We start from the raw sequence: 72,089 nt of genomic DNA on the forward strand, positions 1-72,089 counted from the left end.
GTGGGGAAACAGAGCTGGAATGACAGGTTTTGACAAAAGTCAGGCCCAAGTCAGAAGTGTTTGTTCTGGATCTCTTTATCAGGACAGATCCTGCAGAGATACCTGCATGAGGCGAGGGATGAGGGCAGGACCTGGGAAGGGATAAGCCCTTGGATGTGGGATGGCTGGGACCATCCATCAGGATGCTTGTCCATCCTCTTCATCACCTGCTGATGGAGAACTATGTTCTCCCTGGCACTCACTACCAGGAACCCTCACTCCTGAGGATGCCAGTTTGCAGGAGCTGAGGGTAACAGCTCACTCAAAATCAGCTGTTCTCTGCAAAAGACAGATCTGGGCTGACCCAGGAGGGTCTGAGGTCCCCCCAAAAGGTTGCAAAGTATTTGGCATAGATGTGAGGAAGCAGAAAGTGTTTGGCCAAGTTCCTTGGCATTTTTTATTTTTATTTTTTTTTTTCCTCGATGCTGCACAAGGTATTTTACAGCCATTGTGAGTCTGCAGAGAGGTTGGTTTCTGGCATGGGGTGTGCTGGAGGCTGTAGGCTGTGCTGGAACCTCAAGAGTGCAGCTGGTCTTTAAAACCAGCTTTACAGGAAGGAAATTTTCTGGTCCCACTGGAAGGAGGTACGGTCTTGTGACACTTAGTGAAAATAGAGCAGGTTTCGTTTGGTCAAATGGGGAGTATTTCCAAGGAAACATAAGTTTTTTTACAGTGTCCCAAAGCCGAGGCAAGTCCAAATTTTCAGTCCAATTGTCTTGCTTTCCCAGGCTAATTTTATAAGGAGGCCCTAAAATGTGAACGAGGAGTGATCTTGTTCAGCCTGAAAAATAAAATTAGCGCCAGTATGAAAAGGGCTGAATCCCAGACAACCTCAAATGTCCTATTTTTTTTTTTTTTTTTAACGGAAGGATGTAAAGGCTCAGCTCAAGATGTAACTGAAGTCCTTTTGGAATAAAGTATTTCAGACTTGCCTATGGTTGCAAACCCTTTTTTATTGCAATAAATGGGAATAGTAATGCTCTTTCTCTTCTTTTTCTTGTCAAACTTTCTATTCTATTCTTGGAAATTTTTCCTCAAACCTGCTATTTGTCTCAGGTAGGAAACTCCATCCCTCCCAAGTCAGCCTGTCCTTCCTTTTCTTTCCATTTTGTGCTTGGCACTGTTACAGTTCTCAGGCAAATTTCAACAAAAAAAATCTGTATCCCACTGGCCAGGAACAAGCCTGGACTTTCCCACTTCCCTCCTCATGACTGCTGGTCATGTTTCTTCTCTTCCTTGCCAGCAACTTTGGAGTTCATCTTGAGTCTGTGCACTCTTTGTTTGTGCCTTAAATGCATTTTGATCCCCTCTCTCTCTGTCTCCCACTCCAGCCCCACACACCAGCTCACCCTCTGGCTGCAGCCATTCCAGGTACGTCACCCCTGGGGTTCCAGAGGGGTTGTTAAAGAGCACTGAGGACAAAACCTGGCTAACCTGGGTCGTGATGGCTGGTGGCAGGGGCTGCCAGCAGTAGCTGCTGTAGGTAAACCAAAATCCTGATATTTTTACCATTGAAGTTGCCTCACTCCCCCAAGTGAATCTCCACAGAGCTGCTCTCCTAGGTGTGACTGTTTAGGGTACAGTCCTCCCTGTAAGTTAGATATTCTCTAAAACAAATTTCAGCAACTTCATTCAACTTCTATATATAAAGTTTCCCTCAAACCTTTTTCGAACTGAGTCCTGTCTCCTCCCTAGGAAAAAGCATCTGCTCCCCATTGCCAAATTCTTCCGCGTTCCTGTCCCTTTGGTCGTGTTTTCTTTAAATCCTTTAAAAAAAAAAAAAGTGCATTTTGGCTGTGCGGTCATGCCAAGGAGTGTGAGAGTTTGCACATTTCAAGCAGGGATTGGCCCATCTCGAATTGGTGCATCCAGGGAACCTGTCACAAGTTCCTTGAAGCACTTCTGCCTTCTGTTGCGCTGGCACGGAGCTGACGGGCGCTCATTTTGCATGTCTCGGCTCCGCGCTTGGCTGGGGAGGAGATTTGCAAGGCTGGATATTTCTGGTTCTACTCCACGGAAGCCTTAAACGGAGTATTTGCTGTGCCCTGCCTCAAGAAAAGGAGCCTCACAAAGAAAAAAATAAAAAACTTTGAAGGCTCCTGTTCAAAACCCTGATGTCAGACCCGCCTGGGTGGTGGTTTGTCTCTCTCCTGGTTGCTGAAGGAGTTTCTGAATTTTTTGGCTGTCGCCACGCTCCTTTAGCTCCCCTGCAGCTCTGCTGGCTTTGCGTTACCAATGGCTTTTGTAGGGCTTTTAATGCCATTTCCTCTTATACCGCTCAAGCCACTTTCTCCACATGGATTCAAAGATTTGGAAGTGGCTCACAGGGTGGTTTGGGCCATTTTCCACTGTGCAGGGCAGCACTGATGCTGATCCTTACGCCTTGAACCACCCCTGACACCTGAAAGTGTTAATGGACTGAAACCCCAGAGCAGGTCCTGTTCCATGAAACTGTGTCTTTGGAACCTTAAGAGCTTTATTTCTGCTTTGTCCTCTTGGGACTTTTCCATCAGGCAGTGTCACAAGGAGCCTGTGCTGAGCCATTAGCAAACACCAGCAGCTGTAGATCCCCATCGTGCAGCAGGAGCCATGTCCCTTGAGGTTACCAAACCGGCAGTGATAGCATGGGGATGCAGGTCTATCACCTGTCTCATCTGTCAGTGGTGACTTAATTACCTGGCACCAGGAATCCTCTTAGTTACACCAGTAAGAGGGAGGAATGATTGATTTAAAACCTTTCTCCAAATAGATGCCAATTTTGTGTTGCCAGATAATATTACTGGTGCCTTCTGACCTTGAGAGGGAGGAATCTAAGTTAAATATCATGCATTTGGATCTTGGCAAAGTTCAGATTGCCAAAATGAAGAAATACAAATAGCTAGGAAGGCGCGGCTGCGCCTTCCCTGGATGGCTGAACGAGTGCCATTAGCGCTTGAGTGTATTCCCAACTAGATAAAAAAGGAATCGGGAGTGTTAAGGAAAAACAGAGTAAAGTGAATGCCTCTTACAGCTGTCGCAATGGGAAAGTTGCAACATTTGCTTGTAGGAAAAGATGCAGAAGCACACAGAGTACCTGTTAGCGCGAGCGGAGCCAGACTTGGGCAGGATTTCAAGTGTTACAGACACAATCCTGAAGGCTATATGCAGAGCAGCATGACTTTTCCATGATGCTGGTTAAGAAGACGTGCCATTGCAAAAATTTTATTTTTTTTTTTAAAGGCTGCCTAAGTTTTCTTGGGCCTTTATAGAGCAGATGTAGCTTAGGAGTGTTGAGTGCACTGGGGGACTGAACTGAGGGAATGGCATCCTTGGCTGTGTTATAAACACGGCTTGTCCCTTGGCTCCCCTCGCTGCAGATCAGGTTTCTAGCTGAGAAATAAAGTTCTCTGAGGGGAAAAGAAATCCGTCCTTGGTCCCTTTGTTCTGCTTTCCCGTGGCAGACTGTGCAGTCTTGTAGTGTTGCCTCTTTTGTCTGTAAAGTTAGGAGCTCTCTGGCTCAGACCTAGTCTATACTGTTACTATTACTCCTATGCCTATAAACAGGGGTTCTGACGGAACCATTATGGGTAAAACCAGGGAGGTTTATTCCAACAGAGATTCTGGAGTTTGGGGAAAAATATTTCTTCAGATAGGTTTTAGAAAATTAAAGACCTCATGCAGGAGGATTGTCAAAGAGAACTTTTTCTGGAGAAAAAAAGGACGGTTTTTCTTCTAGTTATTATCTAAAATTTTCATGAAACGGAACAGAGGGTTGACCTGAGTGTCCAGGACTTTCCAAGCTGCCAGGCAAGGGCCTGGGTCATTCCTTTCTGTGGGCTGCCAAAGCCCTGTGGAACTCTCCAGGGAAATGAGCATTTTCCAATGCTCATGGTGCTGCAAGGTCTGCTTTAGTAAATGATCCCTCTGTCATGAACAACCTTTTCACTGGAAAATTTATCCTCAGCCTCAGCTGGGATGATTATACAGCTTCTAAGGGTATTAACAAATAGTGTTGGTTCTGGCTTTGTCTTAAGAATGTTTCTATCACAATTAATCTTTGCCTTCTCTCCCTCCTTTCTTGTTTCTTGGAACACAGAGACATTGCCATAAATATCTCTGAGTTTAAATATGGATTTCTACATGCACATATAGACCCAAGTGCACAAATGGGCATTTTATCATATCATACCATGCTGTGTCATATCATTTAAGAAAATATTGTGTGTCTGCAGTGAGAACCCACATTTTTCTGTCCTGGTTAGTCAAAGTGAAGCATCAAAGGTTAATTTCTTTCTATCTGAAATTTGCACGAAGCAAGTTAGACATGATTTTACTGTGCCACGATAAACTTTGCATAGTATACCTTGTATAAAGGTAAAATACATTTTCCATGACTTAAACCTTTGTGGATCGGTGCTATGCTAAGGGCAATTAGATTTAACATCCCTGGAAGCTCCAAAGGCATTTTAAAGGACTCGCTCTTTTGTTCCAACTCTAGCACTCAAAAAGACTGAGACATTTTTGGAATAGGTTTTGATGGACTTATATGAAAATTTATATGACTAAGAATTGGATTTGTTCCTCTGGAATATTATGGATTATTTTTATGTGGGAATTACATAAGTGTGCAGAGCTGCATGCAGTTGGCTTAATGTAGCTAAAAATATATATTCTGATTTCCATTTGGAAAGGTAGCTGGATTTTTCCAGCTTCTCCTCTCAGTGATGACTTTATGGTGTGTACGGGTTATAGATTACAGGAAAAATTGAAATGCATAGTAAAATCGAGGGGTTTAAAATGGATTAATATTTGATTATATCTTTGAGAAGATGAATACTGATGTGTGTCCTTCTCCACTCCTGATTTTGAACTGTGGTGAAATCCCTTACAAATAAAACTTGTATCAGAGAGACCACCTGGGTGTAAACAAGGACAGGAGTGGGCAGCACATGAGGAAGCAGAAATCTTTGAGACCTGGGGCAAAGGCTCATCCTGCTTTCATCCCATGGCTCATTTGCTTCTGGTGCAGCAGAAATCAAGGATTACTCTGACAAGAGAAAACTTCTCAGAGCAATTGGAGATCACAAGTGAGGACAACTGCTCGCAATTGCATTACTCAAGGATACCCCATCTCTTCCTGCATCTTCATCCTTTACCTTTCTCTCTCTCTCTCTCTCCCTCTCTCTCTCTCTCTCTCTCTCTCTCTCTCCCTCCTTCTCCATATCCATATACAGGAGAATTAGTTTGACAGAGTAGTATCCTAAAAGTGCTTCCTGGAGGAAGATTTTCTCCATCTGTATTTTTTGATGAAAAGCCTCATGAAGTGGAGGCTGAACTCTCCTGCTCCAAAAGAGAACACATTAGAAAACCTGATCCTTTTATTTTAAAATATTGGCTGTCCCATTTAACACCAAAATTTCGTACATTTTTCTTCACCTTCCACATGGAGCAACACCAGGTTACAACACCTCAGAAGATTTTAGGAAGTGGAATTGTGGTTCTGTGGGCAGCTTTACTGTTCCATTAGAAGGGTTTTTGTAATGACTATCAAGTGATACAGCACAGTGACTCTGAAGGGAAGAATGATGCAAATACACCGCAAGAGAGATGAACAAAGGTTGTTCTAAATTATCTGCACATTTGTGACTCACCTAGAACAAATACAGTATAAAATTGCAGAGCTGGCAGGACGTTTCCATCAGTTTTTTAAATGCTGTGTGAGATAGAACATGTTTTACAGCATCAAACCAAAACTCTGCTTTTGTTATGCTTCTTCTGTATGTTTTCTATAATGGACATGTCACTTTGGCTGTGTAATCTTATCATATTTAGATTTGATTTAAATCCTGTCTTTTCTCAGCTGTGCTTGCTAATGGAATCATTCATGCTTTTTATACAGTTGATCTAATAATATTTTCCTCACTGCTCTCTGGCATTATTTTTTATTTCGTAGGAAGCATGGCAAAATTGGCAATATAAATTGAGTCTACATTTTAATGACATTGATGGTGATTTTTCCATGCATTTGGATAAGGGTTTTTTTCTCTCTTCACCATGATCATTTCAATTTACTGTGGTGTAGGCATGTGAATGACTGATTGATTTGCAGGATTCTCTAATAAGGGAGAAGACTTTTCCAATATTATTTTGCTGATTAAACTGCTTTGTTCATGCAGGCCATCAATAGAATGTCCATGAGATATCTTCATTCTTCTCTCTTTATTTTATAAGCAATGTACTCCAATGACCTATGAACTTCTCTGTTGGAAGTCCCTGGTCTCTCTTCAGTACAAGGGAAATGGTGTCTCCCTCTGGAAAGCACTAGGAGGTGGTAAGTCTGTGACTTTCAGCATTTTCTGATAGGAAGATTTCCCAGATTTCAAATGAGGATTTTTGAACAGACTCTTCTCATTAAGTGACAGTATATTTTTTTCCGGATACACTTAGAAAGAGAACAAATTATGGACTGTAGCAATGACACTCTCCTCTCCATTTTATACTTGTACAGCCCCCACAGTGACTGTAGTGATGGTGGGGGAAGAGGCACAAGTGTGGCCCTTCAGAGGGAGTTTTCTTCTTATTTAACAGAGGGTCCAAAGTGCCAAGTGCTACCTCAGGAGAGCAAAGCCCTGTGCAGAGGCAGCAGATGCAGTTCAGCATTGCTCATTCCGTTGTGCTTCAACTCTGACCACGGAAGCGCGAGCTCTTGGGACAGAAAGTGCTCTGTTTACAATCAGACCTTGGCATTTTTCCTAGGGGTACCAATTATAATGGTGTTTTCTGTGATACGGGCACACATCCATTATGAATTGGCTTGCACCCACCAACTCATTTTGTACAGGCCATGGAACATCCATCAGATGGCAACGATTCCCATTCGTGTGCAATGCTAAGGAAATCTAGATCATTACCAGCAGAATAATGAATTCCCTAGAATTGTTCCATTGTGCAATTATGTGAAGTATGCTAAGAGAAAGGGCAGTTTCTCAATAAAGTCCTCCTTTTTATTTTCCTAAACCACAGGAATGATAGATTATTAATCATGATTAATGCTCAGTTACAGTGAATTATAGTGGAGCAGTGCCTGGAAATCCCAGTCTGCTTGGTGAACTCATTTTCTTGCATAATAGGAAACTCACCTTGCATTTAAGAGAACCCAAACAGATGAAAGCAATGGAACCACCCATTCCACATAATTAAAAAAAAAATTATAGATACATACATTCTTAGTCTGACACTATTGAACTTTTTTTGATACTGTGCAAGCATAGTAGGAGAAATACAAATGCAAGCATCTTAATTGTTCCTGTATTTTGCTTTCTTCCTGAGAACCAAAGTCTTCTAGAGCTCAGCTGTAGCATTCAGCTCAAATCCCTAAGCAGCACTGGAGTTAAGGCAGCGTTGTTGGTTGTTGGACATTTGGAAGATGTTGGTTGTTCTAGCTGATGATTGCTCGAGAGAATAGGAATGATCAAAGTGCTTTGGGAAGCAGAGGAAAGTCGAATGAGGCAGTATAATACATTCCATCCCTACACTTGGAGATGTACATGGGATAATTTCTGCCAGCCCCACATTTAAGGGACTCATTGTACATGGAGAGTAAGGCACCAAAATGGCATTATGGAAGGGCTGATGGTCAGTCAGAGAACTTGGTATCCTTTGAGATAACTGATCTTTAAACTTTTGGAAGCCCTCAGAGGCTTTACCAATATTTAGCAAACATCAATTCCCCTAAAGTTTACACCCTAATCCGTATTGTGTTCTGAGAACAGAGCGAAAGGAGGTGAAAAGATGTTTTTGTCTCAAGGATGAGACTGCTGGGTCATTTCCAAGAGGAGATCCTTAGAGAGCATCCCATGGTCCTTTCCTGTGGAAGGTAGCAATGCAGCTCTCCGTTATTCTCTCTGTCTCTCTCTTCCCCCAAGCAATCTGTCAGTGCATTTCTGGTGCCGGGGAGAGGCGTCGTGTCGGAGCGCTGTTCCCGTTTGCAAAATGGGAACTTCTATTTGTTGTTCTCAGGAGCTGGTTTCACACGCTGACATCTCCCCGGGAGCACAGCTGAGTCCAACATGTTCCCAACAGCCATCCACCCAAAAGCCTCCCACTCGAGCACCCAGACCTTCCTTCCCAGTAAACAAAAAATACAGAGACAGCCTCGGATTGTTCCGAATGCTTCGGTTTCACTGGAATGTCTACCCATGCTCAGATCTGATAAATGGGGATTTTTCTGCACTAGGAAGTCAATTTAGTGTGGGAATAAGATGGCTTTTCAAAGAGTTTCTGGAATAGTGAGTGGAAAAGTCTGACTGACTTTCTCTGCTGTCAATATGTTTAAGTGTTCCTTTGTGTCATGAAAGTAAAATGTTGCAATTAACAACTTTATGACAGAAAACAGAGTTATCATAGCTGCTGATTCTATTGCGTTGTATGAAATAATGTGTTTTCCAAGGTTTCATTGCTCAAAAATCTACATCCTAAAGCAGGACACTGAGCAATGTGCCCTTGTACACTTTGGGCTAGAAGATATTGCTGCATTATTTAAAACACCACCATTCACTACAACAGCAGCCCTCAATAAATCCCAGTGTAATTCTGTTCACATTGCTGGGACATCCTGTCAAATCATGGCTATAGTAATTCTGCCTCTGACCTTACCCGTGCCCTGTAGCAGACATGACCTCAGTATGCCAACCTATGGATTACAACACATAAAAACCCCCAATCTTTTGAATAATGATTCCTAGGAAAAGAGTTCGAGAAAAATCCACATTTGTGCCAAATGCCCCCAGTCCAGTTCCACAGTTGAAGGAGACTTCACTTACCATGAGTTATACTGGTGTGGTATGTTTTTTCTTGCAGACTCAGAACTGGAACAAGACATCCCGGCATCAAAGGCAAGTTCCCCATCTCTGACTCCCTCACTGACAACATTTTGGGGTATGTCACCCTCTGGTTTCCCCTCTTGGGCTCGATCCAGCATTGCACATGAAATCTCCCCTTCTGGAGATTGGCATCAAGAGCAAGGACTGCCAATGTACATCTTTATTGGTGCTTCTCTAGGAAATGGTATGTGGAGCAAGCTTCCCCCTTTTCCGACCCCTAAATGCCTCTGGTCAGAGTTTTTATTCATAAAGACCCACATGCTACTTTTTCAAGGACAACCTGTGGTAGAAAGGATAGAATGATCCAAGCCTCTGTGGCCTGGTGTGTAGCAGTGAGAGTTCAGCTCAGCTGTGGAACATTTAAGATCGAAATTCTGTAGGAGAATGCAAATTGAAGCATTAAAACCCAGCTTTGCCCATCTTGGGGTGGGTGACCCAAACCAGTGCCTCCTGGATGGCAGTGGGTTTTGGGTGCTGTGGGGTTTGGGTCCAGACCCAACCAGAAGGCTGGAACTTGGATGGTGATGAAGGACTAATGATTTAGTTCCTTTAGGGGACCACAGATCACAATGGGATAATGTAAGATAAGCAAATCTCTTCTATTCCCCACCATGTCCTGGAAAGAGCAGAAAAATGAGGTGTTCTGGGCTGCTCACTGCATTGCTGAGGTTTGTTGTCTTCTGGTCACTAGGCTTTGTAAGACACCTGGGCCATGGCTGTTAGTGGTTCTATTTCTTCCTTTCTGATTTTTTGAAAACTTGAGTTTTCCCGAAGGGAGGTAAGGAGAGGAAATGATTTTTCCCCCCTCCACTAAATATTTGTGCACCAGGACTACTCTGATTAATAAACAAATGGCTTCAATGACTTTAGAAATGCTTAATATCCCAGTATTTTGCCCAGAATCCTTGTTTGGGATTCTACAGGCACTTCTGCAGTGAGATCAGTGGAGTTTTTGAGAGAAATTTTAGTGCTTATACAGAGCAAACACTGACTTTGGTGTTAGTCTATAAATACCTAATGTGAGAAAACAACTCTGTATTTTCCTCTGTGCTTAATACCTGTGTTCTGCACCCTCAGGCAGCCGAATTTACATGCTTTTGTTGTCATATGTGTAATGTGCATGATGTATTTCCTTTTTATTAATCAGACCCACCATCAGAGAAGAGATAGAGGGAGTTTGCAAGCACAACCAGGACAGGTACTGTCAATTTGTAATCTTTTGTGCACAGGTGGAGATGCCTGTTTGCACTGGAGTAGGTGGCAATATTCGATTTCTTGCAGAAGTCTTACAAGTGAAAATCAAGCAAAGGAGTTACTGGCTATCCACAGGGTAGTTCTCCTCTGGAAGTGTGCAGTCAGTTCCCATTTAGGCTAATTACACTTAAGGAAAGGAGCCCTTTCCTATAGCTAATGAACAATAGGCATAGCCTGTTATTACATAACCATGGGCCAGCACATTAATACACTGTCAAATTGCACTACCCTGTGAAAATGCTTCCTCCACAAAATTCACTGGAGATTTTTAGTGACATTTGCTGTAATTACCAGTAGCATGGTTTCTAATTAATTTAATTTTTTTTCTACCTATACTGAGCATATAAGTGTTTTAAGAGATTGAATAAATAAATTTTTAATTACAAAATGATGATATATCATAAATTATTTAAAAGAACCAACAATGTGTAATACATGTTTAGGTATGAATCCATTAGGAAGATGAACTAATAAATATATCAGTCCTAAAATAAGGTCCTAATTTGTTCTGTGTTTATAAATGGGGAAATCAGTGTTTAAAGCAATTAAAGGTTTATAAAAGCTTGGAGTGACCATGGGTAAAGCAGCGAGCACGCTTGGCACTTAGGTATTCTGTTGTCATCTATGGCAGAGAAGACCCTTTTTTGTCCTTTATTGGTTTCAGCAGTTTGTGATATCATGCCACCAGAATGGTACAGATATAGAGACCTCCAGGGAGGGAGCAACAAGATGCACATAGTCCTCATTGGTAAAACCTCTGGTTACGATTAATATTTAAAAAGAAAAAAAAAATCTCCTCTGTGATCTGTCAGGTAGTTCTGAGGAATTTTTTGTCAGTTATTTTCCTATTAGCGATAGCAGACTTCTGAAATCTCCATGGCCAGTTCCAGGCACTCCCCAGTCTCGTGGCAGGACTCAAAGAGGCTGCAATCAATGTCACAGTCACAGTTGCAGTCGTTGTTGCCGTGGTCTTCGTCGGAGGTCTGGTAATATCTATTGGATGGACAACAGGTATCTGTCAGCCAATGTTCACAGGTATCAGGCAGCATTATTAGAAAGTCCCAAAATTGGCAGAACAAGCAGGCCAGGATAAGTGTTGCACATTCATCTAAGAGAGAGGAAAAGCAGGGAGACGTAAGAACAAGTGTGAGCTGGGATTACCCAGGTTTAGGCCAGTGTGGCTACACAGGAGTGAGAGGGGTGGGCTAAAAACGCAGTGATGATAACTACTTCCATAGAGACCAGCGAAAGGTTTATTTTCTGTTTTATTTGCTCTGGAAAAACAACAGCTGTATGAAAAGAATTTGAATGGAAGTATTCTGTGGCAGTGAAATCCAGAAGAACAAGCCCTTTAAACAAAATTTTGTCTTCTCTTGCCCAGACAGCAAGGAGGCTGGAGAGGCACAAGAAGCTGGGAGGGGACACAGCCAGGACAGGTGACCCCAGCTGGCTAGAAAGATATTCCAGACCATATGGCATCAATATAAACTAGGGAGAAAATGAGCAGGGGTTTCTGCTCAGATAACTGAGTGGGCATCAGTTGGTGAGTGGTGAGCAATTGCAATGTGTATCCCTTGTTTCGTATATTTTAATTTATTTATTTATTTATTTATTTATATTTTCCTTCCTTTTCTGTCCTCTTAAACTGTATTTGTCTCATCCCATGAGTTTTCTTCCTTTTACCCTTCTGGTACCTCCATTCTGCATTGGGTCAGTTAGTGAGGGGTTGTGTGGGGCTGAGGTGCTGCCTGGGATTAAACCATGGCACCAGCACAGATGACACTGGAGTTAATTTTCATTTTCACAAGAGTTTGTACTAAAAAATTTAAACTACCAAGGACAAGGAGGGAGATCAGGTGTGGAGAAGGGCATTCAGAGAGGGCAGTGTGGTGGCCAAGTCTCAGCTCAGGGTCCCGCCAGCTCCCCACTGAACGGGGTTCTCACCTTTTCATTCACAAATGTCAATTTTTCTAAGGAAACAAAAGTTTGGAAAATAGATCATGTAGGATGTGTGCCTGGAGCCAGTGAATATTCCTGAGAGCTTGGTCACCATGACTAAAACTCTGTGCTGGGTTTGTGCCCTCCCAAAAAATCAACTAATTAACTCTGCTCCCCTCAGCCCCCAGCATCTGGGGAGGCTGCTTGGGTGCAGCAGGTGTGAGATTCCAACTGTGTGAATCCAGTTGGAGCACAGACCCAGACCTTTCCTTTTTTTTTTTTCTTTTCCCTTCTTGTTTTGGAAAGGAAAAATGCCTTCAACAATATGAATGCCTTTTCATTGGTTCTTTCAGGAAAACATATGGTTATAACCACATTTCTTGCCCTAGGATGACTAACTGTGAACTCATTCAACTGCATTGGTTCTGTTGTGGCATTTTCTAGCTCACGTAACATTAAGTTCACTGCCAGGAAGTTTCCAGAATTATGCTTTTTTTTTTTAGAAAGCTTTCTTGATGAAAAACAAAATTAAAAAAAAAATCATTCCAGCTTCTTTATTAAAAAGGCAGTTAAAGCAGGTAGCAAGAACAAATAGCATATGACTGAACTTCTTTCTAAGTGGCATATCATCATCAATGTTATCAATTTTAATACTTATTTAAATATGTCAAGATCTATTTAGGTTCAGACAAGCACAACTAACTTCTAAGTCAGTTCTGTCAAATAAGAATGACTAGATTTTGGTGATACTTAGTAAATTCATGCTTATGTTTTTTTCTAGCTAAATGAACTGAAATAATTATAAAATTGAAACATTTAATAAGGTGACACCACTGCATTTAATTGTATGAAATTTACACTGTAGAAAATGTAGTCATTTTATCCAATAGTCTTTGGTGTAATTAAGACTATTTTTTTAGATCTCTTATGTTTATGAAATTCCTTTCCTATACATTGATGTGAGAGACAGAATTCGAAATTATGTTTTAATTAAGGATTTGGCAAATTTTTTTCTCCCTCTCCAAAGATCTATTTTTTAATATCAGGTTTTTTTCCCTGAATGTGTTAACCATAATGGTGCTTATGTAATCTGGAGAGAACAGATACGATTCTTAGGGCTTCATCCAGGAAAGAGAGCACACAAAAAGCACAAGATTTTAATAATAAAGTAATGTTTCAGCACAGACTCTGTGATGTGCAGTAAAGATGCTTTTAAATTCCCATCAGAGCACACACCATGAACTGTGATAATGGATGTAACACATTTCAAAAAATCTGCATGTGTGAGGCTTTTTGGTCCTGTTTTAAGTGGGGTAATGTATATAAATAATAGATATTAGCAATTAGACATCCATTCCTATGCATTCATTTATATATTTGAAAATAAATTAGCCACAAACTGCATAAAAGAAGATGCAATCTCTTGTTTTCCCCTCTGTTTTCCCTGCTGTTTGCCAAACGGCATTACTGCGTTCATCTCAGTGAGAACAATGACCTCAGCTCTCATTCTCTACATTAGTAGATTAATTAGCACAAAAGAAGAATTTATAATATTTTTTTTTCTTGCATGCCTCATCTCTGAGTTTTCCTGCTCTTGTTTGGTGGCATCTGCTCACACAGATGATGCTCTGAACAACCCTGGTCCAAAGCTTGCTGAAGCCTTTCTGGTCACTCTTGGTGAGACCTATGAGTGTTGTATTTTCTTTTGCCTGAGGACAGGGAACAAAATAATCACCAATTCCCTCATCTATTGCTCTGCCTTCTGAGGTTCTCCAAGCAGCAGCAAACAGGATTTGGCCTCGTGTGTGTGGAATAAGCAGTAAGTTGTCAGAGTGGAGTGAGCTGAGTATGCAGTGACAACCACAAATCTGTCTTCCTTTGGTTTTCTTGGCTTCTAGCCAGCCCTTAACATTATTAATTAAGCACAGATTGGGGTTTTTTTTGTTGTTAATTTCCTTCACATTTAGCTTTTTTAAGGAGAATGAAATCTGTTATTTGCATCACATGGTACACACCTGTGTGCCAGTAATGGTTGAGATAGTCCTCAAATTCAAAAACAAGCAGTCTCTGGACAAGAGGACAAGTCCCCTAAATAAAAGAAATACTTCAAGTCCTTTCTTGAAATTAAGTGTATTCCAGTGGATGTATCAGAGACATCCCTTTTGTAAGGATCTGTGACACAATAGAGATGTTAATGATTCCTGGAGAACAGGACACTTTATTGATCTGTATTTAGAAATGCTTAATTTAGGAATTGTTAAATGATATGCATGACAGATCCCAGCTCCATTGGATGTAACACACTAATCCATTATTGCAAAAGGCACTCAAAAGAAACTTCTAAAATACTTCACAGAGCCTTTTTTTAACATCCACTAGAATAACCAGGAATAGATTTATCTGGTACTGACACTGGTGCCTCTGTGCAAACACTCATTACTAAAGTACAAATGCTCTGTGGCACAATAGGCTCCAAGCTCCTCTTCTATGACTTTAGTATCACTGACAATTTAAGATCATCTTCTAGAAATTCTCATCTATCACACAAATGTCTGCAGGGCAACTTAACATTGCTTTTGGCGATGTTCTTGAACCTCCTGTTCAACATTTAATTTTGACTTGGTTATACATAGTTCTTTTGCAGTGGGCATTATTTAGAAATCAGCTCAAATGTGATCTGTTTTATAAAACATACCATCACTGTCTCTCTGATGTACTGATGCATCATCTTCAATGTAAGTGAATTCTCTGCATTTCTCCAGGGAAGCAATGGATGATCTGCTTGCATCTGACAATTTCTTCTCATTTTTGGTACCCTTTGATGAAGTGTCTGTGATGCTGAATTCCGCGACAGAACTCATAACAATACCTTTCATAGGCTTTTCATCTGTGTGTTTTTCATTTGTAAGCTGGTTATCTGGTGGGATTAGGAAAAAAAAAAGACTGTGATACCAAGGCAGAGATCTGAAAGAATAACATATGCAGAATTTTCAAACCTACAGTTGTTTACTTCCAAGGCCTAACCCTTCTTACCTAATGATTTCAGTCTCTTTACAGGGGTTTATTCATAGCAAAGGTATTCATGAACTTGCCTTCTAAGGTTTTCTCTTAAAGCCAGAGGACTTAGAGGCTAAGTAATAATTAACTTCCAGTGGGTGGGATCAGGCTTGGAAAGAAAACAGTACTATTGCCTCGGCTGACATCCATTAGGAGTTTGATATCCCAACTTCAATTTGTGACATTAAAAGAAGGGAAAACAGTTACCTTGTTATTTTTCAAAGCTGCAACTTTGGTTCCCTAAATTAACAGCCAACAACGCGCACATAGGCAGTACCTGGATGCAGATGTGCCAGCACACCCTGGCTCATAATCTTGTAGAAAAGACAGCCAGATGGTTTCTGTTTAGCGTCCAGATCCCTTATTTCATAACTTCATCCCCACTTGCGTTGTTGGCCTAGAAGTCAACTAGGAGATGGGATACTTCACATGCTGTCAGCGTGCCAGAGAGGCAGCTCAAAAACCAGAGGGAGAGCTTAATTTTAAGCCTCAACTAGGGGAAAGGTTAAGAAGAGTTCTGAGTTCAATTTATTCTTGAGGAACTTCTGAGGCACAGATAAACAGGGGTTGATATATAGTTTCGCTCACCCTCTGAAGTGATCAAGTGGCCAAGAAACACAGTCATTCTCTCCATGGTGGGAAGATAAAACCTCATCAGTTCTTATCTACAGCTGATTAACTCCTGCACCTCACATCAAGCACAGCCTCACTTTTTATCTCACTTAAATCTTGTGATATGCTTGCTCTTGAGCTATATACAGAAAATCAATCTTTACAAACACCTCAGTTTTGCAAATGCTACTTTCTGAGAGGAACTGTAAGTGCTCTAAAGTGGTTTGTCTGCACTTGGCTGCAGGGAGCCTGAAGAGAGGCCCTGAATATCTCTTGGTTTTTAGGTACCTTTGACTTCTGACATGTTACAGAAAAGCCAAGGAAAGGCTGACAGAGAGTGAAACCTTGATGAGACTGCAGCTGTTCTCCCTTACAGCTGAGAGGAGGAAATGTGGATGGGACGAATGGATTGCAGGGTAAGTGAAAAACCAGTGGAACCATAAGGCTTGAAGAGGGTGGAAGCAAATATTTGAGAGATAAATGGTATCTAATTTAAGCCCAGTGAAGGCCCCTGAAGCGAGGGGTCTGGAAGACCTTCTGTGTGAGCAGAGGCTGGGGGAACTGGCTTTGGTTGGCCTAGAAGAGAAGGCAAAGAACAGTGCTGGATGCTTTGCTTCCCTCCAGAGCTGGGGGAATGGAGAAGCTACACCCAAACTCCTCCCAGCAGTGCGCAGACAGAAAATGAGGAGAGGGCACTGCCAGAAGCTGCAGCAAAGGCAACTGGAACTGCCCAGGGAATTAATTCCTCATCATTGGATGTGTAAACCGCAGAAAGGCTGTAGTTGTGTGAAGAGCTCAGCTGGGCCTGGACCCTAACAACCTGCTCTTACTGCAGGTTCTGACAGAGGCCAAACAAAGTGATTCTAGAGTTCCTTCTAAGCTAATTTTTCTCTGATTTCTATGACTCCGTTTAGTTACAGAATGAATGAGCAATTTATTTAAATTTCTGCTCGTAGTAGGGTTTCATGGCGCTTCAGATCCCTTTTACCTAGTGAAATAAGTAGAAGCAGAAAAGCTGGGTTGAGGTTAGTAGAGTAAGATCTTGGGATAAGCATAAAAACTAGGCTATTATTTTCATTTTAAATCACTGCTTTAAAATTGTGTGTTGGCAGAGGTATTGTCTTGATTTTGAAGTTGTAATGACAACAAAGTCTGCTGTGATGGAAGTGTGAATTTCCCTGTCCTGAAGAGTTTACAGGTTGGCCTTGGGCAGGGAGTGAATGATGGAGTGGAGGCAGTAAGAGAGCAGTGGCACAGAGAGGAGTATCAGAAACCTATAACTGTCAGGTTTGGTGAGCATTATGGGGAAGGAAAGCCACAGACGAGACGGGAAGGGCAGGAGAGGCAGTGGCTCTGCTGGGTGTGACCCAGCAGTGCAGAGCACAGCAGTTCTCCCCTGAGGTTGTACCCTTGGTCACAGGAAATCAGCACGTCCGGGGCTGTGTGTGTCGGGGTTTGCCCATCTGTGATGATTTCTTGATGGTTTTCCCCTCAGGGCAAGCAAATGCACCTTTTTTCTTTTCCATCTCTGACTTCTTGGCCAGACTCTTCAGTCCAGAATGTGAGAACTCATGTATTTTGGATGTCCTTACATGTATAGTTATGATCTTTTTCCAGTGTTTATGAATCAGTGACATTCCACAAGTTTGCCTGCACTTTCATTCAATAACAAATCATCTCCAGGAAAGGTAGTGCTGATTAAAGCAGCAGAGCTCAGGAGGAAACGATGTCCTGCTTTATGCATTGGATTTATTGGATAACAACGGTTTTGTGAGTCCAAAAGGCACAAGGCCTACCTGTCATCCATGTGCCAATATTACAAATGGGTCCTGTTTGTTCACACTGAGAGCTACACCCAGGCTGAGCCTTTGGAAACACACAGCTCAGATAAAAAGGCTTAGGCAAGAGTAACTATTATTTTCCACTTTCTAAATCTGCCCAAAAATCAAAACTAGATATGTTTTAATTCATGATATATCTGTTGAGTTCCCCAATTCTGCAACAATACAATGGCCCACGGAATGCATTTAAGCATTCAAGACGCGAGACTAAAAAAAAAGCCTGACAGAAGTAATCAGAAAATGCCAGACTAACATTTACTGTATCCACCGACTTCTACTATTCATACTTTGAGTCAATTTTTATTCTTGAAGTGCTGTTGAAGAGAAATCAAAACCAGAAATAGAAAGGCATAGACATAACCTGAATTTTTCAATACAGCACCATCAAACAAAAGGGTAACAAAAGCTGTCACTCAGGGACTCTTCTGTTTGTTAAAGCATACTACATCTTGGAAAATACAGTACATTTTAGTGTCAGACTCTTAGTTTGAAAAGCTCCCTTTCAGTAATGTTATACTTGTCTTGTACAGCTAGATCAAGTCTTCATGCAATCACTGTAACAAGCAACTTGCTATGACAAGCGAGATCCTTGCTTCCAGAAAACACTGCGGGAGAGGCTAAAGCAGTGTACAATTATAGGTCTCCATTTCATTTTTATGCAATTACCTTCAGTTCAGCTGTGGGTCCATCTACATTATGTCTTTTATCAATTTAATGTTTGCACAAAGTGTCTGAAGAAATAAAGATTCTGCTAGACCAGCAGAAAAAAAAAAAAGGTGGTTAGCACTTTTTTTTCTTTTTCTATCCTATTATAGTTTGTTGCTGGATGAAACAGTAGTAGGTTGAGAGTTTGGAACAAATATATGTAGCTAAATAGGCTTTAAAAATATATTATATACCACTGATACTATTTATGATTACTGTTAAATGACAATATAAAAAAAAAACCCTAAATTACAATTGGAGATGGGAAGAGGGTCAAACTTTGTGACTCTCTTTTAAGAGCCTGTGTTCAGTTTCAAATGTCCACATATGTCTGTGTTTTTAACGTATAGAAATCAGCCACTGAAGTGAACTTAACAGAAAAAATAAGTGTATCATGATGAAGAAATCTCAGATTATTCAGTGTTAGACTGTTAGGCAGAGGCTGCTAAAGGTACACCCCCACAATGTGCCATTTTTAAATAGTATGAAGTAGCAACTTTCTTCCTCACACGGGGAAGCTGGGACTCGCCTTGGCGGTTGCAGTAGCAGACTGGGATCGTTCACCCATGTTTGTATTAAAGATAGTCTCAATACTCACATGGAATTTCTTTTCTCTTTTTCTTTTTGGAGTTGGGCGATTCAGATGGCTGACTACAGTGTCTAAATTCATGAAAGCACAAAGTGAATCACTTACTTTTCACTGATGTCAGCCCCAGATCCCTCTGGTTCATAGGGAGGAGCGGTGATGCCAAGACTGGCATTTGCAGTGTGTCCCCTGACCTCTATTTCTCTTCACTGGCTTTGGGCACAAACCAACATCTTGTAGTCCTGGAGAAGAGGATTCTGCAGTTTCCCTGCATGCTTCTGAAATTAGATTTAGTATAGAGGCATGCAAGGGCTCTAAGTCTTTCTTTGATAAGGGACAGGGGGTTTAAGAGGTGCTCTGTTCTGCTGAACAGGGACTGCAGCAATGCAGGTAATCCAAAGCAGCTCTTGGAGCATCTGTTTAAGACTTCACTGAAGGAGAAGGAGAATTGATCTCTGACCCTCCTAGCGCTCAGCCACATCTTACAAACAAAGGATGAAAGAGCCTGTGGCTCTACTCAACACTGGCATTTGTTCCAAACCCATCCTTGCAGTGGCCCTTTGCCTCATGCCCCTGTAGCAAGGACTCCCGAGAGTTAATGCTAAACTGTGTGCAAAACTGTAGCAGTTTAGGACCTGTAACTTCTTCATTTTCCCCTGAGGCATGTTGGTGTATCAGTGCAGGCAAAGCACCAAGGGAAGGCCCTGCTGCTCTCCTTGCCATTCCTTCTCCTGAGCCCTGCTCTGGCTACCTGTCTGTTTAATGCGTCACATGCTCATCACTGGAAAAGCTGTATGCCACGTCCATTCAGCCCTGAGGTGACACAGGCAGAGCTACATCAGACCTGATGGATGAAAACTTGTACGTATGAAGGCTTGATCTGAACACGCCTGGTTTGAAAGAACTCCTAGAACAATGAAACCCAGACCTCAAGGTTTGACAGCAGTGCTTCAAAACAGCAAAAGCCAAAGAAAACCAAAACACTTTTTTTTTTATAGTTTAAGGGATATAATAGTCTGCCAGGGAGGGAGTATCTCCGCATACATGGGACCAGCAGCTTACCTGGGTGGTCCTCACTGCTCGGTGTCACCCCAGGGAGGGCCAGTAGAGGCAAGGAGCTGGTGCGACGGTCTTGGTGGAGAGAAGAAAACAAAATTGAAGAGGGATAAATGTCAAATAAATATGATTTGGCACAGATATCACCCTCAGCCACTTAGTGACAGTCATTGACTTCAGGAGTTGTTTCTCTGAGGTCAAACAGAAGCAAGTTTCCTTGTAGAGGAAATGGTGCACAGTTTGTGTAACTCTCTGTCTCAGTTCAGGAAAGGAAGCAAAAAATAAAACAAACTGCCAAGAGAGAAAGTTTCACCCAAGAAGAGGTGAAGAGCATCACCAGCAAACACAGCAATTCAGGTAGGTACATGACATTTGAGAGCTGGGAGGTCTGAGAAGAAATGTGGACATCATCCATGCCCAAACACCCCAGAAACCTTAGATGAGGATCCCGAATCATTAGCAAAGGAGGACAGAGGAAATTTAACCCCAAACTCCAGCCTTCATTGCTTGGCAGTCTTGGTGGACAAGATGCTCAAGGTCCCCATGGTGGCAAGCCCAGGTCCCCACATGGACCAATGCTGAGCTCCTCCACCTCAGATACGCCTGCCAGGCTGTTCACTCCATGCCTAAGGTTTGGAGGCTTAAATCTTCTTTCCTTCTCTCTCCAAGTGTCAGAGAGGCGAAGTAGGAGGGGGTGTGGGACTATCCCAGCAGTGAGTACAGCAGATGGAAAAAAAACTCCATGGGAACTGCTGTTGCCCACATGGGAGAGGCCGGAGGGAGTGTGGGCGCCGTGGCCCATCAGAGGGGAGCTGCTCTAGACCAATATATCACCAATATATCACCAACATATCACGAATGTATCACCAACATATCACGGGGGATTTCAGAGATTCGTGCCCATTACATTTTGCTGAGCTCAGGCAGAAGGATGCAGGGGATTTGGAGACTGTTTATTTTTGTCGTAAGGAAACAGGAAATAGTACACAAGGCTATAAATATATCCCAGGCTTCAGATGACATCATGAACTCATGCAAGTGCTTCACTACTGATTTATGATGATGGACTGGTAATTCACAGGAGCTTTGGGTTTACTTTATTTTGCTGTTGCAGTAACAAAGCTAATGGTGCAATCCCGGGAGGGGGTATTTTATCAATAGTGAATTTTTGACCTCATTGCATACGTTTTAACTTCATGAATTAGTGACCCAGCTAACTGTAAAGCCTTCTATAGGCTTATTGTAAATCTATCATAGGACTGGCAAAAACTTTTGGCCCAGATCCTAAGCTCTGACAGGCATGTGTTGATGGACTGCATAGCAAGCACTTCCACTAATATTTCTCACTAATTATACCATATATTAAGAAAAAAATGAATGAAGCCAATGTTTATATGCCGCTTTAACTGCTTTTCATATAAGAAAGCAACACAATCCCTAATAAATTTTCACCTTCAACATTTCTATTCATTATAATTTTTACCATGATGAATGAAGTTAGAACTGGAGAGGGAGGGGGTTCATCTTGAAATCTGTTCAGTGAATGACTGAATTTACTTCCCTTCCCCAACTTGTGTCGAGGAAGGAGGGAACAGATGGACACAGGAAGAAGAGGGAGGCGAGTGCGGAACGAAGGAGAAGGGTGAGGAACAGATGGAGTCAGGAGAAAGTGAAGAGGAGAGTCAGCAAGGATGGTAGAAAAGTTTTCCACTTGACCTTGAGTTGAAATGAAGATCTGCATGCAGCATGGGGCAGTTAGATTTTCGGGGTGCACCTTTTTTTCTCTCCGTGGCACTTACCCTATAAGGTCTTATGGGCCATCCCTGCAGCTCAGTGCATCCCCAGGGACCTGCAGAGCCAGGACCTGGATTTTCCCTAAGGATCACCTGCTGCAGAAAGGCACCTGCACTGAGTTCAAGTGGTAATGGCAGGGGAGAACTGTGTGCCAACACAGGAACAAAAATGAGCTGGGGGGTCATAATTCTCCCAGGCATCCCAGCCAAGCCAGAAATTGGAGTTTATAATTCTGAAGGGTTGTACTACACCCAGTTTGTTAGGATCCAATGGCCAAAATACTCAGAGTAATTTATGATTTTACCTGCTTAAAGGAAGACATTCGAGACGGCCTGATTTTCAGAATATGCTGAGCATCTGCGTTTTGATGTGTATTGAATTATATATCTCAAATCACTAGTAAGTCCTGGAAAATCTTGATTGTATTCTTAATTCTGTTAAATTGCCTGCATATACTCCACTGGTTCTGGCTTTGCTAGCTAAAGAATGGAAAAGGTGAAAGCTAAATATTGGCCATGTGTGTCATTCTCTTTGAAGAAAATGGGAGCCATGTGCACTCACCTAACAGCCATGTTTGGCCTCAACTATGATTTCACAGCTGGGCCCTAACTTCAGGAATGCCAAAGCACTAAATGACTCAGTTGGGGTAATCTGATCAATGCTGTATTTTCACTGTGGATTTAAATTGCACACACAGCAAGAGCAGAGTTGGTTTTCTTCTCTCTCAAAATCACTTTTCTCTGTAGATTTGATAGCATAAATATGAAGTATTGCTCTCATCACACAAATAAGTGAAATGGCAGAAAACGTATGTCAAATAAAATGCACAACATTACGTCGTTTTTATTTTTGGAAGCTGTTTAAGAAAACGGTTTCATTAATTTTGACTGAATAAAACGTTCCTTTAAGGGATTTCAATAGGTGACATGAAAAATGTTAATACGAATGATCAAGACAATGAAGGTTAAAACTGTTTTGAAAATATGTTTCTTTTATAGATCTCGGCTGTTGGAAGAGTTACAGAATAAATATACGGTAGTGCTGACATTCAGTGCTGTTTCATCTTAGCAAAGAGTTTTTAATAAAGAAAATTCTTTTCAAGGAATGCTTTCTGCAGCCAGTCTTCAAAAAGAGGTTTTCCCCCCTCCCAGTTTAATAAAATTAAAGTAATTTATGTCATATTGATATGTCGATATGTTTTTCAATAAACTTTTTCACAGAGGTTTTTTTTTTTTTTTAAATTCTCTTCACTTTAAAAATTATAATTATATGTCTTCCTCCCACTTTGAAAATGGCACAAGGTGCTCATTTGCAGAGCTCTACTGTTCAAATCTTCACTGAGAATAGAAATGTCATGACTCAGTTAACAATGCTTTATTATTCACATTGATCTTTTTTTATAGTGTTCTTTATCTCAAAAACATTGTAAATCAGATATCTTCCTCCCACTCTTTTGTTCATTTGCAAATTTTTATTATTCTAGTTTAAAAAAGCAATGGAGTGTCAAGAGTCAGTGTATATTGTTTATGTTCTTTTTTGCTTTAAAATTACTTTTAACTATAAAAAGTAAGATGTATAGCAGGAAAAAAAAGAGCTGGATTTAAGGGTGCTTAAAAAAAATTGAAGGGATCAGTGTGAATTTTATGCTGCTCTCTTACACCTTGGAGTTGTAACGACTTTGCAAGACGGGGGTCCGAGCAATTTATGAATAGGTTTTTATGTGCTAAGTCCAAAGTCCCTGTTGCATCAGACATCATCATCTGTGTTAAAGGCTGGACATAATTCACGCCCTAAATGACCATGATAGCAAAATTCACAGTGTGCTCACTGGCTGGTTTGCAGGGCCTGCCCAGAGCCCTTCCTGTCACAGCCTGCTGGGGGGTCCTCAGGAGCCCCTCAGTTGATAAGGACCAAGATAAATCACTGAATTTTCACAGGAACCTCACAGCTTTGCTATCAAGTGTTAACTGCAGCTGATGCCTTGGGAAGGCTGACCTGGAACAGAGACTGGACAGAGCTGGAGAATAAAGTAGAGATTTATTGAAAAGCTTCTAGGGTACACCTTGGGCAGGACTGGGCCTGACCAGGGCTACACCCAAGGTGGACCCAGAACGGTTACAAAAAAGATGACTGGTCATGAGGTCTCATACTTTTATAAGTTTTGGTCCTTTTGCATATTGGGGTATAATTGTCTAATTACAGCTTTGGGTTGTGAAGTATCATCCTTCTTGTTTTCCTTCTTCAGTCCACCATTGTTTGTGTTCTTGGGCCTGAAGGTTGTACTCATTGTCCTTGATCTTCAGCAGGAAAAGGATTTGTTTTGTCTCCCTACCCTGTGAATAGAGTTTACTAGCACCTAATATGAGGCTCAGGACAACACTCCCAGGCAGCACAGAATCTGAAAAACATGAAAGCTAAAACTTAAGGCATCACAGCAGAAACAACATCAGCTGGTCAACAGGCAAGGCAATCCCTGAAACCCATGGGGCTGGATGTGGGGTACAGCTGTGCACCCTTCAGGAGAGCCTTATCGGAGCCCTCAGGACTTGTTTGTAGATTTGCTCTCCCAAATTCCCCTTCAGCCACTGTTTTCTTTCCCTATCACATTTTTCTTTAGGTTAGTATTCCTGTACTGGTGGTCATGACTTTTTGAAATGGCTTCCATGAGATAAATCTATTACAGGGATTTGGGTTAGTCCAGGGAGCAGCAGGATCTGTGGTATTTCACGCGCTTCTTGCTGTTAGGTAGGTTTTTTTTTAAATCTTTCCCTGTTTTGAGTTTCATGATCAGAACATCCTGGCACCCAGTTATTCCAGCAAGTCTTGAAAGAGATCATCCTCTTTGGGAGTGACTGAGATGGAGTGGCTATACCTGAAGTTGTATTTAAGCCCCAGACTGGATTTTTTTTGTCTTACTGAACTGTAGAGTAGTTTGGGTTGGAAAGGACTGAAAGACCATCTAGATCCAACCACCGACCATGGGCAGGGACACTTTCCACTAGACCAGGTTGCTCCAAGCCCTGTGGAACCTGGCCTTGAACACTCCAGGGATGGGGAGGACCTTGCAGGTGTGAGTGGCCCTATTATATGAAACAGCCCTCAGAAATGTTGTAAATGAAGCTTAAGTCTGCTTTCCAAATTCTTTTGTTTTTATTTTTGTTTAAAACTGCACTCTGCTGACATGTGCCAGAAGGGGTAATTAAAAAACTCAGAACAAGTAAGTCACAAACTGAACCTGAACTGAAAACACACAGCCCTATCCTGCTCCTTCCAAGAGGAGGGCTTAGTTTGTTTTTATTCATGTCAGTAGGTCACCCCAGTCACCATATGGTTGTGCCAGTCCCTGTCCTCTTCCCCAGGCTGGGATTTGGGATGCTCAGCACCACACAGAGCCTCTGAGGCCACCCTCTGCTGGGGCAGCCTGCACAACCCTCAGTGGGTGCTGGGGCAGATCCATCCCAGTGCTCACGGACAGCTTCTTGCTGTTTTGCAGGGCTAACTCAAACCTCTCAAATTCTCTTTATTCCTCACTGCACAGAGTGAAACTGGAGGGTTTGATGTATTGTCTCATCTGAATTGTCCTTGTTTTCAAAGCGGAGAAAAAACAAACTTTACAACTGTTATTGTTGTTGTTGTTGCCTCGATGTCACTGCTGCATTAATTCACTCTTCCTTCCTGTGATGGTTAGTGACTCACCCCACAATGAGGTTAAGGTTGTCTGCCAATATGATCAAGCTTCAGAAACAAAATCCTAACCTGAGCTGAGTAGCCAGAAGTAAACGGGGCTTTATTTAATGCCCTGGCACAGTAACTAAAGGTAGGTCTCACCCATGGACATCCTTGTGTAATTGCTCGCTTTTTAGCTGGGAAAATTTATAGGTAATATAAAACAGAAAATGCTGAGTTAATTACAAAAGATTTTTTTTTTCCCATGTAGAACTCTGTGTCATTAAATTTGGAAAGCACTTAAAATTCTCAGTTTTATTTTTGGTAAGCACTATGTATTGAAAAGTGAAAATATCAGAGGGATCTCTAGGCAGAATTTATGAACTTTCCAATGAAAAGGCAGCACAGTGTCTTCCTTTCATGTCCTACAGTCCTTGACAACTGTGCCACTTTCTGAATGACACCAAAGTTATGTGCCAAGAGTTTATTCCCAAAGCAGGCATTACACACAGTTCTGGTCACAAAGATATCCTTGCACAGCATTAATACCAGAGCAGCTCCAAGACTGTCAGCATTTTCATTTGGTGGGGGGAAACACCAACAAACCCACATATATTAACACCATCAAACCCATATATATTCTTAAAATAAATCCAAACACTTTAAACACTGTGAAACAGAGCTGCAAATCACAGAAGATGCAGCATTTCCCACAGATAGTCCTTGGAGCTCTACTGGTGGTAAATTGACACATGACCATATATGACTACAACCCTCCATGTCTTCCAATAAGGTATAAAAGTTTTTCTTTGATTAGAACCCAGTGGTGGGTGGCAATCTGTGAGAGTCTTATGTCTTTTATGAGACTTTCCTAGCAAACACTTCCATTTGTTTCTCTCTTGCCTGCATGCCATGCTGGAACACAACTGGGAGCTGGACTTGCACACTGTAATAAACATTATTAATCTTATTGCCATCTGAGCACCTCCCCAGGTGTTGCAGAACAGACTGTGCTGGACCATGCTGGAAAACTACTTATTTATCTTTGCAAGGGCTTGATCCTGTATCACCAGATGTCAACGGAAACAATTCCAGGGAGCTCAGATCAGGCTCCAAACCAGCCTCCAATATGGTGGCCTTCTCTGGGTTTCTTTGCTCTTTTCCTCAGAAAAAGCCACAGACAAAGCAATTAGCAATATCTGAAGCAGAAGGTGTATCATGCTGTGCATCTTTTCACAAATCCTTCTTTTCCCCTGTACCGAAGATGCAGAACATCTATTCTGGGGGCAGACAGATGACATCCCCTGTTACTTATGTATGTAATAAGTACTCTTAAAAACGGTGTAGTCTTGCCTGCTCTGGCAAAGGCAAACATGGTAAGTGTTCTGCTCACAGCATTAAACACACTTCTCTCACTGTGCAGTGGAAGAATGTGTTTAAACTCGCAGTCTATCACTATTCCTGGATAGTGTAGGAGAGTCAGGAACACTCAAGATGTCTTTTCCTGTGTATATTAACTTGTTCTGAAGAAAATAGTGTTCTTAGAAAACACAAATCCTATGGCAGAAGAAAGTTTCCTCCATGATTGTGCTACAAAGGTTTACGAACAGCTGCTTGTTCCTTTGGGTGCATGAAATACGAGGTTCAGCCTGCTCAGAAGTGCAAACGTGTAATTTCTTCTCACTGTGGCACCTTCACTGTGGTCATTTCCACCTGGCTTTGTGATGCTGGCAAGTGCAGTAGCAGCACAATGTCTCCATTGTGTGAACTCTTGGAGGAGAGCTGTAGAGCTCTGGGGAAAGGCCGGTCTCCTCAAAGCTGTCTGTTTGTCCTGCTTCATCAGGAGCTGCATTCACAAGGAGTTTTGTTAGTCTGATGTGGGCAGTGAACACCAGAGTTTCAGGTTTTGCTGGACGGTAGCACAGCTACCTCCTGTCTGTGCATCATGCACAGGGATTGAAGGATTGTTGAGCAACCTTCAGTAGGCTGGGCCTGCCAAGGCCACAGGAGTGGCAGCCCTTGTCCATCCCCCTCGGGACTGCCCAGGCACAGGGGCAGGTGAGAACTCAATGCTCTCCTCAACACTTCCTGACATCAAAACCATCACTGAAGTTTTGCACAAGGCCCAGGTGTACAACCCCTTCTGAGGGAGGAGGTCACAACCCAGGCCCTGAGAGGGAGAAGTGGGTGTCAAAGAAATGGAAGAGGCATCACTATTTTAGCACAGATTAGGCAAAATCTAACCCCCATTAATCCTTCAGGGCAGGGCCACTGGTTTGTTCTTTTTTCAATCTGTTCTGTATTCAAAGCAAGTACAGGTTTTTCTGTCGCTATACTGCTATTGTTAACAACTATAAATGTATTAAAAACACAGGGGCATTTTAGTATGTGTATTGTGCATAAGAAATATTGTTACATGACAAGCTCCAATTGGCAAGTGAAAAGAGGTTTTATTGAAGGAAATAGCAGTAGCAAACAGTGAACTATGCAGAATAATGGTAATTGTTCCTTTAACATTGGCAGCGAGCATTCACTTAATATGACTGCTCCTCTGTCTCTGCCTCATCCAGACCCAGAGGACCTGTTAGACAAGCAGGCAGCCACCTCTCTCTGGGATCAAGCTGTCAATGCAAACTTGCTTTCTTTCTATTTCTCCGAGCTAAGCTATACCCCCAGAGCTCCTGAAGCTTTTCCTGAGTGAAAGCTTTAAAAAAGCTCCATTCTAAATTACATCACACGAGCTGTTCTCTTCAGACTGACAGAACAAAAGCAGGAGGGGAGGGGGGGGAGATGCCAAAAGTACCATCTGAATGGCTTGAGTTGCACAGGATGATTTAGCTCCTCATGCTTTATCAGAGCAGGCGAACATCTTGACCTTGCCTGCCAAAGCCTCATCAGTGTCCTCTAAGTAGCAGGGAAAGTTTGCATCACGTGTGTTTCCAGTACAAATAGAATCATAGGTTTGGGTTGGAGAGGACCTTAAAGATCATAGTATTCCAAGCCCCCAGCCATGGGCAGGGACACCTTCCATCAGACGAGGTTTCTCAGAGCTCCATCCAGCCTGGTCTTGAACATTGCCAGAGATGAATCATCCACAATTTCTCTGGGTAACCAGTGCCAGCATCTTGCTGTCTTCACCGTGAAACATTTCTTCCTAATATCGAGTCTAAACCTACTCTTCTTCAGATTTAAGCCATTCCCCCTTATCCATCACTTCATGCCTTTGTCAAAAGCTCCCTCCCAGCTGTCTTGTAGGCCCTCATGAGGTATTGAACCCACTGTGCGCAGGCTTTTTGACTGCAACTATGGGGTCTTGGGTGCCCATTCCTAATGGGGCCATGGTGCTTTTTAAAATTTTTGGATGATGTTGATTCCAAACACAGCCAGCTCATTGCTACTGAAAGAGCCCAGCCTGTGGGTGCTGCCAAGCCTGGTGTACTCATCCGTTAATCAGCAACACCCCAATTAATGGTCATGGTGAGCACTGCTGAGGGCCGCTGCCAAAATCTGAAAAGTCTCTTGGGGTGGCTCCAGCTGGGACACTCCAAATGCCATGTCCAGAAGTAATTGGAGCAGATAAGCATTACCCACTTCTGGAGTGGCTGGGTAGAAAGCAGATAAATTGGGATATGTACCCATTCTAAAGGCTTTCAGACGGTGTTAATTGTTATGAGATGCCTCAGTCAGGAAAACATCCTCAGCTGGAGAGGAGAGGGCCACAGGCCTTGCTTCTCCTTTAGTAGATAAACAGAGGAAAGAGGGCAAACAACATCATGGCAGTTCTCCAGGTAATGTGCAGAATTAGTAGCTCTGGAAAGAAGGCAGCCTAAGGGTTGCCTGATACCAAAGTAATTAACTGAGATCCTTCAAATGGGAATAAGCAACCTTTTTGTGGATCTTAAGCTGACCCTTTTGGAGTTCTTACTCAATTTTTGTAAGAAAATGATGGTGAGGTTAAGAGCTTATTCTCATGCACTAAAGCTTTTAGGCTTAGCCTCCTGCACAGCACTTCTGTGCTTATTCTACTACTTTGAGTAAACTTCAAAATGTTTCTTTAGCATCACTAATACAAAAAATAATCTCAATTTAAAGATGGGCTAGAGGCTGAAACAGATGAAAAATATTAAGGAAAAAGTGTTGCTTCCATACCCCAATGAAATTAGACTTACAGACTCAATTTTTTCATGGAAGGTGCTGCTTCAGTACCTGAAATGATGTGATGCCATGCCCTTGTGCTGTATGGAGAAGGAGCTGAGAAGGTGAAGGGTTGACTTGAGTTTCTAACGGGTTGCCAAGTTTGAGAAAATGTGGGAAAAGAAAGTTTCACTAGGCAAGAAAAGCTCCTCAGCTGGTGATGTGCCTCTGTTATCCCTTGTGGGTGTTTTGTGAACACCTCAAAGCTGTATTGTTATCAGAAAAAAGAGAAAAGTCAAGCTGTGTCTCCTAATTGACTTCACAAGTATATTAAAAATAACTCCTAATAGAAGTTGGGAGATACCCCTTCCCTTTAGTTAATGTCCTGTGGCCTCTCACTGAGATGATCTTGGAGGTGTTTTCCAACCAAAATGATTCTGTAATCCTGTGTTTTCCCCAGGGGGCACAGCAATTTTCATACAGTGGACACAACTTGTCTTACCCAAAAAGGCAAAGACTGCTTGAGGATCCTGATTCACTGATGCAGCATTGAACCCTGAGTTTCTAAGTGAGTAAAGTTTGTCTTTTGCTGTCTTTTTCTGGTAGCCCATGTCTAAGTTTTCTTTATGTACCTGATCAGTGAAATGAGTCTGCCTGGATCCATGAGGGACCATCCTAATGCCCATTAAAGGTGATGGAAATGTTTGGCTGCAGGGCAAACCATATCTAGTGTTGTATCTGATTGCTACCCCAAAGTGAAAATCTTAATTATGCTAAAACTTCATTGAAAAGATCACAACTGAGGCAACCACTGGTAATGAACATCCCTGCTGCTACCAATGGTACAGATGCTGGACTTTTGAAGGTAGAGGAATAAGTTATTAAGCATAACCCTAGTCTAATTTTCTGAACCATGTGTTTAGGATATGTTGAAAGTTCAGGTTTAGCTCACCCATCTTTATTTCTTGGTTTCTGCTTAGCAAAGCTTCCTACCTTCTTAGGCATTTTAGTCTTTGCACTGCCTTTCACCACCATGGCCTCTGAGAATCTCAAAATCTCTAACTGGCAAAACTGAAAACTTGGTGATGTCTGTAGGACTGTGCCTTTCTCCTCTGCTTGGAGGAGAAGATGTAATTCTTATACAAATGACAGAATACTTGGATGGTACTGCGTTCCCAATGGATGTGGGATTTTGTGCCACACAGAGGTCACTAAAATAATGTTTCGCAGTTTCTTTGGGAAATCTTGGTCAGAACACAAATTGTGTCTCAAGTTATGCTTCTAATAATAGTGCTAACCAGTAGTTTGTTTTGTTATAAAGTGAGGAAAATGTTATCTGGAAATGACTTTCAGCTAACAGGCAGGGTGCCATGCTCCTATTCCCAACCTCAACTCCAGCACAGCCGGCCTTTCAGCACTGAAGCTTCCTGTGGCTTGGGGACAAGTGTGCTTGCAGGCAAAGGCTTGTGAGTCTCTGACACTTTGCCACAAGCAGGACGTGGAGTCCCTGGGGAGCTGTGTGTCTGAGAAGGGATTAATTTGCTTATGCCACTGTGCAGACCACGCTGCCCTCTGCTCCCACCCTGTCTGATTCACAGCCTGGGTTGCTCTGTCTGGTACACTGATGGCTGCAGCCTTTGGGGGTGGACTAAGGAGTTATTTATTCCCGTACAGATTGAGGTCCAGAAAATTCACTTAGAAATCTGTAGATAACATTTCTCCCTTTTATTCTCCAAGAACGTGTAAGACAAGCTTTATGCTGTCTTCGAGCTTGCTAAAAAGGGAACACAAATTCATGCCTTTTTCCGTGTGTTTACTTTGAGTCACGATTCTTCTGGGAAGGGTGATTTGTTTGTCTTTCCATGACAAATGACAATGGTTTAAGTTGCATCTCTGCCAACCTCTTTCTAAGTGGTTTCAAGTAGTTTACTTACAGAGGTTATTTCGTCTGCCACAGAACATGAGGCAGCTCTGAGGTAGTGTCTAACTTGCACTGAACAAGACCATGGAAAGTTAGCTTAAGGCAGGAAATTTAAGGTTCAATAGACAGTAGGATCACAGGAGCATGGAGTGAAGGTTTGCAAGTGTTTTTCACTTGGAAAAAAAAAAAGAAATTTTTTGACTTTTCCTATCCTGATGGCACCAGGGAGACAAGGAAAGTCTTGTAACATTGGATGTACTGACTGCTTAGATTCTGACTGTCAGTAAACAAGAGCTTGTGCTATTTAACCCCCTGTAAGGTGGGAACATACAGTACCTCAACATATATGATTTGGTGCAAAAGTCATTGCTGTAAACTAATATAGGCTTTGTAAATGTCATTGTCAATGTTTTGTGGCTGCCTTGCTGAGCCTCAGGAAGGGTCTGAAATTTCTGTGCAGCAAACTTCTCCAGCTCTCACAGCTTATGGTCACTCGTTATCTACAGCAGGAGGGTCGGACTTCAGAGACTGCAGCTTCTTTCCAGCCTGCAGGTTTCCTCCCCCTTCAAGTCTGTTTTTTACTCTTGCCAGTACCCTGCCTTCTGTTTAAAAGCATTAGTAATACCAAATAAAGCTAAAGACGCTTGTTATAACAACTAAGTTGTTTCCTTTTTAATCAGAGCACATGCTTATGCCAGGTTTGGCATGAAGAATCTGTGTAAGTGTTTGGTTCAGGGCACAGTAAGCTGATCATTTGTTAGAAGTAGTGCATTACATATCATTTTGCTTTTAGTGGTACAATTTACTGGGAGGTTGGTACAAGCATTGGTAATATAATTTTTGCTTGGTTGGAGGTGGTTAAAACATAAAGACTGGGAAATAATTCTATTGCCATGTGTGCTGAATTGCGGTTTGGTCGCAGCAGTTGTCTGTAGCTAAGTGGCCATCAAAACCTTTCTTGGGGTGGCAATAAATTATAAAAAAAATCTTCTGAAAATATCAGTTTTCAAAGAGTAAAAGATGCAGCAATTATTGTGACACAGGTTTGCAGTCTGTTTCTGATTATCTTTTTGGCTGGAGAGTTGGGGTTTCTAATTGTAAGGTTAAGGAATCCTTTTTATCTATCTCTTGCCTCCTAATCCTATGCTAGACAGTATTGATTTCTGTGCCTTTTGTCTTCTGGGGAAGGAGACAATCTCTGGCTCATGCGAACATCTTGTTAGAGTCTGCTGAGGATTAGGGGGTGTGACAGCTTTCTTGCTGAGCCTTTTTATTGGGGATTTTTATGCCTGCTTTTCTGGGAGGTCTTTGAAATGTCTTTTATGTAGCAATCATTTCACTCTTTCTTTGTTGTCTCAAATGTTGAGGCTGTATTCTTCTCATCTGTTCCTGTTTATATTCCATACTGGCTGGTCATAACAGTTTAGCTTGAAACTATCATCACACCGTGTGCTTCTGAATCACAGGAGTGTTGCTAACAGCTCTAGGATGACTGCAAATTTGAGGGTTTTTTTAGGGCATCTGAAGCTTTAGCATGGTAGTTTAGTATGAAATACTGATAAAGAGGTTCCAGATGAAAAACTGTCTGGGAATTGGATTTTTCAGGCATCCTCAGCCAGGTATAGGCACTTAAAAATGCTCCTGCTCTAATGAGAGAGGTCCCCCTTAGGGTGGTCTTCATCATTCCAGCTCTACCTGCTATGTAGGATAGTTGTTCAGTCCTGCCTAAACTCCTACAGAAATCAACAAAAGACAAGCCCATCCTGCTACAAGTCATCTCGTCTTGACTGAAGAGATTAAGCCAGGAAAAAAATCACATTTTGAAAGTATGGTTTTGTCCCTACTCTCATCCCTTCCCCCTGCAGTTGGCTACAGATAATTATCCAGACCAGAACCCAAACTTCTCTGAAGTCAGATGATTGGCTAATCCTGGCCAAAGAAATGAGAGGAACTTGGCTTTTCATAAGGTTCTTCATCTCAGTTTCAGGAAGTAATGGGTTCAGTCGAGGTACTTCAATACAGGTAAAACAGGAGATTTTGCTTCCTGAAATTTTTATTAAATCAATGTTTCCATATCTTGAGTAGCTATCTTAAAACATATGGACTTCTCATATCTTTCAAAACGAGATGGTATTTCTGACACTATGTAAGTTCAGGTACCAGCTGGGCAGATCCCAGATTTAAGGTTAGGCAAGGAGCCAGGTTTATGTAACCTTGCTGATAATGAAGATATGAGGGACAGGTTTCTGAGACACTCATAAGGGAAAACTGGTTGCATTACCTTCCCCTTTGATAAGATTGAGGTAAAAAATTTGGTATTGTGACTTCATTACCAAAACTGAGTGACTGATGTGCACAAGATGATGTTTCAAAACATTAATCTAGCTAAACTCTTCTTTATTTCACTAAACAGTGTATCATATCTTTGTGGAGGAAGAAGCTGCCTGCATACATGCTTACTTTTTGCTGCAATAAATACTTTCCTGAAAGCTGTTTTCCCTTCTTCCTCTCCCTACCAGAAATTTGCCCCATTTAACAGCACTTTCACCTCCCTTTGCTTACTGCCTCTCTAGCCTAATTTTTAGTGTCAAAAGCCATATTTAATACAGTCCAATTTCACACATAACCACAAACCCCATTCTTCCAGATATGACCTCAGTTTATTTTATATCGCACATCTTTTTGTTAAGGTATTTTATACATAGCATAATATGCAATGATACGGCACTGATGTTTATCAAAATTGTTTTACACTGTACTTCTATTCCTGTCTTTTGGATCAAGTACAATACAGCTGCAGATTAGTACCATCTTTTAAAATAAGCTTAATGTGTTTATTTTCTTACCACATTCACTTCATCCACTAACTTGTTATATGGATTATATTTAATGGGAATCTTGTGGGACTATCAAAGGGCATTTATTTTCTATTGAAATAGCAATTAAGATAACACTCCACTAATATAGTAATCAAATAAACCTGACAAATAACAAAAACTTTTTTAAAGCTGCAGAGGCATGCTAACAAATCTATTTGATCAATATATGGGATGTGAAAAAAGAGGAGACAAGATTGACTGATGAATAAAATGGAACTGACACAAATAGGCTGACAGCCAGTCGCAAGTCTCTTTAGGGCAAATGCAATTAACTTAGAATAATAGACTCAAATTTGATGGTTAGAAATGCATTTTTATTAACAATCACAGCCTGAATCATTATGCACTCTTATGAATAAAATTGTAGTTATCCTGAAAGTCTGTGTATACATGTATGCGTGTACGTACAAAAAAGCCTTGTTGAAGGAGAGCTTTATTTTTGTGACAGAATGGTTGTGTGGGATTTAAAATATAAAGCATACACAAGTATAAATCTAAATATTCAAACCAGTGATATAAAAATCACATATGTAGTGTGCTAGTATTAATGATAAAGGCAATGAGCATCGGTCCCAGGACTGCTTGTTCTTTTGGGATGTGAAATTGCAATCAGGGATTTACAGATTTCATTCTGAGGCAGAGAAGTCATTACTAGAAACATAAGCTCATTCTCTTTACTTTAATAGCTATTTTAAATCATTCATTTAGAAAATACATTAACTATTTATTGTATAGGCAGTACGTTTCCATTGGCATTTCATTTTCATGCTTTTTTATAATCCTTTTTAGCAAATTATTTTATTAAAAGAAGATTAGAATTAGCAAAAGGATCCTACCAATTTTTGAAAATGCTACTCTTGAAGAAGAATATTTCCCATTATTAACAGGTATGCAGCATTAAAACTTTAAAGGAAGGGAAGAGATTCAATTGCTAATGTGTCCTTTTTCTTTTGACCTTCATTGCAGTAGCTGATTGCTATTTGTAAATTGCTTTCAAAATTATTAATCTCATTTAATTTCTGAATAAATACATAATCTTCTTTTTTATTCCCCTCCCAAAAATCCATGGGCTTTAGATATGAATAAAGCTGCCCAAAGCTTATGTTGTAGTGCAGACATCTCTTATTTGTGGGAAAAGAGACAAGACATCACTTAATGCAGACAAACACTGCAAGGTACTAGCAAAATATAACATGAATATGAAACCACGATACTTGCAACGCTTGGTGGTTAAATATCTTGAGAAAAAGTGGAATAGTAGGAAGTAAAACTGCACTGGGAATTATTTAAACCCAGGTTCATGTTTTTGCTGGACTTATGGCTGGGCAGGGACAGGAGAGCAGCAAGACACGATGCTCTGGCTGCCTACAGCATGAAAAACCTCACTCTGCTTCTCAGCCAGTTCCTGGGGTTGCTGAGATGGATCCAGGCAACATCCACGCTTGGTTTTTCTCCACCCTGAAGGTGATTTCAAGCCTTCCCAATTCTCCAAAGTGAGAAGTGCACAGACATACTGGGGAGGTAAAAACACCTCCTGTCTGGTCGGGGAGAGGCTCATGGAAACTGTTGGGAACAGGGATGGTGTCTGGCTGGGGAAAATTTTTCCGGTAAACACCTGGTGTCTGGGGAATTTGCCGTTTTAGTTTTCTGCCTCTAATTAGGCTTAAAGTCATTACTGTGAGGAAAAGAACTTCTTGGGAACTCCAACAGTTGCTGGAGATGCTCCAGCCATTTCTTTCTCTCATAATCTATTCTAGATAGTCACAGCAGCCCACCACAACGCTTCGTGAGCTGGCTTCTTGAATAGCTGGCATTGCTTGTTCTTAGAGATGAGACGGATGGATCACATGTTGTTCTAGCACCACCAAACCTGGTGTGTGCCTAAAATGGCAAAAATCCTGTTGGTTCTGGCATAGTTGTTTTACTTTTACCCAGAAATCATTGCAAAATACTCCAAGACTTGGATTGCTGAAGGTGTCTCACAGATCTGCATTTAGTGTGAGAAGGAGTCTGAGTAGTTCACCTTCTGTTATCTATTTAATGTCTCCTTTGTAGACATGTTGCTGAGACCGATGGAAGAAAAGCTACTTTTTGGAATGTGTGGCTAGAAAAACAATGTGCTTTGACCACAGTTACTTCACATTTTAAATAAGGAACAGGTCTTACTAAACTTTGATGAGTTTCTTCAGGTAAACTGACTAAAAAAGAAAGACCAGACAACCTCTGATTTAGATGGGGCAACTTCTTTAGAGTCAGTGCACAACTACCATGTGGAACTGGGGCTGTGGGCTCAGTTCTACCAACCTGTAGGTTTTAGGCTACTGAAACACTGACTAACTTCACACAGTGTTTCCTGATGTATGGTGATGTAAGAAAAAGGAGGCTCAGGCCCTGCATGATGAGACTAGTTCTCCACTGATGCAATCATCCAACCAGAACAGGAATGACTCATGCTATCCATAAATATCCGGAGGCCTTTGTGTGATCGTTTAAAGTCGTCCACACCAACCTCATCTCATTTGCTTGAATGGCCTTTCTCCTGAGTTGGAATGATACATGTAAGAGTAAATCCAGGCCCTTAAAAATAAAATCATAATTAGTTTCTCTTAATAGCTGCTCGACTAAAAAAGTCAGATCTTCAAAAAGTATATTAGCAAAAGACATTGGGAATTTTTTTCCTAACTCAGCAGCCATAGGCTTGTTGCTGATGTTTCATACTTGCAGTAGGTTTCTATTTGCATTTGTGTTCCATATTTTTTATATTGCCTTCTGAGAAATTATTTTGCTTAAAGGAGATTAGAATTACCAAAATGTAACTACCAGGTCTTGAAAACACTTACCCTGAAAATTATATTTCTCCCCAGCACCTGTCACTTTTGTTCCACTGCATCTTAAACCTGCTCTAGTTCTGAACTCTGATTTCACCGTTTCATGCTCCCAAAATATTAAAAGATTACATTCCCCATCGGTTTACACTTTCCTCAGTTTTTTATCTTCTACAAATATGGCTTGGCCAAAACGTTCTTGATGAAATAAAAATACTTTTGCTTTGCTTTCTGTTCACCTCATCCTCGAGCAGGTGCCAGGCAATCTGCGGCAGCTCTTCTGCTACCTGAGAAATGTTCAGATATAGAAACACCAGGCCAGCCTCTGTTGTCACAGCATGGAAAGCCAAAAATAGATGACATGAGAACATATTTCTTCCAATGAAATTTTTTTCAGCTGCGTGGATTCTTCAGATAAGCAGGTTTTAGTGTTGGAAGAGAATAGTGTTGGAATGAAGAATCTAGAATGTACATTTATAATATAAAAATAGTCTGTATAATATAGGCTTAATTAGGCAGGGATAGGCATGTTTGAATATTCCTCCTTCCAGTGGTTAGAATTGTGGCAACAGCTGGTCTTCCATGTCAGGTATGTTTCCTCCTATTGGTATGGTTGGAAAGCCACAAAATAAGTAAGTTTCTTCCCGAAGCCATATTTGTAACATACTTAGGTTGCCCTTCCCTGGTTTGCTGTGTGATTCAGGACTATCCTGAAGGCTGGGTTGCACCAGACATCATCTTGTGTTAGGGTCACTGCCATGGGAGAATGATGGAATATTTTAAAGCTGAGGAATGGTGCCAAAAAAGAATTACAGGTCAAGCAAGATGCAAAGGATTTTAGTTCAGCTAGACCCAGTCTTCATGACATGAAAGTCTCTGTGGGCTAAACCCTTTGGTATTTTCCTTCTCATTTCTTCTTAAACATCATTAATTGACAGTGCCTGAAACACTTCCTAGGGCAGAGCATTGCCTAATCATCTTTGCTTGGAAAATATTTCCCTAACATACAAGCTGTGTTTCATTCTTCTCCCCAAATAAGCATAAGGGCAGGTGTCCCACTGTGAAAGTGGAAAGTTATATAATGGGTGAGTAATTCCAAGGGGAGTAAAGAAGTCAGCACTGCAGATTCTTCAAAACTAGATATTTCTGGAATAATTTGTTTCCTCCTGGTCTTGGTGGCGCTGCTTACTTATGCCTTTCTTCACAGCAAAGGGTCACATTTTTTTCTCTCATGTGGTTTTCTCTTAAATCAAATTACCCTTAAAGACACCCAAGGCAATTGCCATTTCAGTTAGGATCTAAGCATGCTTGATGGATATCTTATTTATAATGGGCAGTGTCAGTGGTGCTTGGACAAGGGGTTGATTCTGCCTTAGCTTTTATGACAGTGCTAATAAAGTTCTCTGGTTCCCAGATAACATGTTACAGTCCTGTTACTGCAGTGCAAAATTATGGTTAACACTCAGCTGGTGGTTATTGTCCTGTAAATGTTCAGCATATTTCAGTGGTGCATTAGCACAGAGTTGCTGGAGTGACTGGTGATTTCTGCCATGGCCAGAAATCCGTCACACTTAGTGCTCAGTGCAGATACAGGTGAAACGTTTCTGTCCCTGAAAACTTGAGGTCTACGTAGACAGCTGAATTATGGTGATTTTACAGATGATCAGCTGCAATGTTGACGCAGATTTATTTTTTCTGAAGACCACAAAAGCAGCTCAGGTAAAGTCAGGTACAAAACTGTGTTCATTTGAGTGCTAAATGGATAATGAAAAGTCTATTTTTTTCTCCAGTTTTAAATAGTGTCAGCTATAGCCTTTATCCTCTGTATTTCTTAAAATTCCTTGCTTCATTTTCTGCTGTCATCAGGGAGAGAACTATGTTGATTCACCTTCTAGGTGGCCTTCCAGCTGTGTATGGTGTATATTTTTAATTCCTTTAGGTTCAGTTTGAATTGTTCATAGAACACTTACGTAATTTCATTGAAAGTTCGAATGTTCTCCCAGGAGAAGGTGAATTTGCAAGGGTTGTCATTATGCTTCTTTTCAAACAACCTCCCCCAAAATTTTAAGGATGGAAAACCACAAAATTGCACTAAAATGGCAAAAAACACCTATATAAAATGTTGCTTTCTTGTGAAAATAAGCAAAAGAACTGTAACTACCTTGGAAATCAGAGTAGTGTATGGAGCTCTGTGATTTTTGGGAACAGACTAGCCCAGTACAGTTATCCTCTCTGTCTGGAGCTCACAGAATCCTTCTCAGTAATTTTTCTTTCAGAGGGATTTATTCCTTGCTGCATTAGTGAATGCAGTCAAACCCCAACACATCAGCAGAGAGCCCTGTCTCTAAATCTAGGTGCTTGCTCCCTGGAAGCCAAAGGGAGTTTTGCCATCGACTTTGATGGAAGTAGGAACAAGCCCTTTATTTGCAACTTAAAGCAAGTAGGTTAGAATTATGAAGAATGATTATTTAAAATAGCAATGATGTAATATCAGTGTCAATTCCATTATTTTAACAGATGTAAATTTGCTCTGCTCTTGAACTCTGGTGAATTTTAATGGCAATATTAAAGAGATACTATTAAGACTACTTAAAAGAACTATTTGTAAAAAGTGTCTCCAGTTAGGGGAGGGAAAAAGTTTAAATTGCTTTTTTATTCAGTCTGCACAATTATTTATTGAAGGGTTTTGTATATTACAAATTAATATGCATTAGAAGCTGAAAAGATCACACAATAATTCCAGTAGTCATTGAATATGGGAGAGCTTGCACTGTTTAGACAAAGCAAATAGAGTCTTTATCCAGCTGGAGTTTAGGCAGTCTTCACCATAGTGAAAATAAGGATTTCATAATGTACATTATGGGCAATGTAGATGAAGAAAGCAGTTTAAAATCAGCTCCTTTAATAACTGCTAGTAGTGTAAATTTACATACATTCCAAGGTAAGAGCCATGCCAACAACTTCAGTGTTGTACCTGGCTAATGGTGACTGCTGTCTCTTCCCTGGCAGTCCATGGGAATCCAGGATTTGGAGGTACTTACAGGATTCAGATCTAATTTTTAACAAAACCTGCATTCCAGTGGGGACACCAATGGGAGAAGGGGATCAGAGTGACCAGTTCTGGAGCGAGACCTCTTAAAATTTATGTGCAAAGCTGTGAGCATCTGCCTTAAAATTGCTTATTTTCTGGAGTGAAATTTTAGTTTTAAAACCAATTTTATGGCTTCAGTTCAGAGCTGATAAAATGAAATGCATTATTTTGAACAGGCTGGTATTGCACAAACCAGGTTATCGCAGGCCAGAAAAGCAGGTGTTGCCAGTTTTTCTTTCCGCAAGATTTTTTCAAACAAATAACAGAAAATGAGACTGAGAATCAGGGAAAGCCAGATTCTAACAATTCAGTGCTGGCATTTTTATTAAGGGCTCATTTCTCTCATTAAAATCAATGTCAGTACTTTTTGATTTTTACCTCACCTACAGCTATTAATTTTGGGTGCTAAAATTATTTCTGTTTATTTCTTGGCTATATGAAGGGTTCATCTTCAGTGTTCATCTTCATTAAGAGGTGCTGGGCACTGGAAACTGCAGTCAAGGGTCTCAGTTACCCATAAAGCTGGATATTTAGAATATCTAAGTATTACATATACCTAAAGCAATCACACTTCCAAGTAATTGCTTCACCTCCACTCCTATTAATCACCTTCATGGAGCAAATAGGCTGCTTTAGTGGTTAAGTGCTGAAAATGATTTGAGACCCTCAAATGAAAAGTAAAAATTTGTCAGGTTTTTTTACCTCATGAGGGAAAACAAGGTGCATGAGCAGAGCTGGACTTTGTGAATCTTTTGACCTCACAACTGTTTCTTTTGAGTAAAGTCTGGGAATGCATTCTCAGAAGAATTCAGCTTTGATCCTAGAGGAAATGTCCCTTTCCATTAGTTTTTATTTCCTTTTTTTTTTTTTTTTTTTTTTTTTTGCTGCACACAAACTTGAATATTACAGAGGTCAAATCCATCAAACTTTCCCAAATTTTCTCCTGGGAGGTGAATCAGGCTTCATCTTCAAGTGACAATCTTTCAGTTGTGCGAAAAATGTCTTTAATTCTGTAAAAGCCACCAAACTGAGAAGTCTAGGCTAACCTACTGGGGAAGGAGAGAAGGTGGAGGGTGAATTTGACTGCAGCATCTGGTGTAAACTCAGGTACAGATTTAGACATCACTGGGTATTAACCATCTCCAAGGGTAGAAAGAGCTTTTTTTTTCTGTCAATGGAAACATACCACAATTAACTTTTTCTTCCTCTTTCCTCTGCATATAACAAGGTTCTTTCTATATTATGCAACAACCCATAATGATCAGCTACCCAAAATACATCTCCTTGGCCACCAAGTCACCCTGGCTGTGACATGACTGACCCAGAGCAGAGGGGTCAGTGCAGCCTGTTTGCATCACAGTTGACCCAAGCAGCTCTAGCTCAGCATAAAGTTTTAAAGCGGAGCCAAATGTAGCCTAACAGGGAAGGCTTGGAAGAGTTTCCCTGCCAGAACCCAAACCCTGTGCTGCCAGTTTGCTTGTAACTTATTGGTATGGTCTACACAGTGCTCTTGAGATTAATAAATATATAATCCCATATCCCATTACCACACAGTGTTTGAAACATTTCCCATTAACAAAATACAGTACAAGCAGGTAAAAATATCAATGCATCTCATTAGCAGGGGGATGATGGAAAATATGTATTATATTAATGCCAAGTTTTGGGCTCCTGGGAGAAGTTTAGGGGGGTGGGGTGGGGAATGTATTTCTCCAGGTGGTCTCAAGTGGAAGGATAGAGTTTCTTGACTAACCCAACAATTAGAAACAGGGCAACACTATAGCCAAGATGTGGCCTCTAATCAAAACCAAGGCATTCTTCATCCTCTATCAGAAGCAGATTCAGCAACAGGCCTTAGCACAAGCCTAACTTCAGGCATATGAGTGATTCTGGTGCCTTTGCCCTTGAGATCTTGGCCTAAAGAATCGTATCTGATGTTTTAATTTTGTCAGCATGTGCATGGGTTGTTTCGGGTTGCAGAGCAACCTGCAGTGTCCTGTGCTCTGATTTTCTTCAGCAGTAAGAGAGAATTTCAGTGTGACAGAAATGCAGGTGGGGCTAAAGAACAGGGGATTGGAGCCTTGGGAAAAATAATACAGGAAAACTGTGTGTGATGAATACATGCATTGCAGACCTGTGGCCTGAAAACCAAACAGACCAAACCACTCAAATCTTTGACTGGCAAAATCTTTTTCTCCCATTTTATAGGAATGCTGGAGACTGAAATCAGCGCTGCAAAACACTGGGTGAGGAACACTGACATTATTAATTTCATAATTAATTTAGTGACCAGCTACTGTTCTCTAGGTCTTCATGGCTGACTCTGTTAAACCACCTAAGCCTGGGCAGAGGAAAGCAGATGTTTAATTTGTGTTTCGGGTCTGGGAGGGACCTTGGTAATTGCTGGACTCTGCCTTAAAGATGAGGTTCAGATGGACCAAAGTCCTTTTATCCTAGTAAGGTTGTGCCCATGGCAGGGGGTTGGCAACAAGACAGTCTTTTTAAGGTTGCTTCCATCCCAAAATATTCTATGATTCTAACTAGATAAGCAGCCTTTACCTGTTTGTTTGTTTGTTTGTTTGTTTTTAACTTTTTGGGTTGAAACAATCAAACCCGTAATTCAGTGGGTAGGTTTTTTAGGGAAGGAGCTCTACTTGGTGTAGATTTAAAGGATATAATACACCACTTCTTGGACAAACACAAGCTGGTAGTAAATCCTAACAGGCTTCCTACCATGGTTTAGGATACCTTAGGCAAAACCTGGAGTACCAGTTTTTAACCTGGGATCTTTCTAACTCACTCTTAATGTAGTGTTTCTGGAAAGTTCTTCATGAGGAAAAAAAAAAACAGCCAATGAAATTAGAAGCTTGGAATGGGAGGTCTGTGGGTTTTCTGCTCTCATAAATTGCTTGCAAAACACACGTGGCTGTTGAAGGGCCGTGTTGGGGGGGAAAATTCCCCTGGCAGAGCGGCACCACATGTTCCTGCTTGTCCATGTGCTCCATGCAGCTGGGCAGTGGATCACATAACACAGTCAATGCCAGCTAGCCATCCCTGGGGGGCCCCAAAATTGTAAACAGAGTGGGCAAAAAATACCTCCCAGAGGCACAGCACTACCTGTGGGAGCAGGAATGCTTGAGCCAGCTGCCCAAGCCTTGTAGTCAAGGGCACTTGACAGGTGGCCATGCCTGGCCCAAGGCTCTCAGTTTGTCCCAGGCTCTTGGCCACAATCTTGTGCCCAGAGCCTGGATGTCTGGCAGAGTGGTTAAGAGGTCACTGAGGGTGGCCTGGGGGCCAGGGGCGGCTGAGGAAGTGCTGTGCCCTGCAGAACTAAGGGCAGGCTCCTCGTAAGGTGCTCAGCATAATCGGGGCTCCCAAATGCCCTTGGCTGGCATTGCACTGAAAAATCATTCTGCGAGCAGAAGGGGCTCACACGTGATGTGTGCACAGCTAAGATTTCACTGTTGTTTTCATAACAATAATTATTAGTTTAATTACTTTGTGTATTAACAGTTTTTCTTTAAGTGAGAAAAGTCTGGACTGTATAGTCAAGTTCTTGTACAACCCATGCCCAGCTTTTCCAATACCTGCTCTCTTATGTGGTGCTGTGCTCACCCTCCCAACATGTGTTGTCCCATCCCACGTGGTGTCCAGAAGCTCCTGCTGTGTTTCCACCTTCCTCTATCTTCCTCCATGTCTCTTGTTAGCCCAGGCAATGCCTGCCCAAGGGGACCCATCAAGAAATGCGGGCATTATAGAGCCAGCCAGCAGGGATATCTAGCTGTGGGAGGGGTGACCTTGAGACACCACCCCTGTAAGGTTCTTCAGCAGGAGAACGTGGAGAAGAAATTTTTGGCAGGCAGGATGAGAGTCAAGGCAAGATTAGGTTAGAATTGGCTCAAAAGACAATGCCTAGACATGAGCAGCATTTGTTTTCCCAGAGCTGATGAGGATGCATCATTGTAGTCCAATCTTCCATTGCTCGGTGTTCTGGCAAGTTCTTGTTTTATGAAAATGTACAGAGATTTAAAAAAACCCAACTTGGGAAAACTATGGCATTTTACATATAAATCTGTTTTATTCTGAGTGAAATTTAACTGTAATGATCTTAATGATTTATGTAAAGTGAAATATTAGGTTTTCCTTTTTCTTTCTCTTTTAGCCCTGGTCTCACACAGGCATATTAATGATTATTTGTCAAAGTCACACTGTTTGCTTACAAGGTACGAAGGCTTTTTAGACACTATAATGACAGCTTTTGATTCACTTGATAATATTTAGAATAAGCCATAAAAGCCAATCTCTGAACGAACAGACCGCTTTTATTGGCTTTTAGTGCTATTACTGCTATCATAAGTGGTAAATTGGCCTAATGCAAGTAATACTGCTGTGTCATACTGTAAAAACCACTGCTGAGTTTTTATATTTTATTTATTTTTCATGAAAAAATTTCAAGGCATGGGGACTGTTCTATCCTTTTGCAAGTCTTGGTGATTCCCTCCAAGCCAGAACTGGGGAAGCTTCCACTGTTGTTTGGAATTTCTTTGCTCAGTGGTTACAATTTCTGATGGAACAGGGCTGATCATAAAGTTGGGGACCATGAGTGTGAGTGCAGTGAATATCTCCCTGAAGCTCATGGGTTATTTATTTATTTAAATCATGAATAAACTAGGAAAAGAAAAAAAAGATTGCTTAGCTGGAAGCTGAATTGGATATAGTTCAAATTCTTTGTGCTAGATTTTATTTGCCTTGTTTTATATTAGCAATAGTATTTTTTTAAATAGTAAGCACTTAAAATATCTGCTGACAATAAATTTGGTCACCACGTCATCTAGCCAGAATGACTACCAGGTGCCATAATTGCTTTTTCCTATGATTCTCTTGGCTTTCTTCCCCTAATCTCATCATCTCTCATATTGTTTTACCCACTCCTGGAATATAAGCATGGACTTCAGAGCTTCAAAATTAACCTACAACTTCTTTTTCTTTTAATAAGGAAATTCAGTTATTTAGTATTTAGATGAGAGAAACGGTTGAGAAAGTGAAACTGAAGAGATTTGAGTTGCTTTTGAGTTTCCACTCTTTTATTTTCCTCTTCTTCCCCTTCACTCGTGAACTTCCATAGTGGGTATTTTTCAGTGGTTCTTGTTTTGGGGAGAAAAGTGTAGGGGTTTTAAATTTAGTTAAAACTTGAATATTCTGAAGGCAAATAAAACTTCATCATGGTATATTGTGTGGTTATTAAAAAACTAGTCTAGTGACAGAGAATTCTGTGTAATAATCACCAACTTAACTTGGATGCATGCTGTAAATAATTATTCATATTCAATATGCTGTAGGAACAGGAAGAATCATATTTCAATTTAAATTCTGGCATCCAAGCATTTGGGGATACATGAAAGCATTTTGGCATAAGTTTCAGTTGCCATGGGCATGTAACTAAACACAATTTTTGGTGCTAAAAGGGTTTAACTTCTATGTAAGACAATTACATTTACAAAAATCACAAAGCAGAAGGTTCTCTAAATCTGATGTCTGAGTTTTCTTCAGTTGGAAGATACTGATTTGACCTGTATCTTTCTCTGAAGAACTCAAGTGGTCTTATTTTCCCCAAATCTACACTTCCCTTAAATTGCAGGTGCAGTGATATAAGCAAAGAGTGTTCCTAGTTGCATCTCTGCTGCAATAGCATCTTCTTTCATTTGAAGCTGTTTGTGGACATATTTCAGCAAGAAGAACATAATCTGTCAGTAATCAGTTCTCTCATGTCTCAACAATATCATGGCAATGTTTGATTTTCTGTAGAGCACAGCAGTGAGTGGTGCATCTACTTCTCTGTATCTGGAACCCAATGATGTATTCAGGGAGAAGTTTTTCTTCCTGGGCATATTTCTGTGCTGTGTGTATTCATTTATATGTGAGAGAAGACAACATTATCATGTTTAACTGCTGCAATCATAAGCACATTAAGTAGACAGATAATAAACAATCCATCTGAATTTATGATTAAGTTAATTGTGTCTGTGTTTTTCTAATGTGTTTATTCAGATTAAAGACTGAAATTAGAACGAGACTATATAATCAAGAGACCCTAAGAGACTGACTCTTATAAAATAAAAATTAATTTAGTTTAGGGGGATAACAAAGATCTCTGCAACACTGAAATATCACTTAGGGGGCAAAGAGGCCTTGTGCAATTCCCTTCAAAGAGATGAATCTCAGGAGTAGTAGGAGTTATTGAGGAACTCAGTTGACACTGAGGGCTTCAGCACCTCCTTTTTGTATGTGCCCTTCTGTCCAGCAGGCAGCAGACTCCCAGGTTCAACTTTCTACACAGTGCACGCAGAGGGTCAAGTCAACCAATAAGCTGAGGGGGTAGGTGAGGAAACAAGGAATCAAAGTTGGATGGGGTGTTGAATCTCAAAGATTTTCCACTTTTTACTGATAGCTGAATACTCTCCCTGACAGGAGTTGGAGCCTGTATCCTGCTCTTCACTCAGGTGTCCTTCCCTCTGTCTCTCTGGAGCAATGAGCTTTAAGTGGTCACTCCAGACTGATCCACTTGGGAATCTTCAAACCATGATATTACCCAGAGTATCTGATAGCTGGGGATGAGAGTCTTCTTCTGGAAGGAGTGAATCTGAGTACTCTCATATGTTCATGTGCACTGAGCCCAGATCTGAAATCCCAGATCTAATCACCAAGCTGTTCTGAGAAGGAGTTTGTGTCCAGGATTTTATTACTGGTCATTTAGAGCAGTCACTTTTAATGTCTCTATCCATTTGGACTTCGTTCTAAATACTTATTCAAAAAATAGATGGAAAATGATTCTGTTGAATCTCAGCTAACAAGAAATGTTTAAACTAATTTCACTTCTGGTCTTTTTTCCTGTAATATCTTTCAAAAGCAATAGACCACCAGCCTGCCCAGTATTTAGCACATTCACACAGCACTTAGTCTTGAGTACTTGGAGGCAGTTGTATTTTACAGAATGATTGGAAATCTTTGATCAGATGAGGGGATGTCTATTTTTTTTTCTTAACCTAATTATATTTAATCTGAATATTTCATTGAACTGCTCCAATAACAAGAATTTTGCTATACCTCTGTATGACTGTGACTGTTAGTTTGGCTCCACATACCACTGTGTAATCTCCCAGCCCTATAAAACACTTCCTGAAAACTGGCTCTGAATAATCCATGATTATTCTGCCTTCTAACTCGAAGTAAATCAGGCCTGCATAGTTTTTGTTGTGATGGGCTTGCGCTGCCTCAGATCTAGCAGACCAGTTTGGCATTTGACCCTTCCCTCTATGAACTGAGGTGGTAAAATGAGCCATGGCTTTGTTCCTGCTGCCTCAGTGATGCCATGAGATGATTAGTGGTATCTATTCTTAAACATATTGGGACAAATCAGATTTTTTGCAAGCCAGTGCAGCTCTGTTGCTTTAATGGAATTATTCATCTCTTTGTCACTGACCCTTAGGGTAAGATTTTCCACGCACCAGTTTGCCATCTTAAGTAGGAAGTGCTATGGAGGCCCTTGGACATTTGGGTTCTGCTTTAATGTTTATGTTGCTGAGATACACAACAACTAAAGAGTGTCTGTAGTGTTATTTCATGTTTTGTTCTACTAACACAATGATAGGCAAAATTCTGAATATTTTGCCCAAGTACAGCAAAGAAGAGAATTGGTCTGGAAAACTTCCAGCAGTGAATGAAAAAATACATTCAGATCTTCCCCAGCACTGGCAGTTGAATGAAACAAACTTTTCCTTTGTAGAAAAAATTTACTTCAGGCAATCAAACCTAAATAAACATTCACATATATTTTTATAATAGATATCCAGGATATCTACACAAAGGAGCGTGACTTTAAACTTTAAAAACTTTGACGCTATCACCCAGAGAAGTACCCCTGTCTGCACTGTACATCCAAAGTCCGACATCTTCCGGGATCTTCCAGCTCAAAGGTCAAGCACCCCTCAGTTTATAACATTGTAATTAGGAGTGGTGAGCTGGGACCATTGCAGATTTCATATACTCCCTCTCCATTGCAAGAGTCTTTAAATCTGCTGTTTTACAACTTAAAGGAAGGGTTGTCTTCATTAATTCATTTGGTCATAGTCCTGAAGCTGACAAGGCATCTTCCAGGAATTTGAGCCCCCTGGGATCCTTGTCATCAGTTTTTAAATGCGCTCTTTTTTGTGTGTGTGGTGTTCTTATCTGGAAACAGTCTGCTTGGATTAGAACATTCATCTGAGAAGCATTTGGCATTTTCTGTTACATGAAACTGAGAAGTCTTTCTTTGCTATCAGTCTTCTATAAAGCTTTTCAATGCAATGACTTAATTCAGGCTGAAAGAAGAGAGTGAAAAAAGCTTCTGGACTCAAGTCAGCAAAATTCAGGAAACAAGTGTCCAACCTTGTATATAAAATTGCATTCACTGACTTGTGAAATTTTAGGAAGAAATTCTAAAAATGTCATTTAACTCCCTAAATGAAGGGATGCAAGTCAGATCAAAACACCCTGCTGAGAATAGTCTCAGCAAAAGTACAAGCCTTGTACTTTTACTCCAATCCTCCCAAACCAGGGATAAAACTGGGAGGTTGTAAAAACTGGGAAATTCCCTGAGTGTCTCCAGGACAATTCTCCTTCTGCAATACCAGTCTTGTGGCATTGTGTCCTTCCCACTTTATTAATGCTTGTAAAAGTCTCTTCAAGCCTCTGCACAAATGGGAGAGGAGTGTTCTTGGAAAAAGGCATTTTTGAGTGCTGCCACATAGAAAGGTTTTCCTCTTATCCCAGCACCAGGCCGTGGGAAGTTTTGGTAAAGTCAGGAATAGTCTTCTCCTGTGTTGGGATGTACCATGAAGAAATGTAGCCCAGTCTCACCCAATGGGATTAATACTGGAATAAATTATAATTTGAATAATGTCACTAGCGCCAGGTCTATGATATAAGTAACTCTCTTTTTTCACATGAAATGTAGTCCTTTTAAGGGGTGAAATATAATCCTGAACAGAGGCTCTATTTACCACTTAAGCCCTATTTTATGGTCTAAGTGCTGACCTTGCACTGACCCTCTGTACTGGGCTGAATTTTACCCTACAGTGAAAATCTGCTGGCTGGAGCAGTGGATTAAAGAAATTGGGGCTAGACTTTTTACTATTTGCAAGACAATGAAAACAGGCTTATTTTAGACAAAAATGTTTCTGATTTATGAGAATTTTAGTGCAAAAAGGGGCTATTTTGGAGAAAGTCTTGAGATTAGACTTTCAGTTATATTTTTGGCAAGAGAGCAAGGAAGCCATTTCATTAACTTTTCACTGGAAGTTATATATGGGAGGGCATTTGTGTACACAGCTGGGCAGCATAAAACAGGAGGGCTTTGTGTGAAAATATCCTGAAATGAAATTTCATTTCTGTGTGACTTGGATCTGCGTTCCTGGGCTGCCGTGGCCAGTTTGGGATGAAACCATGGGAGGGCAGTGTGAGGCCCTCAAACACTTTTTTTCCCCCTTGTGTTAGCAGTGGATGCAGAAACAGTGAACAGACCACTGTGGTCCCTGTGCAAAATCAGTGTCACCTTTTATAGCTTTATGTCCGTCAGATAAAGCTCCCGCCCGCTCCCACGTATCCATATGGCTGCAATCATCGAGGGATACCAAGAGATTTGTTTGTAAGGAGCTCCAAAAGCCACATGCTGAGGTTGGTGTGAATTTAGCTCTGCTTTGACCTCCCTCCTTTCCCAGCAGATGGCTGCTAATCTGGCACTAAATCACTGCCATGGTGGAAGAAGGTGCTGGCCCATGTGGAAGAGGTAGGGATGTGGCTGTGCTGGGAAAGGTGGGACCATCCCAGAGTCAGTTCCTGGGAGTGCTGCTCATCCTTGAGTGCTGCCTTTCTGGAGGCATGTCTGGTGTAGCTTCCAGATTTTACAGGATCCTCCCATGGCCATGTTGGGTTAGGGGCCCAGAGATTCTTCTTGTTCGGGGTGTGATGACTTGCTTGTTGCTCATCGAATCACAGAATCATGGAATGGTTTGGGTTGGAAGGGGCCTCTAAGGTCATCCAGTTCCATCCTCTGTCATGGGCAGGGACACATTTCACTATCCCAGGGTGCTCCAAGCCCTGACCTTGGACATTTCCAGGGATCCAGGGGCAACCGCAGCTGCTCTGGGTAACCTGTGCCAGGGCCTTTCACTGGGAAGAATTTCTTCCTAACATCTAATTTTAATATCTCCTCTTTCTTTCTTCTTTTTTTTTTTTTTTTTTAATTTTAAAACACTTCCCACTTTTCCTGTCACTCTCTCTCCATGGAATCTTGTGAGTGCACGAAGCAGGTGGGGATGCACGGCCTTGCAGAGGACATTTCTCAAATATTATCTTCAAGTTATATTGGCTGTTCTTTATTTATATGTGTCATATTCTAGGCACTGTCATTTATGTTATTTTGTGCGTGTCAGGTCAAAATGTGCATAAGTGGGGATAGCACATGCACTGAGAATTCCTGCACTGAGGATTCCTGCTCCAGTTTTTCATGGCAGATAACTTTTGAAGTGCTTCTTTGCTAATGAACCTGTGTCACTCTGCCCTGATGTTCTGTAAGCACTTACACGGGGATCTCTGTATCTCCATCCAAAACCAACTCCCATCTCCAGCAGCTCCCATCTTCTTCCCATGGCAGGAATAAAACACCAAAATCTGTCTCCACTCCTACACAAAATAGGAGTCATTGTCTGGTTTTGCTGCTGTGTCCCAGGCTTTCCTTGGGTTGGTTCACATCAGTGTTAAGGTCAGACAAGCAGAACTGCCTTTTCTCCATGCTCATTCATACAGATTCTGGTTGATTTGCATGTGATGGTCTGATGTATCCCCTCCAGATGCAAGGTTTCTCATCTGTTGTGTGATCTTTAGAAGTAAATAGTCCTGAAGGATATTCCATACTATCAGGAAACATTGCTGGTGTATATATCCCTTACCCTGAGACATCTTGGAATAGGACTGTAAACATTTCCCCATCCTTATTCTCGCTTTCAGCCCTGGGAGTCTTCCATGTTTTCCCCATCTAGACTTCAGTGCTAAATGCCTCAAGAGACAGAGATGTTTCGGGACTTTTTAGAGTGTAAGCTAACCTAGGAAACACATTTAACACTCTTCTCCCCTGTTTACATTTTGATTGCTATTTCACTATGGTTCTACATTCTGCAGGTGCTGTAGAGGACCCTTCACCAGAAAAAGGCTTGTAGTAGAAGCAGGAAAGAAAAGGAAAGGATAAACTTGTCATTGCCCTTTTTAAAAAAATACAGACCAAGGCCATGATTATGTACATGTTTCTGTCCCAGACTGTACTGACTTGTGCAACGTTTTTGTCCCTGTGTCATCTTTAACTGCCATCAGTTTCCTGGCGCACCTGTGGCACATCAGTGAGTAAAAATGACTTATTTAGAGGCAGAGCCATGAGGTGAACTGTTTATATTCTCCCTGCTGATAAGATACAACCCAAGATGCCCAGACTACTTTTGACAAGGCTGGTTTGGTTTCTGTTTTGCTTTGAGGAAGTTCTCCCTCAGAATGAGGCTTTGATTTCTGCTCTTAGAGGGTTCAAGACAGAAGTAAATTATCTTCTTCAAGAAAAAATAGAAGATAAGTAACTGGCAGCCAGATCAAACTCCCCCCACCCCGATTAAATTTTCTAATGCTGAAAGAAAACAAAAATTTATAGATACCTTATTTTGCTGTTGACCCATTGTACAACCAGTCCATGAGCTTTTACTTTGCAAAGCATTAGGAAAAACTGAAGTCTAGGAAAGACACTAAAGCCACAGCCTAGTTGTTTATTTCTGATACTATGTGGTTCATGATTGTTTCTTTTAGAAGGAACAAATAATCAATACAAAACCATGAATAAAAATAACTTTTCTTTAACACTGGATGCTAAAAGAACATATAGTCTTCTTACTGTGCCTGATGGAAACAGTACAAGTCTGTTCTCCACAATTCTTTGTTTATTGGAATGCCTGAAATCTATACATGAGGTATTTTTAAAACATTTAAACATAGAAGTTAAGCTTCTGCTCCAGACAATTTGTTTCACCATATTCTAAATTCCCAGTGCGTACCACAGAAGTGCTTAAAGCAAAGAAACAACAACAAATTTTTTTAAAAACAAACTTCAATTTAAGATAAAATAATTTCCATATTCTTATTTCAAGGAAAATTTGCTTCCCTCATGAGACACATTCAGTTATTGACTCAGCTGCTGTAGAAGGTTTTCAAGGCCCAATTCTGCTCTGTGGCACTTTGGAAAGAAGTGCCAACAGTCAACACTTGGCTATTTCTGAGAGATTGTAGCTCCTCCAAGCACAGAACAATCAAAATGTTGCTAATGATCCTGAAACTCTGCATGCGGTCTCTCCTTTGGAACTGGAGAAATAAAACCTTGTGAAGTAGTGTCACTAAATGAAATGAGCTCAGGTAGCCTACAGCTGTGAGGGATGTACCTGGCTCCTGGAGGAGGTCTGGACCAGAGGCTAAATAACAACATGGGACTCTGAGGGCCCTGACATCAGTCTTACCCTGTTGAGAGACACATTAAAGTCCTTTGGACTTCTATAACCCTTTGTAAAATTGCAAATCTCTTGTGTTCTACTCTCTAGCAATGGAATAAATACACAATTCAGTTCCATGTTTGCTGTTTGCTCACTCCCATCCCTCTCTGGGACACTCAAACTATAAAGTTTCTGCTTGCTGAGTTGTTGTGGAAGTGAACTGACCCCTTGCAAGCAGAGGGCTTGAGGTGTCCAGTCAGGCCAAGTCTGCATGCTGGTCAGTGAGCCCTGCTGGACAGTGAGCCCTGCGCCAGTGGGAGCTTTTCATTCTGTGCAAACGCTGCATCAACATGGCAGGCTGCAAGGCAGGGACATTAATTCAGGCCTGCTTTGCTGCAAACTCCTTTTCAGCTAAAAGATCTAACGTACAACTAATGGCATGAGCTTAAAATAGTGATGCACATGTTAGAGATGACATAACAGTGGCTATAAATGTGCCTTTTGCCCAATACCCCCATAGTTGGTGTTTTCAAAACATGAGGTTACTTGTTGAGTCTTCCCAAAATAATTTCTTTTAGGATTAGGATACAACTGTTCTCATTAAAAACCGTAATTTGCACCCAGCCATTTAATTTAATTTCTATCTTGTGCATCCTGAAAGCCTACTCTTAGAACTTCTACTTAATTCAAATCTTACTTGTCTGTAATAAAAACCATAAAGGGATTCTACTATGACCAACAAATTTCCAAAAAGATGTAATAACCTGTGTTCTAACTTGGAAAATTAAATTTTTTTTCAGCAAGAAATATATCCTAAAAACCTTTCTTCTTTATGTGTACAAACAATAAGGAAATCGTTCCAATTTTTTTCTTTGAAAAAAAAAGTAGCTTAACAAATAGAATGTAGTATTTGAAATATTGGTATTCATTGCAAATTAGTTACTTAAGACCCTTTCTTTTTCGGCCTTTTAAACCTGAAAGGTCCCCATACTTGTGACTTCTCAACATCTGAGGGTCTATCTTTCTGTACATCCAAAGCGCTGTCAACTGATGTTACTTTATTCTAAGATAAACCACTGCCAAATCCAAAGATTCAGGCTTGATCTTTACTCATGTTTGAGAAAATTATTGTTAATAACACTTAGTAATACTAATCCAATTCAGTAACAGTTTTGGTTACTAAAATTTTTCTTCAGAAGTAAGACGATCATCCATACTTGTAGTTCAGGTCCAATAAAACTTTCCCAGGAATGCAAGGACATTAGAAAAAGGAGCTTTCAAGTTACTTTAAAATTTGGTAATCTAGGCCTTTCTGTACCAAAAGAAATTGTATGTGCATATTGCACAGAAGTCAAGTGATGGAATTTTAATGGCAGAAATTTCAGGCCATATTCAATCCATTTGTTTAATTTTTTTTGAATTTTTTTTTTTAAGAAAAAGAGAAATGTCTGAACACAAACCAGGAACTAATAACTCAAAGTAGCTTACCTTTCTTCAGCCAAGAAATATTTTGCTTGTCATGTTCAAAACTTCCAGCTGCTTTGATTTTTACCTTGTCTGTCTTGTCCTCTGACATCTGTGGGAGGGAAAGGAATTTGGGGATGTCAAGTTCTCTTAAAGAAAGTTTGACAGAGAAAGATGTTCTCTGTTTAGATTCCTGCCATAATAAATTGTGCATACTTACACAGACACTTTTTTTCCCCTGCAGATTATTGATGCTACATAATATCTGAGCCATTGAATTTATGTTCTGTCCCTAAATGCTTTATCAATATTACATGGCTGCTGTTTGTAAAGGGATGCTTTTTTAATGTAACCATAAATTACATTATGGAATAAATTATAAGCTCAAAGCATGGTGGTAATAGATAAACATATAACACATAGAATAGGTATGGTCAGGCTGAGGAGGAGGCATCCAGGCTGCCTGTTTTTGTGGCTCAAAGTTGCGGCAAAGCCTGCTGTCAGAGAGCTATAATTATATAAATAGTAATAAATATTTATAAAGGCAACTTGAACAAAGTATATCCCCCCCCCAAAAAAAAAAAAAATCTTTACTGCCACTTGCACCAATTTATTTGCTGTAAAGTGAAAAATCCCGAAGCAGTCCCGGTACCTGAGGGCATTACGTGCAGAGCCCCTGCACTGTGGCTTACTGCTAGGAATAAGATTAGGCAGCCTGGGCTTCTCCTAACTGCTCTCTATTTCCACTGAATGCAGCCAGCTGAAGCATTTCTCTGTTTTTACCTGTATCTCCCACCCGGGGCAGGGAGCAGCAGGGTTCAGGCGCCGAGGAGAGGAGCTTTTGGCCGAGTCCCTCGCTGGGTGTTGGTGTCCAGCATTCCCACACACGGCAAAGAGAAAGGATGAGCAGTGCACTCCCTGCCTGCCTGCTGTGTGGTGCCAGATTTGTCTTGCTGCCAGCATCAGCCAACTTACTGCTGAGGGTTTGGTTTGGGGATTTTTTTCAACCCCCACCACGTTGTTGTTTGCATGCACTTCTAGAGCTGGAGAGGGTAGGGAAGGAGGAGGGTAATCAGCATCCCAGCACTGGTGGAGTGATTGAAAAAAAAAAAAAAAGAAATCTCAGAAGCTTTTCAAATAGAAAAAAATTGGTTTGGAAATGTTATTACTGCAGTTCATAACCCATAACTGTGAGAGGATGAAGAAAATAGAAAGGGAACCAGGAAATTAATAGCAACAAATCAGATAAATGTGTCATGGTTTTGGCTAAATATAAGTTAAGATACTGGAGGATATAGAAATTAGACACTAAATATCTATTTACAGCTGTCACTTTGGCAAAGAATTGGTCTCAGCCCGTGGGGAGCTGAGTGCTGTGACCCTCCCCAGCTCAGGAAGGTGAAGGGCAGCTCAGCCCTTCCCTCCAGTGCCACTGGGCTGAGTGGTCCCTGCTGGGGACAGCACAAGTCTGGGTGGGCTTGTCAGCAGCACAAGGAGACAGGGGGCCACCTGGGTGGGCTATGCCAGGCCTTGAAGGCACAAAGTTCAGTTTTCTAGTTGGTTTTAAAAATTCTCTTGCCAAAGTTACCAGCAATACTGTTCAAATGGTAGCAGGAGTAGGGTGAAGCCTAAAGAGGACAAGATTTTAGGGTGCTCAGGCATTTTGTCTTTTCATATGGGACAAAAAAAGTCACTCTGCTTCCCAGAACTGGATTTTGGAAGGGTTGGTTGCGGAGTAGGTGCAGAATTACTCATTTATCATACTTTTAAAGTGATATTTACAAAATTTCAAGCAGCATTTGTCACCAGATACTATAATCCAGGATTCCAGTGCTTAAGTGTGGCCAATAAATAATAACATATTCCCTTTGTTATGACAATTATCTTCCTCTATTCTCCCATCACATGTCATTCTTGCTAGAAAAAAAGTGTTTTCTTTCTTTTTTTTAAAATCTCCCGTGCCAACCTGACTGAGATTCTTCTACCATCTTTAGCTAATTGTGAACTGCATGCTAAGTGCCTACTTACCTCTCCAAATTGCAATGATTAGTCTTGCATGGTTTGAAAACCTATTTTAAGCAGGATACTTCAGAAACAATTGCAACCACAGGGGGGAAACTCTAGGGATAGTATTTTAAGGTCTTTTTTCCATTCTCTTTGGATGCAGCTTTGAGAGTCATGTCTTTACAATTGCAGTTCCTCTTTCTCCCAGAAACACCTATTTCTCCGTGTCGTTGCATACGCAGTGTTTTAAATTTATCAGCTGGTTCTTCAGCTGGATTTGTCAGGCTGTGGAGCTCCTGGTGGGTCCTAATAAAATCATCCAGGCTCCACACGGAGCAGTCTGAACCTCTCTGGTTGTAACTTGGATCTGGTGCTACTCTGCATTTCAGAAGCCACTGTTTAAAATGAAGATACGGGTGGTTTCCAAAGTAAACTAGAGTGAAAGTTCTCTAGTTCATCTGGCACATCCTCACTGTTTTTCTACAGGTTTTGTCAAAATCCTAAGGCCTTTCCCAAAGAAAGTAAAACAGATGAGGAGAAAGCCCTTCTAAAACCACAGACCTGAAAACTGCTGTGGCTTGAGATAACAGCCCCTGAAGTCTTGTCCTTCAGGGATTTTGTCACTTAAACTCTCTTTGAAGCCAGCAGGAGCCAGGATTGAGCCTGGGCTCAGCCTCCAGAAATGTGAGCACCAGTGGTGCTTGAAGACAGTCCATTGCTGAATGTATCCCCCAAACCACGACAATACCAATTTGACAACACCTAGCAAACACAGACCTGGCTGTTCGTGGGGTTTTACACCTTTGGATTTGAGTTCCGGCAAAGGTAATGGGATCAGTGCTCTGAGATGTTCTCTTCACCTGCTGTCCTGCAGGACCCCCAAATGTTGGTAGCTTGTAAACCTACAGAAGTTACTGGACATGAAATAACCTACCAGTGAGTTAAGAAAACACTAAATAACTTTCTTGCTCTTTGTATTCTCCATTACTGATATTCAATTAGTGGTCCTAATGTTTTAAGTCCAGGAATTTTAAATGTAACCTCTCATAATCTTGACCAGCTCCAGTTTTCTACTGAGACATTTTCCTGTGCACTATTTTTTGCTTTATTTAATTAAGTTATTTTGGATAAATGCATCAATATTTCTGTTTCCTAATCAATCTTAAAGTAGTTAGAGGAAAGGCAACCTTGCCATACATCCTCAGTAATGCCAGGCTTTGCAAAGGAAGAAAAAAACATTAGGAGAGAAGGTTATTAAAATATTGAGTAAACTTGTTGCTGTTAAAGCTGTAATTGAATTTTTAAAGCCCTGTCCCATTTTAAACACCGAACTTTAGTTTATGGTTTGATAATTCATTTCACTTTCATTTTATAGGTTTTATTTTATAGCTACTAAATATCTATGGGCCATCCCATGTTCATTTTCCTTCCAGGTTGTGAAATAGGGTATTTAAATGGAGGATTAAAAATAAAAATCATAATGCCAAAATAGATGTGGTATCAATCAGTTCCCAGATAAATGTACTGTATCAAGTGCTTGTTGAGATTCAAGAGTATATTTTTCTGGTCTGCTCAACTGGGACTGCAGTCAAGTTCTTTGAGGAGCTGGAGAATAGGAAACCTCAATTGGTTGTAATAACCATCAAAGCAGAGGAAAAATCTCATTGTTAGTTCATCAAAACTGTTAAAGTTTCCTTAATGTTGAGGTCAGGGGTCCAGTACTGGATCCTGTCCTGAGTACAAGGGAGGATGTGCAGCCCTAGTATGGAGAGTTTTTGGTTACATCCATATGAGTACAGCATTTAAAATATTTAATTTCACTACCTAAAATTACTTTTTACTGGAGGATATAAACGGTGTGCCTAAAAGTTGAATTTTCCAGCATGAATTTTACACTGCTCAGCATTAAATTAAGGAGCTACTTCTTTCTTGCACAATCCAGGTAAAATATAGCCACTTGTCCACTGGCAAGTGGCGCTCTGTAGCTTTGGAATGCCCCACACTGCAGTAAATGCAGTTTATTTTTTAAAAAAAAAGGGTATGATGGAACTATGTCTTTGCTCCCTTTTTCACCCTGGGGTGATCATTTCCAATAATAAAGTGAGTATAATGTGATGTGCCCTGTCAAAGTTAAGGAATCTCTTCTTGATCATGCATCTGTAGGTAGAATATTAAGTTGTGGGAACACGATATACAGCCAAATTATCCTGGTGATTTCATGTAAAATGCATGGTTTTTTAGCCGAACCATCATGTCCTGTGAGTGCTTCAAATGCAAAACAGGCTGTTTAGAGAGACTACCTCAAACTGGCACTGACAAATGATCTATATGCTGCAGAGACCCAGAGCAGTACAAAGACAGGATTTTACTCCTCATCACTCTGCCTTGTAGACACTCCAGATAATTTTTCAATAATTCTGTGTCCTGCAAGAGGAGACACGGGGCTTAATTTCACTTTTCTACTTGGTGCCACTGTAGGTCAGTGAAAGTCTGGGAATGTGTTTAGGCTGGAGGGTAGAATAAAACCTTGAAAAGGGTTTCAAATGCAGGTTAATATAGAGGTCACTAATACCATGGAGAAAGCCCAAACAAGTGAAATTAAGAATGGTCCATATTTCCACCGAGCAGAAAGGAAAAGAGAGAGACTGCACATCTTTTGTTGTTGGGTATCTGTGTGAAAAAGTGACAACTGGAACACTGCTAGGAAAAGAGGATGAAGCTCCAGTGTGAAATAAATTTGAGGATGAGTGTGGTGCTGGGATGAGGAAGGCAGAGATACCCAGTCACTAGCCCTGGAGCCATGAAAGCCCTGTCTAAGCTGGGAGACTCTCTGAATGCAGTAGTGGCCTGGCACATTTTCTCTCCTACCAGTCAAAATTCAAGCCCAGAGTTTCTAATGAGTTTGTAGTAACACACGAGCTATGTGTGCCTCTGTACATCCTGGCCTGTAGCAGGAAATCCTCCCATTCTGTGTGGTGTTTTGGGCCACATTCTCCATGATCTCTGTGTGTACTCTCTTTACAGATCCTTCTGCTTTGCCCTGTCGTTCAGGTGGAAAGTATCTTAAACCCAAGAGGTTTTCAAAACATGGGTGTATAGTGTGTTAGGTGGTGATTTGACATTTTAGAGGCTCAGTTTGGTGCATTTGGAAAGGCAGGGGAAACAGACCTCTCATGTCCCTTGACCTGGAGGGATCCATCCCTGCTACAGAAGGCTTCTGGACAAATAATTAAAAGCTTCTTGGGCATTACAGCAAAAATTGGGGAAGATTTGTTATGATGAGATGGAAAATAAGCTGAATAATTGCTGCTGTATCACAGTTTGTACTGGTATAAGTGAGACAGGAATGTGACCATCTCACGGAGTTGTAGCCAACCATAGTTACAGGAATTTTATGGGAGCAACATGCAAAAATGAAGGTAAGATCCGCGTTGAAACAGTTCTTTACTGCTCTTTAGGAGCTGGATATCTTGGATTATTGCAATGCCACTAGCCGAATATTTTTAGAATCACCTCCTCGTGTAGCTCAATGCAGGATTGTCTTGCCAATGCCAGACAAGCTGTCCTTGAAGACCTGTGAAGACACTCAGCCACATGCCCTTTCCACGCAGTCCAGTGCTTTTCATTCCTGGTAGCAAATACATAAACTTCTCATGATGTCTATCCTAACTCTTCCTTCACTGTCGATCTAACCCTTAACTCTTATCCTTTCTAAAACACTCATGCAAAGCTGAGTTTCCTGTCACATTGCAACAATCCTTACAGCAGCTGAAGGAATGTTATCACACGTTCCCTCAGTTTTCATCGGTCCCATTCTTTAGCCTGTGGTCACGACTTTTGCTGGAGCGTCACCTTTCTGTAATGAGGTGTCCAGAAATGGTCATGTTTCTCCTAAGGCCTTGCCCAAATGGGATAGAGCAGTGAGGTTACTGGCATGTTTTACAAGTTTCCTCCTGTTTGCACCTCCCAGAGTGATGTTTGTCTCTTTCATGACAGCATGAAATTGCTGACTTATGTTTGGTTTATAATCCATGTTGCTCCCCAGATTCAGTTCTGCAGCACAGCAGTGTAACCAGTGGTTTTCCTTTTTAATGCTACATTTTTCCCCCACCTAAGCACAGGATTGTGCAGCAGTGCTTCCAGAATTTCACCCTGATCTTCTTCACACTGTTTTCCTGGTTTGTGAAGGTCATTTTGAATTCTTACCCTGTCCTCTAAAGTGCTTGTTAGCCCTGACCTGTTGTGGTCCCACCATCATCTGGTGGACGTTTGCTGAATTTCTGTGGAAATTCCTTGACTCTGCAATATAGGTGCTTGAAGTCAGAAACGAAGCTCTGTGCTTCCCAAACTACCCATGTGCCCCCACAGTTTATTCCTTTTCAGGAATCCGTGAATATCTTCCATTCTGACTCTTCATGGTCTGATAAACTGCAGAGGCATCTTCTTGAGCATCAGTATGACCCATGTGGGGAGACTGAGAAAAATCCCTCTTGTTTTCAGCAAGTGCATACTGGGAGCACTGACAGGCAGATCACACTGTCTTTAACATTATTTGTGAGCCAGGTAGGCACAAGAGTGATTTGTTACATCTTCCATCAAATGTAAAAAGCTGGTGGCAAGTATTTTCTAATGAAGAGGAACCTGAGCACTTACGGACTCCTTTGCTGACTGGCAAAGCTTGACAGCAGCTCCCTAAACAGCACTATCCCAGAAAAGATGTCAGTGAAATCACTGTGCTTTTTAAACAGAGAGAAAACTGACTTGAGTGTTTTCCCCTCATGCTTTTAAATAAGCTGCTTCCCAACAGTGGTTGAAATGTGGTCGCTTCTCGGCGGTGCTGAGTAGAGCTGAGAAGGAGGGGATTTGTCTAAATTACTCTTATCAGAAAAAGACAAAATTAGATCTCTACATTATTTCAAGATGGTGTCAAAGGAATTTGTAGTTGTCTTGAAGTCAGCACTATTATTTCTTAGCTAACCATTACTGAAATAAGTTTTTTGTGGTTTTTCTAAGTTTGTTTGGCTTGTTTAAATCCTGATCAGGACAGATAGAACGCAAATCAGCAACTTGGTGAACTCTTAGATAGGCTCTCCCTGGGGTATAAGGAACCTCAGGTCAAACTCCTTCTGGATGATTATGTTTTTTTCCAGCTAGAAGGAAACAAGTCTGGAAGGGGAGTTGAAAAGACTGTCCTAAAGGAGAGAATAGGTTGGTGGTCAAGGGGGTTACCCGGAATCTTTCTTGCTAATGCTTCTAGGAGATTCTTTATAAAGATCTGTGATTTGGACTAATGAAAAGTTGGCCTAGAAGTGTTAAAGGCTGGTTGGATGGGGTTCTGAGCAACCTGATCTCAAGGAATGGAAGAAGGTTTGGAACCAGATGATCTTTAAGATTCCTTCTGACCCAAACCATCCAATGATTTTATGGAATGGTGAAAATTGTGAAGTCTCAAAAGTTTTGCTTAAGAGGAAATGTGTTTCCTGCCTGAGCACATGCAGCTGCAACTGAAGAAAATGTGAGCTCCAGGAGTTCAGAACCCTGAAAATAAGGCCTGATGTCTAAATGAAATGGAACTTCAAAAAGAAAAGTAGTTTTCTGGCCCTTTTGGAGCCAAAACAAGGAAGTATTTATTCTATTTGATCAGCTATTCACAAATGATGTCTTTGTATTTTTAAAATAACTACAAACCAAATTTAAAGCTGGAAGCTCTCATCTTTGATGTTATCTGCAGATAAGATAGAGCTTTGAAGCACTAACAGAGGCTAATTGAAACAGAATACCAATACAACTGAAAATTAATGGAAAACACAAGAACTGTTTGGGGCACTGTCATTCTAAACTGGGACTGTTTCTTTTCAAATCCTACAGAATTTCAGGAAAAAAGTCCAATTCTATGGACTGTAAATAAAAGAGGAGAATTATCTGATTCTATGTACCATGATGCTTCAAACAGAATCATTACATTAGTTATTTGTATTGTATTGTATTTGTTGTATTGTATTTTTAAGTAGCAAAATCTTTCCAATATGTAGCAGGTTGAAATGAGGCGGAGGAAGGTGTGCCACAGGTGAAATAGTATCCAATTCATGTTTGTATTTGAAACAGGCTCTTTTTTTCCCTGTTTTGTTTTGAGGATGGCATTACTTTCCATCCTGAACTTGAAAACAATTTGTTAAAATTATTGGAAGTTCAGTTGGCTCCTGGTGAGAGAAACCATGGAAGGGCAGAACATAGTGGAAATGTGTTTTATTTGGGGGAACAATTTACCTGGGTACGAGTTCAGGCAGCACTTGGACGTGCTCCTTTGCCCTGTAGACAGTCTCAGACCCTAAACTGGGATGAAGTAGTGGAAGTGAGATTTTCATGTTTGTATCCTCACTCCCTGCAGTGTAAGTAATGCAATGTGATCTCTAGACTTGTCCAAGAAACCCCCTCGGTAGTAAAAGGAAATTATTCCTGTTGCTTAGTCAAATACTCTGATATTAAGCAATGCAAGAACTGAGGTTGCTCAGGCAACCTGATTTCTACTCCCTCATTCATTAACATATGAGGTGATCATGTGGTTGAAGCTGCTAATTCCTATTTCATGCTGGATCTTGGGTTCAGACAAGGACTCATGCAAGACAAGTTGTCCTGCAGTGGAAAATCTGAGGACAGGATCTCAGAGTTTTTCAAATACTTCACCTGCTTTGCTGGAAGTGTGAGGAGCAAGCAGGAGGTTTGTGGCCATTCTGAAAAAAATCTGTCAAATGTGAACAAAATCTTTGAGGAGAACTGTGCTTCTGTGAGGTTCTGGCATGGAGACCCTCTGTTCTCTTATCCAAGGATAGCACAGGTAGCCCAACCTCTGTATCCACATTTCTCTTTATCTCCTGTAAAGCACCACCTGTTCTTGCCAAAACTGCAATTGAAAATACTGTTGATGTCACTGCCTGCAGTGTTTCAAACCACTCACCATGGCTGTTCTATTTTCACAACTGGTTTTCTGCCTCAGTAGTCATTAGTCCTTAGCTGAACCAACAGTGACTTTATTTTCAAATATTACCTGGGTGGTAAAACATAGGATTTACACATTTTTTCAAAGGTCTCCTTCTGCTGTGCAGTTTGGATGACAAGCACTCTAACACTTATTCAGCTATGCTTAGTCTTCTTCTTGAAAGCAGAAGAGGTGTCTTATCTGTAGAAGTGAAAACTTGTACAGTATCAGCAGCTTTTGTTTTAATGCCGACTGCTTTTCCTTCTTGAGGACTTGGAATTTTGCAATCCTGTTAAGTGCCTGTATTCTCCGATAAATATTCTGTGCTGTTGCTGTATTTCAGTTGTTAGGTTTCTCAGGGGAAAAAGACAGTAAAGAAAGAAAATGAATAAATAAACAGCTCAAAGCCTTGAGTGTCCAAAAATATTTCAGTATCTTGATTTGAATAATCGAAAATTGCGACACTCTATTTGGGTACATTTCATCACATTGAAAGCTTTGCATGCAAATCCAAACCCTGCTATTCCCTCCAAATCCTTGGAATATTTTCATTGCCAATCTTTTTCTATTTTGTTGGTTCAAAAAAAACAAAAACAAAACCAAAAACCTCAAAACAAAACAAAACAATAAAAAACCCCACAAAAACCCAAGCCTTTGAAAAAAACAAAACTACTTTTTATTTACGAATAAAGCTAACTTGTATTTAATGCAAAAAAATGACCACCATATAGAATAAGAAGATTGTATTTCCACATATTTGTAATCACTAAAAATCCCTTGATTTTCTTCTTTTATTTAACTGCAGAAGTGCAAGAGATAGTAACATATGATGCAGATCTATTTCAGAATATGTTAAGCTGTATTTCTGTTAGTCTTAGCTGGAAATCTAAGTTAAAACAGCAACAAGACCCCTGCTCCAATGCTTTACTGGGAAGCTGGACTTAGAAAGGACTTAATGCTGTCACCCCAAATGAGGGTATTTTAGTGGACTTTTGCTTCTACTTAAACTCAAAAAAAAAAAAAAAAAAGCCATGGATCAACTTATTCTGAATTCTCTCGACATTTGAGTTTGCCAGGAGGGTTTGTTCAAATTGCATCTTTGGTCCAAATCTGTTTCTTTCCGTGTCTGATCACAAAACAAGGAAACTATCACAGGGAAGTTTGAAGAATGAGGGGAAGAGCCTCATTCCTAGCATCCAGCCGGGATTTGGTTCTTCACACAGGCTGCTCTCCACAGTCCTTCTCTGCCTAATCCTTTATTTCACATCCCTTTTCCTTTAGTTTGTGCCATGATATAAAACCCTGCTGATCCAAAGGACTCTGAAGGACCAGGGAGCACTTCTGAACCTCCTCATAAATGCCCAAATACAGGGAAAAGAGCCCAAAAGGCATTGGTTGGAGAGGGCAGTGGCACAGTGGAGATTGACACATCCCTCAGAGGTGGGATGAATGACGTGAGCACCTTGGGGTGGGGAAGCTCCAAAGGCTCTCATTGCCTGGCCCAGCTTGTTTGACAGTGCTTAATTTTCAACATGTGGAAATTTTTGAAATATGCGTCTTGAAATATCTGCTTAGCTTGCCTAGAAAGCTTTAATAATTAATGGAAATTCAGACTTGAGATATAGTAATGATTTATACGGGGAGCTGTCTTTACGCAATCTGCTCTCAAAGCTTTCTAGAGTATTACTCTTAGTGTCTAATTAACTTCCGAAGAGTGATACTGCTCCTTTCACTACACTGATTGATCAAGGGCTTAACTGCAAGTCATATTTTCCAAGCGATTCCCCAGTGTCTTCTCAGCTCTTATGAGTTCTTGCTGAGGAATAGAACTGTCTTGGACACCACGAACTACTTTCAAGTTTTCAGACACTGCATTTTTTACGTCAGGCTTTTCCTGTTGCTCTTTAGCCCCTGGAGCCATTGCACAGAAATTTCTAGTCCTTAGATATGGCTTTGAGTGATGTGATCTAAACATTTTTCTTCTCCCTAGTAGCAGTTCTTCATTGCATATCTTTTGGAGCATGTTCCTTTCACTGTTTTGAGACTTGGGATGATAAAGATTACATTAAAATACACTAAAAACTCAAGTGACTAATAATGATTTAGAGCTGAGATGTGGTATTGCAAGTCGTAGCTACCAGCTAAGAACCTGGAAAAGACAGAGTCACTCCCTTGTTTAACCATTTGTATGCTGAGGAATCTGTGTAAATCACCTATGAAGACCTTAGGATGACCATAATTAGTACCACGTATATTTTCAGGCTGGTAGGTATTTAATTTGTTTAAATCAAAACTCTATGAGAACAAAAAGATGACAGGACAGTGAACAGGGAAGGTCTTACGAATTTCAGGATCTGTTCTTCTGCCGGGAAATTTGCTGTCCCAAGTAATACAAATCTTTGGAGATCCATATGAGAAACGCAAAGTGCAGACAGCTCTTTGACAGTCTCTCTTTTTAAGAAAAGATCAGGTCCCTTTGCAGAATAATTTTTAGGGCCACCCGAGGATGGTAGGGGGAAAAAAAGTGCATTTTATCAGCAGTCAATTATCTGTTTAAGGCCTTTTTGTCCCACCACTTCCCTGTTCCTTGCTCATGATCTCAATGGATGTCTCAGTTTTTGGCACACAACAATTTGTTATCCGCAACCAATGTATTTTATAACAATTTTGCTACCCATTGCTACATTGACATTTGATATTGGCAGCTCATGGTTGGCTGATGAAAACCTTGAGGAGGGACAGTTCTTTCTGGGCCACAGAAAAGGCTGCCCTGACCCCAGAAATAAGACCCTGAAACTTCTTTTCAAATATATCAAGTTCTATAATCTGCTATTTTCTTAACCACTTCCCTTTCCCATTTATGGTGATAAGTCTTGTACAGTAAAGGCTGTTCTTACCACACTATTGGGTGTGCCATGTGTTCCCAGGATAATTTTTTTTAAATCTATCTTTTTTTAAAATTCTTTTCACAAAATCTGTCCTTGCACCCAAGGGCTGTGCAGTGATGGAACTGGCTTCAGAGACTGTGTGCTCAGGCTCATCTATAACTGAGAGCCACCAGCCTGAGACGATCTCCATTCTTGAGCTCCAAATTTTCCTCTGAAAGGATTAATGGCCCCACCATTTAAGAAATTAGCTATACCTCCATTTCCTCTTTCCATCCAAACAGCGTTTCTGGTACTTATAACACCAGCCAGAGCAAAAGAGGGGATAAAAGCTCTGGTGGCAGAGTTCCATGTGTGAAGGAAGGTGTCATAAAGTCTTGGAGGGCTCATCCAAAGTTTGTACCAAAAATTAATGACTGGCTTTGTCATTTAACTCACTCCGGAACCCCAATGTATTTATTGGGAAATTTCATCAGGCAAAAGCAAGTCTGAGAGCCCTACATTGGAACTTCTTGGAGCATTTCATTTCTCTGGAGCTAGAATGAGGATTCTTAGTGTATCTTCATAAGTTACAAGCTGTTAAAAGCTGATAACTGAATTCAGGCACTTCATGGATTTTTTTTTCTCTTTCTTATATGGAATTCTGTTGTTCAATTTTCAGCTCATTCTGTTCAGGTGTGAGTGAGTAGGGGAGCTGCTTTGACAAACGCCTTATGCTAGAATTCCCCAAGGAGAGCTGCAAAGGGGCAGATGAACATTGTTGGTCCAGCATTTCTTCCAAGCTGAAGCATTAGGACTTGATGTAAACTATATTAGAGACGCTATGATTTTGCTTCAACTGGATTCTCATATACTTTACCAACAGGAGGCACATAAAGCATCTAATGAAAAAATGAGGATCTTGTCCAATCAGTTGTCTAATTTAAAACAATTTGAAACTATAGTTTTGACATCTGGATGTTGATGCTTCATTCTTCTGTTTGTACTATTATTTTCAGAACAAAGCATTTTGTCATGCTAGAAAAAGTGCTTGGTACAGGTGGAATATAAATATAATTCATTGTGGATGATAATGCTTTGTCCAAACAGGAAAATGTAACACTGGGATTGTCCAGTGCTTTGTGTTGGTCTAGTACCCCTCCTAAAGAAGGATAAACCTAGTGTCAAAATTTTCTGCTGGTTTTGTAAGGCTAAACTCTTGTGAAAATCTCACCCCAAATCAGTTACACAATTAGTGAAATTTACCCCAAAATAGTAGGAACAATTCTTGTATGTCATCTCTTAGCAGCATTGGTAGAAAACCTTTAAATGTTCTAAACCAAAAGTTTCCAAAATACGGCATGGCAGCAATGCCAAATAGTTAGGTGTATCCCTGTTTCTGTTTCTGGTGCTGCCTTCAGCTTCTGAGCAGCTACTGATAAAAAAATTGTGACCCCCATGTAAAAATAAGTGGGGTTTGGGAAACAGAAAGTGTTAAATCCTCTAAGAAACTGATGTCTCAACAAAAATACCTGTATCTCCTACTGAGATATCTTGTTTATCAGCCTGCTTCCCTCCCTGTGGTACAGGATAGAACTGCTTTGGCTTAAAAACAAAAAAGGTGGGTGGAAAACCCTTGCAAATGAAGGCACACAGTTGTCTTAGTGCACTTATGAATCACTTTGAAAAGCTCACATTCCTATTACAGCAATTTTAATAACAAAACACATTGCCCAGACAGCCTGATGTTAAATGTGTGCAGCTCTTTAGAGAAGAAGGGCTGCAGACAGCAACATTTAAATTGTGGGGCTTCTCCAGGGTGAAGCTGCACAAGAGCTGATCGGTAAAGAAAGAAATCACTGCTGTGGTGTGTGCAAGGGAAGGAGGTAATAGGGATGCTGCTACCTGAGGAAAAGGGCAAGTCCTCTCACAGATAAAGGAAGAGAGAGCTGTAAGAGGAGAAAACCATGTAAGGAAAGATTAGAATTTTTTAAAATGTGGGAAATTGTTTAACATTGAAGTTGTATCTCCAGCCAGTCCTGTCTATCCCAAGACCACTGCACGTTTGTAACCTCAACTTTGCAGACCACACTGTTTCTCCTAGATAACAGGGATATGCAGATAGCAAGAGGCACAAAAATAAATTAGAAAAGGATTTCTTTAATGCTTCTAATAATGTATTTGGACATGATTATCATAATGAATCTTGTAAAAGGAATTTACTGTTTCCCCTTTTATATGATGTATTTCTGACCTTCACCCGCTTGATATGCGACTCCTATTCAGTGAAGGTGCCCATAATAGAGGGGCAAGAAGGATGATCAGAGTTCAAACAATAGGGTAAGAAATGCAGAGTAGTGGGAAAAAGCTTCCATTTTCCCATAAGCTGGGGCATAGAAGATACTGCAGCCTCAGCTCTACAGTATCTTATGAACAAACAAATTATGCATGAGTTTGCTCAGGGGACTACTCAGCTACTCAACAATAATGGGTAATTGCCCTCACAAACTTATCCTCATATCACTCATACACACCAACACTTATACTGAAAAGAAAAGACGCGAAGAACAAATTTCAATATAAAACACATTATTATTATGAAAATGACACATTTCCATTTAACCCTTTTCTAACAAAAAGAACTCGCTGCGTTTCAAAGAAAATGGGGCTGGGGAATTTTAAGCGTTAGTCTCAGTATTTTCCCTTGGAAGGCACACTCAAGATTGTTTTACTTGGCACATTCTGTACTCTTCATTGTAGCAAAGGCTTGCGGGTATCTAATGACACAATCACAGAATGCCATAGAAATTTGGAACAAAATCCCCATCTTCGATACAATTCAGCAGATTCACGCCATATGGAAATCCTGCTGTTTAATGTAACACCATTAAAAGCCACATATTGCTAAATTCATCTCTCAAAGATTTTTGCAAAAGTTGCAGGAACAATATTATTTCTGAGTTTTTAACCTTTATTCAGCCTCCAGCATTCTTAGGAGTCAAACGTGTGTTTCATAACTGGAATTCCAACTACTTCATATGCTGGTGGTATTTTGATTTCTCAAACATACGTAGTAGTATAATGGTCTTGTCTCCTTCATAAAGAACTAGTAAGTTACAACTTGATCAATAACTGGGAAAGAGATGAACCATAGCTAGCACTCAGGGTCCTAAAATATAGATTAATTTAAATTTATTCTCTACATTTTCACCCTGAGCATCTTATTCATTCCTTTTCTTTGTCATATACTTTCAGTTCTAAATGGCAAGTTCCCTGGGTCTGAGACTATGTGTTAACATTTTGAATTGCAAAGCTCTTTGGTACTTCTGGACTGCAAATGAAATCATTGATAAAGCTATTTGCTGCACAGCTATCCATTTGCATTTTCAGTCCATCCCTTTAGGAAAATCTTCTACTGAAGGCAGTGCTAAGGCCATGGAATTTGAGCAGAAAGAAGGTGGTTCTGGCTGATGTGTAGATGTTTTACCAAATTTTTTACTGAACGCTTTCAATGTCTGCATAGATCTCAGCTCTTCTTACTGGACTGCTCATAGATGCAAGGATTTCCCAGCTTAATCTGCTTGCAGGAATTGCATCAGAAAGGGTAAAGAAAATGGTAAAGAATCCATCCCCTTTTTACACAGTGTTTTCCCAAAATCCTGCTGAAATCTGAAGCCGTGTTTCTATCCAACATTGAGAGTGTGACTAGAGAGACATCATGAAAATGAAGTGTGGTGCAGTTTGCCATGTTAAAAGGAGTATCTTGAAACTCAGAAGTACCTTGTGTAAGATGTGAGTACCAGGGATCTCAGAGGCACTTGGGAAGAGTCCTACACAAGCTGTAAGATGCCTTTTCAATATGAACTTATTCCAGGTTTATCCACTTCCTTTTCCATGTCTAAAGCTGAGGTAGAAATCATCACAAGAGTCAGCATCTCCTGGAGTGGCAGGTTCAGCCACACTCCCAAAGAGCCAACATTTCCAGATGCTGATCACCATATGGTGATCACAGGTGTCTAGAGAAGGGTCAACATCTTTCTGAAAATATAGTTCAGGGAGGATCCAAAATCTCTTCCAACTCAGCAAGAATAATGGCAGGTGACTAAGAGCCTGAGGGGTTTTGCAGATACTTCTGTTATTTATATAATTGTGTCAGGGATGAGCAAGATGAGCTGGGTCTTACATCTCCAGGAGATGACAGAGGAGTTTAGAGAGGAGGGGTGAGTGGACCTAAACTAGGAAGAAAGTAGAAGCATGAAAACATGGGAAACATGGGTAGCTGTCTGTCTTTTGTCTGCAAATTCATGCTTAGGAGAATGTTGTCCTTGATCTAGGTGGCCAAACCTCTGGTAAGTTTTAAGAAATTATTGGCCTGTAAGTCCAAGATTTCCACTCCAAAATTGCAAGATAATTACTCTTCCTTTGTCAATACGAGCAAAGCAGGCTTTACATCTCTTTAGGGAAAACTAGCAGAGCAGCAAAGAGTTGTAAAGGAAGGAATAGCTCTTTTAATAAGATCAAAACACACTGAGTAAGAAATTATCTGGGTGAGAGAGAAGCACCAGTCCTAGGAAGGCTCCCAGATTTTGGCTGGTGCATTTCCAGCAAGTAACGATATGTCTCTGTAGTGGGAGCCAGTGAAGCTGCATTTGAGGGCTCTGATGACATTTGTATGTCCCTAATATATTTATAACTTAGGACAGAGTACCTGTGTATATGCCTCTCATTTTTTCCTAGTAGATATGCGGAGATTTAAACAGGTGAAAATGTGTCCACAAAGGACCATAAAGAAGAAAAGGAGTTATAAGGTAATGCAGCGAGAGCGCTGGTGCATGGTTATTGAAAGTAAAAATGGTTAACATGTGGAAAGAGGTATATAAATGACTGCAAGCCACTTTTTCAAATGTCTTTCCCTGTTGCTCTCAGCAATATCACTGAATGTGATCAAATCGTTTTTCCGCTCCTTTGGCACAGTACCTTCCCCAAGTTAACAGCCACCTTAAAAAGAGGGCACAGGGGCCACGGCAGATAATGCACGTTCTGTTGTGTGATTCTCAAGTGCTGTTAGGGCCCTTCGTGTGCGAGATTAAAGCCACTCACCACTGGTTTGCCTCTGCTCCCACTGGTGTGGGTGTGAGCTCCCCAGGGGCTGTGCACAGCTCCCAGCCCTGCCCCTGTGGAAGCTGCAGGATGAGGCCCTTGGCTGCAGGTTTGGTAGCACCCAGCCTCCGTCAGATCCCCATGTGCAAGCACTGGTATAGTTTTAATTTATTTTTAAGAACACAAAGATCCATGATTTAAATATTGTGAAATCCTGTATATATTTTGGCTCAGTCAGTCATATGCCTGTTTACTCACAGATTCCCCAAAATCTGCATTTCCTCAGGCATTCATGTCTTTCAGATTCTTTATGCTGCTTTTTCTGCCTCAGTTATTTCTTAACACCATGCTGCCTGCTTTCCCTTTGATCCAGTAGAATGTGGCCTTTCTGGTAAGGCTTGGGGTTATCACACATGGTCAAGTGACCACAACTTGATTCCTTCCCTGAACAGCCAACAACTTCTTGTCAAGGTGGGAAACACCTTTCTGCCCCCTGCTTGCATCCATCCTTCTCTGTGCAAAAATTATTTAATAAATCTAATTGTGAGCAACATCATAATTACAAGATGAGGAGTGACTAAGGAGCCCTGTTGGGCTGCCCGGGAGCAATGTCTGATGTGCTCTCCCAGGAGCAGGGCCAGAGCTTTTTCACATTCTGGACAAAAACTGTTGAACTGAAATATGTGTTTGAATTTAAAAGGGCATTGTGAAATGCCTTCCTCCTTGGGTCTTTGTGTAGGGCAGGCTTAGGTTGCTGGACACTGAAAGGGTTAATTTTCTTAGTCCCTTTGCACCTCAATTTCCTCACTGCAAAATGGGAAAACCTCTTCCTTTTCTTTCTCTTCAAAGGAGCCATCCTAGGTGTGGA

At 40.9% G+C, this 72,089-nt stretch overlaps 1 protein-coding gene across 1 annotated transcript; it reads right to left on the reverse strand.

The window, feature by feature from the left end:
• Positions 1-10,674: 10,674 nt before the first annotated feature.
• MDFIC2 (MyoD family inhibitor domain containing 2) lies at positions 10,675-55,188 on the reverse strand. The gene is made up of 5 exons (XM_066195631.1): positions 55,061-55,188; positions 54,302-54,389; positions 19,956-20,024; positions 14,788-15,009; positions 10,675-11,262 (listed from the first exon to the last, which is right to left on the reverse strand). Exons 2-5 carry the CDS (start codon positions 54,387-54,389, stop codon positions 11,003-11,005), a joined length of 639 nt encoding a protein of 212 aa, XP_066051728.1. The 5' UTR covers positions 55,061-55,188; the 3' UTR covers positions 10,675-11,002.
• Positions 55,189-72,089: the final 16,901 nt, after the last annotated feature.

Source organism: Chamaea fasciata, unplaced genomic scaffold, assembly GCF_029207755.1.
Source record: "Chamaea fasciata isolate MVZ Bird 193981 ecotype frontalis unplaced genomic scaffold, bChaFas1.0.hap1 SCAF_13, whole genome shotgun sequence".
Lineage (NCBI taxonomy): Eukaryota > Metazoa > Chordata > Aves > Passeriformes > Sylviidae > Chamaea > Chamaea fasciata.

Bases quoted from the DNA above. Each gene is read 5' to 3' on its own strand.
- MDFIC2 (XM_066195631.1), bottom strand. From the start codon at position 54,389: ATGTCAGAGGACAAGACAGACAAGGTAAAAATCAAAGCAGCTGGAAGT. The intron at 15,010-19,955 runs GTAAGCTGCTGG...TAATCCCACCAG, and splicing joins GAGCAGTGAGGACCACCCAG to ATAACCAGCTTACAAATGAA. The intron at 11,263-14,787 runs GTATGTTTTATA...CCTCTCTCTTAG, and splicing joins ACATCAGAGAGACAGTGATG to ATGAATGTGCAACACTTATC.